Source organism: Sipha flava, unplaced genomic scaffold (assembly GCF_003268045.1).
Source record: "Sipha flava isolate LNK unplaced genomic scaffold, YSA_version1 79_pilon_pilon, whole genome shotgun sequence".
NCBI lineage: Eukaryota > Metazoa > Arthropoda > Insecta > Hemiptera > Aphididae > Sipha > Sipha flava.
Window position 1 is genome coordinate 782,343 of NW_020273620.1, and position 72,089 is coordinate 854,431.

Genomic DNA, 72,089 nt, shown 5'->3' on the forward strand with positions numbered 1-72,089 from the left:
ATGGCATACCGATTTTTAATAAAATCGAATTTTTTTTTTCATTGTAACAGTAAATATGAAATATGTAGAGCCACGATTTTGTCACTGAATGCTTATATAATTATTTGCTATAAATGGTATAGTTTTTTAAAGATTTTTTTTTTGTTTTAGCTATTTATAAAAAATTGAAATTTTAATGTTTTCTTAACTGTTTTTTGAATATGTCGATAAAATATTTTTGGTTTGACAAAAAGTCTAGACAGTTAATGTGAAGTTCGTTAGAACTTAGTAGAAAATTATCAGGACTTTCTAATACACCCAGTAGATATAGAATCGGCAATATTTACTCGAATATTTTCTAGCTATGCGTGGCTATTATATTGTATATATAATATGTAAGTGTTTATCAGCTATGTAAAATACAAACAAAGATTATAATTACTTTTTTGTCTCGACGAAAAAATCTCCATAAAGTTATGACGCAGACACGGTCGCTGGAGGGTTTCTTCGAATATATATAAATACTTTTATTATAATAATCACCCGACTATCACATCTTTCATGATGGCAAAGGCGGCAAACAAACACCAAGACACACGCGCATAAACAAAGTATTATTACTTTCGATTATAAATCCCTTGGCCCTACCCTTCCCTTCAACCCACAAGAGAATAATAACAATTCGCGGTTCCTTCGAATTGATAAGTTTTCTACTTCTCTACCACCGTCACACTATCCCAATACCCGGAAGGAATTTCACAAAAAATAATAATTATTAATCTTTTCGCAACCCCGCGCGCGCCCCAATAATCAACCGATGTCGCTGCCACCACCTATTATAACAATGGTAACGTCATCACCACCGCTGTCACAGAATAACCGTCGAACCGTTCAAAAATAATATTCGCCTTCATCTACCACCCCCTCCGTTCCTATGATAAACCAAAACCAATGCCGCAAAGAAGTTTTAATTTTACTAAAATCGTCATCTACCCGTGAGCTCTCTTCCCGTCACATTTATTTATTACTTTTGGTTTTGAATGAGACGACAACTGAGCAACAAGTTAACAAATTCTAACACGCATCGAATTTATTACTTTTATTTTATAAACATTTTTTTTAACTCCAATAACAATTTTTAATAACACAATCTATAACATTTTTTTTAACATATATGGGTCCAATTCTCAATATTGTATTCATTAAATCTTATCAGTTTAGCATTATACTGTATTTTAGATAACGACAAGTATAATAATAATATATTTGTAACTAATTGTTTTTGTTGCATTACAGTTATAATCATGCGTGTATTAGTATATATATATATATATATTAGTTTTCTTTTGATTTTAAACATTAAAATAAAAGGTTAATCATTCGAAATATATTTATTTTATTTTTATCTTTATTAATTTACAATTCATTGTAAATTTTTTATTTTCAGTATTTTAACAGTTAAAATATAAATATTTTTACAATTTATTACGTATACTGGCAAACTGATATAAAAGTGCAATTAAGATAAGTTTAATAGCATTTATATTTTACAATTACCAATATAAAATAAAAGTTTAGATCAAATTATAGTTATTTTTAAAATTCATTGAAATCTGTCCGAAGTAACAGCAGGCACGTAACCAGACATATTCCTATAATGGGGACAACATTTTCTGGCCCCTTTCTGTATTTGTATTAATCAAATATGTGTTCAATATCCGTATTTTGAATTCTTAGTTTTCAATCTATTTATACACGTACTATTGTCTTATCTCAATTTGTCAAGTGATGAATATTTACTAAATAGAATCTCAGAATTTAATTTTTGTTATACGATAGTTAATTATATGGAATGGGCGCATTTAAACTCCGCCACAAGTACCTTTTTTTACTGTTAGCTCTGCCAGAAAATAAAACAAGTAAATTGGGTTAATGTAAACTCCGCCAGTGAAGAAAATCGAGCAGTAGTATAAATTTTTTTTTTTTTTTATTGTTTCAACAAATTTTTTGTTTTTACAAGGTTTTTAACAAATAACAAATAAAGTTAAAGTTTACAATTGTGAATTGTGTACATAATTGAAGATTTTTTTATGTATCATATTCTATTTATATGTTATGAAATATAGGAAATAAATTAAATATAAATATAAGCTGTATTTTTTTTTTTTTTGTAGTAATGAGTATTGAGTGTGTGTTTACTTTTGTTCGGATTCAGATTCAGATGATCCTGTTGGTGGTTCTTGAGATAGAAAGATGTTTTATTGACTTTAATTCACTAATGAATATTTTGCCTTTTTAAAATATTAATGAGCAATAATGAATAATTAAAAATCAAATAATATTTAAAAAAATGTGAATATGTTTAATATTTAACAAAAAAAAATATATACACTAATTAAATACAAAAGTAAAATATAATAAAAATAATATATTTAAATAAGTACCTATTATTTTAATCAATTTATCAATTCCAAATATTATCAAATCCGAAATGAAGCAAATAGCTTAAGAAATGTGAATAATACATAATAAATAAATAAAAAATAAATATTTAAGGATATAACTTCTGAAAGTACTGAATCTGAAATGGTTATTAGAAATAATTTACTACACAATTGAATAAAAATTACTTTGCCGGATTTTGAATGTCGATTTCAAACGGTCAAAAGTATTTGTAACATTGTTGAGTCATTATTAAACTTTTTATCACTGATTAATGAAGAATAAGAATCGAAAATGTAATCACTTGTACAAAAATATAAATCAGATTTATCTGAAAATATGGGTCATAAGATATTAAATCTGAAAACTTTATATTCTTCAACATTTCAAGAAAACATTGTAATGCCACCACTCGAACTGTTAAAATAAATTTACTCGAAAATGAGCAAATAATTTTTATAAATATGTATTGAACTTCGAATATTTATTTTTAAATTTTTAATTATAATTTATTGTTAAATAATTAAATGGATAAATAAATAAATACCTATATATTATTGAATCTCCATTGTCTGTACCTACAGTAAATAGATATACTTATTTATTAATTTCAAAAGTTAAATAAACTCAAATACTAAATCATAAAATGATAAATTCTTAAAAAAATAAAAGTAGGTACAAAACAGATTAAAAATAATTAGTTTTTATTTATAAGTAAAACAATGAACAATGTATAGTGCTCACGGAGCGGGTAGTTTAATATATAGCCTATTTCAAACTCATTGCAACTCATTGTAATTACAGCAATAAAAAAAGTTTTAATACCAAATTCTATTACCTCCAAAGCCCGACGAAGGAAATGGAATAATTATAGTCTGATTAATTTATTTTTGTATAATATACGTCAAACCCAGAAGAAACCGATAAAAAAAAAAAACTTAATTTTTATTAAATATTATTTTTTAATTGTTATATAGTTGTATACCGTATTTAAAACCGTTCTTTCATAGTCGTATACATCATAGTTATTATCCGCGTGTATATTAAATTATTTTTTAATCAAAAAAAAACTAATAGCTCTTAAATAACTTTTTCAAACGCAACTAATTTGTTGAGAAACAACAAGCAAATTTAATGCATTTTTATGTAGACAATTTTTATAAAAAAAAAAGTTGAGATACAGGAACGGTTGAAATGTTTTTATAAATTCAAAATCAATGTATCATTGGTTTCAAAAAACGATTCTGAATACAGGACACATGAATCATCGTCTATACAAGTATGTCCAAAGTTAATTTTAATTAATATATTAGTATAAGCTATAAGTACTTTTACGGAAAAAAATTATATATACGTATTATTGGACTTGATTTAATTAATTTAATATTACCAGTTAAAATTATTTTGCACCAGCCTTAAAATGTGTCGTAAAGGCTTGATGTATATAACAGATACATTTCGGTTATTGAGTCTCAGACCGTCAAAGTGAAGTTTGAGAGTGAAATTTCTTTAACCTAGATCAAATCGTACTCTTTCTCAATTGATCACGATAGCGAGTATTGGATGAAAAAGTATGTACAAAAACGTCTTGCTATTTTACAAAAATGTCTTTTCACCACAAATGCTTCAGTACACACACTAGAAATTGTATACTCCTAAAATATTAGAAAATAGAAATGAAAAAACAAGTAGTTTGTTTAAAAAAAAAATGGATTAGATTAAATTCAATCTTACATTAAAACAAATAAAATTAAACTCTTAATCGAAACTTGTCGTTAGCCGCGACACATTTGAAATGTAGATGACTGGACATTCGTTTATTTATGCGTCGTATGGAATAATAGTTTATAGTTATAATATTTTATAAACATTAATATGTAGGGAATTACAACAAAAGGTAGTATATTTTTAACCTTAACGTTCAGTACCAGATTAAATTTTGGGAGGTCAGGGTGCAACTATTGATGAAAGGCTCCTTAAAAAAAAAATTACAAGAATCTTTTCTATTTATTCGATACATGTTAAAATTAAGTAGTACTATGAATAAATTAAATAAAAAAAATTAATATTTAATGAATAATTTTATATTTTTGTTTAACATTTGTATATAATTTATTGAATTATTATTCAATATTTCATAATCGTATATTACATAAATATAATGTATGATCTTATGCCATTTATAAAATGTTCAATAAAAGACTTACTTTTGGGATCCAGTCTTGAGGCCCTGTTACATCATACACCCACTACATTTTAAACTATCACGATTGGATCTAAGGATGGGGGTCTAGAAGAACTATGACCCGGGCCATAAATTGAAAAGGTCATCTTTGTCACTATGTGATTATATAATCTTTAGCTAAAAAATATAAAGTTCTGATTTATCAATTAATTGTGACTATACTACAATATACAATTATAAAATACTTAATTTAATTATTATTTGTTACAAATTATTAAATCTGAATAAAAACATGAAATTGCTTTGGCTAAAAGGTTAGCCAAAGCCTCACTAAAAATAATAACCCTCTTTATAATATGACCATAATCCGTCCATGGGCATTGTTAATGGTGTGTATGCTATATATGCATTTCATGTTCTAAAAATATTATTACAATGACAAATAAAATAATTTTTTTCATTTTATTTAAGTCACTATAAAATTAATTACTTTAGTTATAAATAAACTATTTAGAATTATACAAAAAAATAATTATTATACCATGATAGTTAATAATATATATTTATAAATAACATTTTATTAAAAAATAGTAGATTTCTGCAAAAGAAAAACTCGATTAAACTTATAATATTAAACCTAAACCTATAATATTGAAGAATATATTAAATTAATTAGAAAAAAGGCAATATGTTATAATTTTTAGACGAAGGTTTAGAAAAAATAATCTTAATTTTGTAAATTTGTAGAGAAAACATAACTACCTAATATTAATTTATGTTTATGATACTCAACTTGAATATATTTATTTTTCTGAACAATGTTATGAAATAATAAATGAAGATTGACGAATACCATTTAAAAGTAAAAATGCTCCTGTTGATGAGTCTTTACAGTTCCACGATTAAATTTCTTTTGCCGCCGCCACTACAGGTAATAAAAGTTGATTGAATACTATTATTAAATCGTGTCATTCGACCCATCTGGTTGAACATAGTTGAACAAGTTTAGTTTTATTAATATCAGGAACTAAAAGTTTAATTTGATTTTTTTAAATAATTTGACGTTTTGGTTGGTATATTATAAAACGTGTATACTTTTTCTACAACACCAAAACTATTTCTAATAGGTACTACATTAATATTATTAGATAAATCCAAATTTAAACTGTGTAAAACACAATTTACATAAAGTACAGTTGGATATATTTTTGTTATACACGCTTGTACACCTTTAAATTTGCCACTCATCGCTGCAGCCCTATCGTAGCTTTGCTCTCGTAAATAATTTAATTAATACCACATGCATTCAATGTTTTTAAAAGTACTTCAGCTAAATTTTGACCCGAAGTTGATTCTACTGGTACAAATTTTAAAAATTGTTCAACTATTTTAAAATTGTTTATATCGATTGACTCAATATACTCGTATCTTACACACAATGAGAATTATTCAATAGAGGAAATATCAAACGTTTCATCTGCGAGTACGGTAAAACATTTAGCATTGTTAATTTTAGTTAAAATTATTTCATCACAAGCATCTATTATTTGGTTTTGAATATTCATTGAATTTTTCCCATAAGTCACTAAATATTGTTTTAAATTTGTGTCCCCTGAATCAGTTCGTGCCCTAAGCAACACTCTAAAATTACCTTCGTTGCTTTCAAGTTCTTGTTCTATGTTAAAAGTTCCATAATCTCGATGTGCTCTAAGTGGTAGACATTGTCACCCACACAAAATAATTATTTTTATTATAGGTTTAAGTTTTTATTAGTTTTCTAATGCATATTGGTGATGAACTTTGTCAATTTATTTATTAATCAATACTATTTTTCTTGACATGACATCCATAAAATGGTTTGCTTTTAAATTAGCTTCCTTATGATAGTTTACATTTCCGTGTTTTTCGAATTTTTTTTTAGCCCTTTTTCCAATTATCGTACCCCTTTTTAACGAATGTGTGAAGTGATTGGTTGGAACTATAACCAACCTCAGCAGGTGAAAATAATACTCAAAAAGCACTATCTTCAATTTTTGAATATGTTAGCCATTTGTATTTAGTTAACCAAAATATATAAGATTTCCTATTTTGATTGCCAATTTGTTGATTAGAAAAATTAAAATTATTATTGGAAATCCACACATTTTGTAAAACTTGAATTTTTTTCGTTATCGTTGAGTTTTTATGGTCAAATAATGATATGTCAAAAGAAGAAATATTTTCATAATTAACAACAATATCAGATGTTGACAGCGAAGCAAATAGTTCTTGAGAGTGTTACATTGATTTTTGGAATTTTTGGTTTAATACTAATATAGTTAAATACCACTAGTACCAGTTCGAATAATCGAATGATGAGTAGTCGAAAACAAAATAATCAAATAATTAGTAAACGAAATCAAAATAATTGAATAATCTAATGATTAGTATACAAAATCAAATTAATCGAATAATCAAATGATTCATGATTTAGCTGCTTGAACTGGTTGTATAAATAACTCATTAGTGTGGCGATTATCAATATCGGGGAATTATACCAATGATTAAAAATAAAATAAATAATAATACAATAGGTACTGATGGACAGTTGACTTCTTAATTTAGTACTCAATGGACAGTAAGTAAAACACGCAATTTTTTCGAATAATTCAATTAATTTGCCTTTGATAAATATGTCTGGTATGAGTGGCGTGATTGGGGGGTCGCAAGGGGTCGCATTTGCGACCTCAAATATGATGTATGGGTTGTATAAGTATTATTTTGCAACCACTGAAAATTCCATATTTTTGGTTTATCGCTATATAGTAAAAAAATTAAAATAAGTAATTATTTAGTTAAATAATAATTATTATGAAATAAAAAAAAGTTGAAGAATGAGAAAATTGAGACGATAATAACATCGATAACAATACGACAACGAAGAAGTTTTAATCTAAAAATAAGTTATATTAGATATTAAATAAAATTAAATATAATATTGGTTGTAATTATATTATAATTATAAAAGATTATGCCATTTAAAATTTAAATAAAAGTAATGTTTGTGGCTATATATTAATTATAAAAAATTTAAATTTATAGTTTTTAATAACATGTATTTATATATAATAATTATATAGATTTATAATTTACTTTATATTAATAGAATATAATAATACGGTTATATTAAAACATTGTTTTATAATGTTGGGTGTGTGGGGGCGAAGCCCACACGGGTTTGTGCATCCTGAGTAAGTTTTGCAAACTCTGATATTTTTTCTGAATTACGCCACTGTCTGGTCCATTATTTGGATTATTAAAATTATTCGATTATTTTAATAATTGAAAAATAATAACCGAATCATTCGATTATTCTCATCACTAGTAATCATCACAGAATAGCAGTGGCGGCGTGACGGCAGATTTTTGAGTCCCTGGACTCAAGTCAGTGGGTAGGTAGGTGGTGGGTGGGTATTGACAATTGAGTATCGAGTGGGTATGTAGCATGTAGAACGAATAGTGGGGGAGCTCTTTTAACAAGCTACCCTTAAATTTCTTTTTAGATGGGTGGGTGAGCAAAATACTAACAGGGCTCATGAAGTAAAATATTTAGCGCCGCCACTGCAGAATAGATTAAATCAAAATGGACACTATCTTAATCCATGCATTGCTTTATAATGGATACCATGCCTAACATGGTATAATAACATAGCGACGACTTTCCTTAGCTTTCTTCGATTACAAATTTCATTAGTTTTAATTTTTACGTGAGGGGGCCCAGGGAGGCCGGGTCCTCTTCGAAATTAAAAACACCATTGTTAAAAAATACTATTTTTAAAATGGATATATCTTGATTCTGGGAGTTTCCAAAAATTTGTCACGACACTGAGAATGTTGCTTATGCGATAATTTAAAATTTTATATTTATAAAATATGTTTATTCTATTAAGAAAATATGTGGTGAATTTTGAGTGACTCTAACAAAAAAATTGTTTATTACAATGTAGTTTTTATACTTTTAAAAAATAATAAATCATTAAAAAAATTTAGTTTATTTCTCTGATGGTGTAAAGACAGTCTTATAGTGTTAAAGTAATTTTTTTTTGTAATAGTGTGCTTCCTCCTTCCCTTCCATCCAAAAATCAAATACATAATCGGCCCTCTCCGAAATGAAAACCTATATATGCCAGTGCTATTCATAAACAACTCAAAAATAAATAATTTTTCGTTCAAAATATCTATAAAAATTTTAGTAACCTTATTGGAATAATAAATAAATATTAATTTAAAAATGATAAAAAATTTAAAATAATTAAATGGTTAATACTCGTAAATTAATATATAAATAAACGAATAGTTTATGTACCTATAGAAATAAATAAAATCTTCGTCTGGCGTATTATTGTATACGTAAATACGACCGGTATTGAATTAAAAATTCATCATTAGGTATATACTACTAAGTAAATAAAATTGCGATTGAATGTGAAAAAATAAAATCGCAACTGAACATGAAACTAAAGGAAGATATACATTGATAAAAATTATGATACATTTTTATTTTAAAATCGGTCGTACTTAATAAATGTAATAATACTCTAAGCTAAGGTTCTAGCTTAAGGCTTTTATTAATTTATTTCTATAAATAAACTATTTATTTATTTATATATTAGTAATAAATTGTTGTTATTTTTCCTATCAAATACATGCAAATAAAAATATATTAACAAACTAGCTGACCCGACAAACGTTGTTTTGTCATATAAATTATTTCTAGAGAATATTTTGCTAGAAAAAAATAACTAATTAAATATAGGCATGTAAGAATGTGGGTAAGGATAAGGATGTAAGGAAGATATATGGCGTGCTATGAATGGTAATTGTTTATCTTGAGATTCAATTCGTTGACGTCCACATTTTTTACTACTAAAATTGCCCTTTCTGCCAGCCACTCATGATTTATGTATTGTCTGTGTACATTGGAAAATATCTAGTCAATGAGAGCATCTTGCGAATAAATGATTGTGCAGAAATCGGTCGGTAATTTTATACATTCCGTTTTATCTGTAGTAACTTTCCCATCTCCAATATCTAACAATTGTTTTGAGAATCTTCTGCACGCAGCTTTTTTTGATTAAATCGCAAGTATCAAAATCGTTCGCTCTCTGTCTTTACATACATTTCGACCATGAATTGTTGACGAAGCTCATGATATCGTAGAATAATTTTGTCTTGATCTCGTTTAATCATCAACCGATATGCATAATAATTTTTCGAACTAACATTCTTATTTGTTTTGACACCTGTTGCGGGATCTTTTGTTGTTTAATATTTATGCAATAACCGTCATTTACTACCAAAAATAAAATTAATAGTTTTTAAATAGTTTTTTTTATAGTTTTTTAATAGTTTTTTAATAGTTTTATTTAATAATTCATTTTCAATTGTGTAGTTATCGACCGGGTCAAAAAGGGCTATTTTTAGGGTTTTTCCAGCAATAATTCTAATTTTTCTCGCCGTAAAAACCATCCTTGAACTTCAACGAACATTTGAAAAAAAAAATTTGGCCAAATTGGTCCAGGCGTTGTTGAGTTATGCGCTTACCAACACATTTTGCGATTCATTTTTATATTATAGATTACTTGACAAAAGATTCAATCAAAGATATTTTTACCCAATTATCATAATTTATAACTAATGATGAAACAAATGTAAGTATATTATTATTTGTTAATGATTGATAATCGCTTCATGTTCGTTAAGCAACAATATAAGACTGCACAAAATTTCTCGTTATGATATTTAAGTTTAAATTAATATTAAATATTTTATAATTCTTAATTAATCAATGTACTATTCATATTAGTTTTATTTTTATAACTAAAAACTTAAAATTCTGCAACCAGAATAATAAAATAAAAGTTCTACACTTAGTGTAATGCTAAAATAATCTAATATTATTATTAAATTCATGTTACATGTTTAAGCTAATTGTTAAAGCCGTTAGGTGTCTATTAATAAAATAAAGTAAATAAAACATTGTAGTATGGAAATGTGAATGAAAGTTAAATTGTATTACATTGAATATTAATTTAAGTAATTCAACTCAATCAAAAGATCAAATAATTTTTATCTATTAAACTGCAGTTTTTGTGACCTTGGTAATTCAACTATTGGAGTAATAAATAATGAAATATGTTGCTGTAAAATTATGTAAGCTAATGAATGACTCAACTAAGACTCATTAAGACCATAGTCAGCCTATATAATTTTAGATATTTCTTGACTTTTAATAACCTGACTACAACGCTAACATGCTCTATAACCATAATCCTTTTTTTTTTTTGTTTCGATCCAATACTTGAGAAGTAATTTTATGTCTCATATTATAATTTCAACCAAAATAATTTCTTTTACTATTTTTACTCCAAGAATAAATTATCAGCAAAATTCAAAAACAAATTAAATCAAATATAACACTAATTAAAAAAATTAAATGTCTTTAAAATATGTGTATTTCATATGTATATATTTGTGTAATGAAATAAATAATTGTAGAACACAACTGCTATATAATAACAAAACATTCAATAATAAATTATCTTTTAAAAAGTTCCCTCCCAATAATAATAGATGATTAATTGCACTAGTGTTAATACATTTTGCACTGGGTAATAAAATCTAACCTAATATAAGATTTGATCTTTGCCATAAAGTGTATAAATCTAACAAAAATATGTGTACAAAGAAAAATAATAATAATAATAATAATAATAACACAAGTCAATACATCACAACAAACTTGAGCTTAGAAGCTATCATTGAACAACATTGTACACACATAATAATTAATATATTTAGCTGTATAATTGTCATTAATTTGATACGACTTAAAGTTTAATACTACATTAAACAATAATAGGCACATAAAACACAATTTATAACATAAATATAATTTATATAAATAAAAATCATAGTTTTGACATTTAAATTTGTTGAACTAAGGTTAGCTAATACAATTTTATATTCATAACATGTGATAATTAAAATAAAATCAATTTTGTTTTTCAGTAGAAGTTCTTTGGTCAATAATATTTGATCGTTATTTTATTGTCCTTTGTTTGTTCATATTAGACAACATAAGTGATATGTAAGAAGTCAGCAAGTCATCCATTTTGTATCCCAATGATGTTTCACATAACAACTTCGACCCTCTGACTAAATTCCCAATTGTCATATGAAAATAAGTATTGCCTGATGACCAGTTTGATATTCTTGTGAATGGGTGAGTTACTAATATTTCCTAATATTAAAATAACACAATTTACATTATTGAATATTGCTTATAAATATACTATAGGTTTTGTTTATGTTAATAAATAACAACAAATGCATACCTTTGTTTGTGGATGTATTAGACTAATCCCATGCTTGTTGATAGCTATCAATAATAGTTCTGGGTAATTTGGCTCAGTGGTTTGCTTCACTTCAAAGAAAGCAGACCCAAATGTAGGCCACCGATAAATTATTTTCAGGAATGTAATTTTAGCGTCTTCAGCACTCATACCTAAAAATGATTATGGTTAATAATATAAATAGTCTTGAAAGAATGATTATAACTAGTATTTAACCTGTATCTTGGTTGTATACCGCTATAATCAATCGTTTCCACTCAGCTGAGTTTTGAACTTTTAACAGATCTCCAGGGATTAGTTCACGTAACATTTGACTAAAGCAACAAATATACAAAATGTATTATAAATATAAAATTATGTATTATATACATTATACACTCATACTAGCCCATAGAATAATTAAAAACGATATTTTATGACATTAACTATAAACAAATGTTTGACCTTAGATTATTAACATAGGCGTGCGCTGGGGGGATTCCGGGTATGCCATGGCATCACTTGTGGTCTGCAGAGCCAGCTTATTGTTTTGTTTTTCTGCTTTTAATTACATTTCTACTTTAATAAAGATTTATGTAAGCCTGTTAAGAAATTTATTGATATTCAACGTTTGACTGCAGTAGATATTAATATGAATTTAATAGTTAAACAAATAAAATTGTGCAGTTAATTGGAAATCGATCATAGCTGTATGTTCTGACGGAGCTTCATCTACGAGTGGAAAATTGAATAGTGTACAGTCTAAAGTCAATGAAATCATATGTAATCTATGTCCACTGTTATGGCCATTGGTTGATAGTTTAGGTCCTCAGCCTAAGCCTTAAGGAATAAAAACCTGGTTGTTTTCTTTTTTTTTTTTTTTTTTTTTTTTTTAATGTGTCTAGCTAATCTACAGTTTTATTGGTGTGAATCCAGTGAAATATGCTGTTTTTTTCAAAAATTTACATTATATATATTAAAACCTATATTAATATAAATCCAAATTGTCAGTGCTCAATAATTAATAATTACGAGCACCCAATTTGAATTTATTAGATGGAGTATATATTGTAAATTATTTGAAAAAATCTATTAGTGAGTTAAGAAGAAATGATGAAAATAATCATTATAGCTTTATGAGAAGGTTCTTACAGTTAGTAATGAATTTGATATTTAAATACGTGTAAAAATTAAGAAGGTTTCTATAAAAACTGATTATATGAAATCACAACATACCATAACCGATAAAAGTGAGATGAAATATCATGTTTTCTTGAAAACCAATTTATCCAGGAAACATTAAATGTTATTAGTGTAATTGGTCGTTTAATAAAACTAAAAGCTGAAAAATTTGACATAGAATTACTTTCACGGAAATTTGTACTTAATAGTGACGAATTGGAAGGTGAATTATGATTTTTACGTTCTTTGTCTGATTTTGTAGCAGGCCCATCAAACAAAACAACAATTTATTAGTGGTTAGAAAAATTATCAACAAGTAAAATTTTTTATAACATACATAAAGCAATGAAACTTTTCATTACGATTCCTGTCGCAAGCTGCTCTTATGAAAGTACTTTTTGCAAACTAAGTTTGGTAAAAACAAAATTAAAAAGCCGCGTGAAACAAGGATGTTTGGATGCAATAATGTTGATATTTGTTGAACAAGAACTAGCATCACAGATAAATTATGAAAATGTTATTGATAAGTTAAAGAATTTACATCTTTTTGACCAAAGATTAGAACTATAATAAAGTATACATATTATATAAATTAAATTCATATTAATTAGTAATAAAATGCAAAGTTAAAATTATATTTTTACTTGTATATATTGACTATTATTTTGAGAACTTTGTAGTTATATAAAAAATGTATAAGTTTTTTTATGTCTTTTTGAAGGGAGTTAAAAATTGAGTTATTTTAAAATATATTGGAATCCCCTACAGCAAAAGTCTGCGCACGTTTATGATTGTTAATGTAAGTATTTAACCATCACTCTTTAAACTTGTAGTCAGTATGGGTGTGTACATGTAATAATATTGTAAATATATTACGGTATGGCCTGTAGTTCTTGCTTGCTTTCCCCAAATCGAACTCTATAAATCAAAGCAGCCAATCTAGTAGCTTCTTCTTTAGAACACTTGTGATACCCTAAAACATAATGTTAATCTTATATATTAAAAATATTTATGGAAACTAAAGTCTGTCTGGCCGTTCTAATCGGCCGATTTCCTTCATTTTTTTTTTTTTTTTTTTTTAATGAAAGGTATTTAGACACAGATATGTCATTAATCATTGAAATTTACTCAACTCCCCCCAACGCGATTCTTCCCTGTATATTTCTTATAGGGACACATTCACTCAAGCAATTCGAATTCTCATAGTTCCTCTTCTAATGAATGGATCTTGATCGTTTTACACTCAGAACACTCAGTGGATCAAGCTTTCTTTTGAACTTTTAACTGATTAAAGTCGTTGAGTTTGAGGAAAGTTATGCGTGCATAATTAACCTTACATTCAATTTTTTCCAAATATTGCATTCTTATTGGCTCTTACCCAGTGATATAACAACAAACAACTCACAAACAATACTAATATTATTACTTTTATTAGCTAATATTGTCTGGAAGAAAGCACTGTAAAATGATTTTATGTAATAATTACATCCTTTCATACATAGTCTAGTTCTGTGGAACATATATTTTAATAAACACTCTCTGTTATTTCGATATGTCTTTCAATTTTCGATATAATACTCATTTATTGATTTGTTAAAATGTGTTTATGTATTGATTCAATTGCACCTATAATTTTTATTATATAAATAAATTATCTAATGCGAATTTTCGCAATGGGTATACTAGTAATTATTATCATAAAAACTAAATTAGTATGTATAAAATATTATTTCAACAATCTTGATTAATTTAAATTTCAAAAAATTAAACAGAATTTAATCTTGCTGGGTTACATAGATTTTTATATTTAAACCCGGCAACGACGGGTAATTCAGCTAGTATTTTATTAAATAAGAATGAATGTTTCTTATTATCTAATGAAGTATATTTTTTTAATATATATTTCTCTATAAACTTACCACGTAAAAGTTTAGGAAGTTCTTGGTGGAAATGAAATATTAAATCTGCATTTCTGTCTTTCCCAGGTACTGTATTTGTCCATAATTTCTTCATGAAAAATACTTGATAAGTAAATTGCGGCGCTGCACCTGTAAGAAAAATAACAATAATTAGCTTAATATAAGTTAGATATGAATAATATTTTGCAAATAGTTAATATGCATTTTTATACTAACCATCTCTTGTGGGTCTAGCTTTTTTTATCCAATCAGTAAGATGACGAACAAAGTCGAAAAAAAAATCTCCTTCGGGAACAGAAATTACTTTATCAGCAATTTTCACAAACAAACTAAAACCCTCACTGGATCGTAATGTCAATCTTTGCGAAATATTTGTACAAAAATCTTTTGCTCTTGTTGATGAGTCAACTTCAAAAGCTTCATCAGTGTCATCAGGGAAAAATACTTTATGAAATATTTGTGTAGTCTTATGTTGTATGGCTTCAACTTCTACTTGATGAGGTGGATATTTTCTTTGACCATTTCTAATAGTCTTTTGAAGCCTCTGTAAGGAGTCTTGAGATATGGGATGACGTCTTGTCCGTAAAAATAAATTCAATTCCTATAAATTTTGATTAATAAATAATTGTACGATAAATATAAAATATAAGATATAAAAATATCTTACTTTCAATAAATTTTGGCTGCAAGCAAATAAACCAGTTGCTAGCCACATTAATTCCCATGCTCTTTCTTCGCTTAATCTATTCCTATTATCGGTCAACTGTCTCATTAATTGACAGTAAATTTCATCTCTTAATATTTCCTGAAATTGTAATTTTTATATATATTATTTGATAACTCAAACATTTTTTTTTCTTTTCCTTTTATCATATTCAGTCGTAATTTTATCGACTTTGTCAATAATACTTGATGACGAGTTTTTAATTTTAAATTGGTGGTACACTACAAATATAATAATAAAACTCCAGGCTAAGCATTTATTTATTTATAAAAACTGTTTATTTACTCTTATATATTAATTTTAAAGTATTAACTATTTACTAATTTTTAATTTATTTTTTATTATTATATCATCAAAAATTTTTTTACGTGTTTCAAGGGCCCGTCAAATATTTGATCAGTATATTCATTAGGCAATCGTCTTTTAGCTGGTAAATCGCCAGTATACTTCAACATTGCTGCAAATGCAAAACATGCTTCCTCAGCTAGTTCTTCTTTCCCAGCAAGTTTTCTTAACAATGGTTGTTTCATTGGTTCTCTTGTATGTCTCCACATATCATCATTATTCGCACGTCTAGCCGAACTTAATGTTAATGCTTTAGAAACTGTACGTTTAGCTGGAGCTCTGTAATTAGCAGGAAACATTATTATAAAAAATAATATAAGTATTGAAAATACTAACCGAAAATGATCAATAGCATATTCCATTAAATTATGAGGTTTTTCTCTTGGTTCTGTACCATTTAATGGTTGTGAATACAGTTTACGGCTATGATCTGCAGCTTCTAAGCTAAACAACGCCTGAAAATACAAAATGTATGATCCATAAACATTTAAAAAATATATTATCATACATTTTTACATGTTTCTATATTTTAAATTTAAGTAGCATATTTAGAATACTAGTTTAACATTTACGTTTTCAGAAAATATTTTTTTTATGAAGATTGTATAGACGAAATAAATATTATTAAGTAAGGTCCAAAATCAAATTGATATACATTTATAATAGTGATGAACAACGATATTTTTTCCGTTATCGACATTGGTTCATTAATATATATCATATCGCGATATCGAAAAACAATCGATATAATAACTATATTGTATTGATAAATATTGATATAATAATTCGATATAATTTATTAATTTACAATAATTTATAGACTAAAAAAAGAATTAATTGACAGTTTTTTTTTTTGACTTAATATTTCTTACATTAAAAAAATATAAATAAGAAGAAAAAAAAAATTTTCATATAATATAATAAAAAACAAAAATTAAAAAATTTAAATTGAATTCAAATTACAAGTAAATTTTTTATTTTTCATCTACTATAGGTACCTCTGAGTGTTGTACAATTACTTCCTGAAAATATGCATATATTTAAAATTATTAAGTATTTAGCAATTAATTATTTTAATAGTATATGCCACTATGATCTCCAGGTAATGGTACTATCTTAATAGAACTCATAATTGTTATTTAATTGTAAATATCAGACGATATACTAACTCAACGTAGACGACGGAAAAAACGAGACCAATCATAAAAATCCAACAGTCACAGCTATGTACGTCTATTGTAAGGGTTTTATGGTATTGATTATCGTTAGTATTTAATCGTTCTTTTGACATTGATTCATCGTCAAAACTTATATAATATTAATAAAAAATAGAAATCTCAAATTGCATTGCAACGAATCGATATCAATTTTTTATATCGATAAAGTATTGGATATTTACCTACGATATCGAATATTATTTTTGTCATATCGATATCGGTAAAATTGGTCTGATATCGATATCGATATCGAAATACGACATCATTATACATCAATAATAATTAATACCTGACAAAATAACTAATAATCAATTAAATTGATAAAAAAATAACAAATGTTAAAACTTAAGTGATTTTCCTTAACTAATATTCATTCTGAGAATACATTTTTATTTCTTAATGCACTTTTTATTATTAAAAATATTACATATTTAAATTTCAAGAAAATAATGAATTAAATTGATTATTCTATCACAATCAAATTAAAATTTAATTCTCACCAAAATATCCACAGGTGGTTTTGATAAAGTTGGTAGTACATAAACTGTTTCAGCAGGGAAATCTCCTCTTTCACCAGTTCTCTCACAATATCCAACACACCAGCCAGATGTCATAACTGTTTCTCCAGTACTTTCGTCTTCCAAAATAATTAAATCACCTTTTTGAAAATTTAAAAACGATGTTCCTTCTCCTAAAAAATTAACAACAGAATAAATTACAATTTAATTTTAACGAATAATGCATATAAAATTTACCAGGCGCTTTATAATCCTGAACTCCAATTACAAAAGTAGATCGTTTTTTCAACCCTTCTAAAAAATAAACTACCAAGTCTCTGATATCCTCAGCATTTGGACTCTGAAATGTAAATTCTTCCCCACGCACAGTTGAAAGTGTAAAAGTTTGAGTAAACACTTTTGTAGTTCTGAAATAAAAATTGACAGTTAATTAAACCCTTTAATATTCATAAATATTTCAACATACTTTTGACTAGAGACTGTAGTTATTTCAGGAAATGATAACTCTAATAAAACTTGTTCCTGGTCATCAACAACATAAACGCCAGTCCAATTAACGGCAATTATTACATCATTTTTTGGCAAATTCGGACCTATCAATAATATTAATATACAGTATCATTAAGTGAATAAAATACTAAATTACATATTCTAAAAATCATAGTATTAGAAACATATACAAAAAAAAGAAAGTAATTGTGAAAATTAAGTATATAACCATAAATAATCAACGCTATAATACAATTAAATATACGAGTATATATTACAATACCTGAATTTCTGTATGCTTCGTAAAATCTGGAGAATAATAATGGCCATTTAAATTTAGCATAACTCACAACATCTTCTTTAACTCTCAAATGAGCAACGTTTTCTTTCAAATAATAACTCTAAGATTGATTAACATGCAAAAAATATAAATAAATTATAATCAAGTAAAATAAATATAAAAATATGAAAACTGAATGCCAAAATACTGTGATATTAAAAAATCAATGTACGAACAAAAAATGGCACGCCGAACAAATTATAATTCCTTTTATTTTGTTACATACTATTATGAAACCTTCTTTTTATTTGTTGCAAATATGCATATCAAGATAAATCTATTGCTCTTTACATATGAAACATTTAGATAAGAAATATATAGCAAAATAACTTACAATTTAAGAATATTTTATCGTTAATTTAAATATGTTTGAATATGCTTCTAATATTTTAAAATTTTAAAAACACTCGAGTATTGGTAGGATAAGCGTTCAATCATTCTAAACAGTTATAGTTATAATATCTAATTACTTCGACCGTCGATTAAGAAAACGTGATTCACCAGGAATCAAAGCGTAAAAATACGTCTTACGTGGGACAAAACCGTGCAATAAAAATTCCAAGTAGACTGAATGGTTTTATATCGTGCATAATTTTTTTTACCTAAAATCGTAAATAAATTATTTTATTTATGGATCCACGGATACAGTAACAATCACACGTAATGCCCTGAATTTATACGAGCGTACTGTATTGTGGTCAAACATGGGGCATTAAGTCTAGGACACACACAGCGGTGGATTGGCCCACCGGGATACCGGGAAAGTTCCCGGTGGGCCGCTAATCGTATTGTAACACTGGGCCGATGTACTTGGATTAAAAGTTATTTTATAAAAATAATGTATTTAAGTATATTGTATTAAATTGTAAAATTGTGATAAAAACCTAGTGTAAACGTGATATTAATCAGTTCTACGAGTATTTAATCTATGAATAAATAAGACTTTTATGAAAAATTATTATTATTGGTCGGTCATACCGTAATTTCCCGGGCCGAAATGTTAAGCCAATCCGCCGCTGGACACACATTTAAGTATCATGTCCTCTCAACAAATTAAAAATAATAAATTTATTTTTAAACTACTTTCAAAATAATGAAATCTATTGAAAATTTGCAATAACTTTAATACACAGATATAAATGTTTAATTAAGTATGATATTCAATTTTCTTTACTTAAAATATTACATACTTAAAACATAGAACAAGATATTTTTATTACTAAACATGTTGAAAATGAGAGTTATGTCAAACAATTTTATTTTTAATATTTTTAATATTTTAACCAATTTAGATAATTTTTTAAAAACATTTATAATACCGTGCTACTTCTATATTAATAATGTGTCTGTAAAACTAAATATGATTGAATTCAACTTCAAATCCACTTAAGTTATTAATTATGATTAATGTCTTATAAGTAGGGTTCGGAAGTTATAAGTTATATACACTCTCGATTTATAGCAGACCAAGCTAGAAATCCGAACTATACAATGTTGAATTTAAAAATTGAAAATTAAAAATGCATATTTTGCATATTTCGTCGATTTTCGCATATTTGTATGCATATTTAATACGAGTATTTTCTAAAAAAATTATTTTTTTAATTTTCAACCAATTTATTTTAAATAATGTTACATAAAGAAACACTAATAAAACGGAAAACGTACATCATAAAAACTCAATATTATTTTTTGTGATTATTTATTGTTATTTTTATTACCTACTATGAATTTAACGAAAATATTGGTGGTTCAAAGCAAACAACTTAACAGGTATTATACAACATATATTTATTTCATATTTCACAAATAATGAAAATATATTTGTTTCACTATTTTTTCAATAAAATCTCAATGCCAACTGGTTATGCGCCATATTTTAGTTGTCAACTATACAGTTTTTTAAATATAGATTTTTTATTATTTTCTAATTATTTTTAATACATAAATATTTTTTTTTTTGCATATTTCACATTTTTTCATGCATATTCAATCATTTGTTCGTGTATACTTTGATTTTATTGGCTCCTATAACTTCCGAACCCTACATATAACCATATTAATAACTTTTATTAAAACAAAATATATACGGTTTATATAATCATCAAAAATTAATAATAATTAATTAAAAGAATAATTTTTTTGTTAATTTAGAATAATAAAATACTTTAGGACTTTTGAATGTAATTTTGAAAATTACCCTTAAAAATTTGATTTAATTAATTTATGAAATATATATTTTAAATTTTTATTCTTAATGAAATATATAATGATGACATTTTTAAATCAAATAAATAATGCAATTAAGAAAAATTCTATTACATTTTAAGGAATTAGAACTGTAATTAGTGAATATTAATTTTAACATGCAGTAAATAATTCATGCAGCAAAATAGATACAATTGAAGAATGTTTAGCTATATACAATCAGCCCACCTTACCTCAGTTGTTAACTGCCCCTGAAGCAAACACTTCCATTGACCTTTTAAACTTATAAAATTAATATATTTCTAAGTTTTTGGTAAAAATCATCCAGCCCATAACCACTGATTGCTAAATTAAACTGAAAAACCATAACCTTAACTAAAGTTATTTTACCACAACCAGTTTAAAAATAAAATTATAACTCAATTGATTTTGGTGATTTAATTATTAAAAATAAAGTATATAATTCTTACCTTTTTGTAGGCTTGAATTATCAAAACGTTCCACCTTTCAATTGATTTTTCTGCATTTGTTAAACAGTAATCAGGAATATAATTTGGCAAAAGATTTAATAATCTCTCATTATTAAGATCAGTGTTGTGTTCAATATAATATTGTTGGGCAGCAATCATAGCTAAATCCTCTTCCTTTTTATTAGTTTTCAGATATTAATTGAAAGTTAATAACAGTTAAAAACTAAAAGTTGGATAAATACACAAACCTTATCACAACGATATTCACCAAACTTTACACCTCGAACTACTTGCTGGTATATTAAGTTAGTTGCTACTTGATCTTCTGTTGGCTCATGCCAAGGAGCAAAAATTTCTTTTCGGAAAAATAATCTCCAAGGGGCATTGCGTTCTTGAGCTCCCTGCTCTTTAGCATACTGTTCACATTGTGATATTGCATCCATAACATGATCACCACCACTTCCCAAAGATGACACCTTTAAAGAAATAAAATTAATATTTTAGGATCCATAATAGAAAATCAGAACTTAATCAAAATATATATGTACACACTTTATCAAATAATGCAATATAAAGAGAAAATCCAAATTGATCTTTCAGCCCAATCTTATCAGAGAGCTGATTACAAAGTTCTCTTGCTGTTGTTGCAGAATCAGCTAACAAAGTTTTTGTATTTCCATCCATAAAAGTTATAGGAAGCATTATAGGCTTTTTAGATTTTGTAGCCTAAATAATAAATACATACAATTATAATTGATATTCATTATTTACACATTTGGATTTTAAATATTTCATGTACTAACCTGTAATTCTAACCAACTGGGAGGTTGATTTCTTGTTCCATTATTAAATGTACGCTTAAGACGATCTTCACAATAAGGAGCATAACCTGGAGGACCCTCTCTTATAAACGCTCTCAGGTAATTCACAAATCTTTCAGAAGGAGCAAAACAGCCAACACAAAGAGACAATAAAATCCATCCTCTGGCATGAGATGATTTTGATGGATTTGCAGAAAGTTGTTTACAAATTTGACAATATATTTCATCTCTAAATAAAGATTTAAAATTATGTTTATGCCACATTTCTATAGTATTTGAAAAGTAACTTATATATACTAATTTTATTAGAGCATAGAATAGGAATAATAATATATAATAATAATAATAATAATAATAATAATAATAATATAATATATAAGAATAAGTAAAAACTCAAATTTACCTAAGTTCTGCTCGTAAAATACCATGTCCAATAATAAAATGGAGTTTTTCAAGATTAGATGTAGGACGAGCATCTAACCAAGATTGATAACTATCAGCAGCATATTCATCATCTTGTAATCTTTTTCGTACATCTTCTCCCAATTTATTTTTTCTTTTCAAAGTAAGAGATACTAACTTATGACGGATAGATCTAGGTTTAGTTTTTAAAAAAACTTTCCTGCTTTTAATTACAAATAAAAATTAACTTTTAGAAAATATTAATATAAATACTAAATCCATGATTAAAATGCACTTTCTGGATCCATTCCAATCATTTGAGCTTCATAAAATTCTTTACTACGGATAAAGTTACGACCCAATGTTGCTGTTACTTTTGACATAACTGAAGTATTGTCTCTTTCCATCGAATGATATCGTGGCTCATTTAAATCACCACAAAATCGAAGTATGGTAATCCAAAGTGCTTGGGCAGCCTAACAAAAACAATTTATAATGAAAATCTTACCCAGTTACAAATAAAAATAGCTACAAACCAACTGATCTCCTTGAGTATGTAATGGTAGCAAAGGATGCTTGAGAGGTTTTTTTGAACATTGATGAGTTATATTTCCTTGGAAATACGTAGCTGCAAATTTTTGGAACTTAAATTCACTTAAATCTTCTTCATCATCAACTGGTTGTAGTTGTAAATCAGTAATAATGTCTTGTTGATCATCAGTTTTTGAAGTAGGAAGATCCTAAATAAAAAAATATGACAATAGTATCAGTTATAATAATTAATAATTATTAATAATAATAATAATGTTATTAAAAAATTTAACTAAATAATGTATTTTAAAATTAGAAACTAATTCCCAAATAAAAGAACAAACAGTTGCTTTAATGATCTTCATTTATAGTATTATCTTAAATTTAAATATTTAAAAAAAAAAATGTTTTCATATATATATATATTAAAAAATATAATTTAAATTAATCATATTGAAAGAATCAATAAAAATCATACCATAAAAACAGAAGTTCCTCTAGTTTGCATAGGTGCTTCATTATTAGAATCTGGAAGAAAATCAAACATAGCTTCAACAAGTTTGCTATCATCAACAGGTTCATCTAGCTTTCTTGCTGCATTAGTAATAAGATTTTTCTTAATTTCCATTTGCCTTTTTTCTTCTTCCTCAATTTCATGTTCTTTTCTTTCTAATTCTTCCATGCGTTCCTAATTTTGTACAAAACAATATTTAAATAATTTGAAAAAAATTAATACCAGAAAAACTAACCCTGTAATTTTGTTCAGCAATTTCCTTAGCTCTCTTATTTCCAGCTTCTTTCAGTTCCTTTTCCTCCTTTTTCTTTAATTTTAAAGCCTCAACTTGTATTCTGAATTCAAACTGAAATAAAAAATTGTTCATATTTAATAATCAGAAGAAAAAATTAAGCAATATTATAAATAGGGTTCAGATGTTATAGGAGTTGCATATGGTTCTATATACTCTCAATTTATATCAGACCAAGATAGAAATCCGAGTTATACAATGTTAAGTTTAAAAATTAAAAATTAAAAATACATATATCGTTTATTTTAGAGAAAAAATGCATATTTCGTCAATTTTCAATGATTTTGGCATATTTGTATTCATACTTAATATTTTCTAAAAAAATTAATTTTTTTTTATTCTTAACCATTTTAAATAATTTTAAATAACACAACGCTAATAACGCGGGAAATGTGCATCATATAAAACTTAATATTATTTTTCGTGGTAATTTATTATTTTTTTTATTATTATTATTTTTTAATCGTTTATTAGGAATTTAATGAAAATATTGATAGTTCAATGCAATAACTTAACAGGTATTATACAACATAAATTTATTTCATAATTCAATAATAATGAAAATATATTTGTTTAACTATTTTTTCAAAAAAATCTCAATGCCAACTGGTTATACGCCATATTTTAACTGTCGACTATACAATTTTTTAAATATAGATTTTTAATATTTTCTAATCATTTTTAATAAATAAATAATTTTTTTTTTTTGCATATTTCACATTTTTTCATGCATATTCTATCATTTGTTCGTGTATATTTTTACTTTTTCGGCTCCTATAACTTCCGAACCCTAATGATAAATTATCTATCTACTTTTATTTTATTAAAACGTCTTTGAGCAATTATTCGTCTGACATGGGCTTGTATTTTAACAATAGCCCACATTTTATGAGCGCACATTCTTCTGACTAGATAACCTCTAGATTGTGCTTGTAATCCTACAATATGACCACGTAAATGTTTAAATCTATGAGATAACACACGTGATCTGATTACTGCTTGCAATCTAAGATAACCAACAAGCATTTGTTTATATTTTTTCTTTTGAGAATAGCCTCGGAAATGTTTTTGGATCAATACTGCAGCTGATCGCATACGCAAATATCTAAAATTAAATAACAATTTTATTAAATCTATTATTTTTACTTTTTTAATTACAAATATCTTACCTTCTTCTGTATACCCAACCCTTAATTGACTTTTGAATAATAATGATCTTTTTGGTTAAAACTCTATCACGTTCTTGTTCTAAGAATAAATCGTGAGCATCTTTTAAGAATATTTTTGAATTTCCTAATTGATAATCAGACCGTCCTAAAACAGCTTGGCAAATATGAGCTGTCATTTTTTTACAATCAGTCTACAAAAATATAATAAATTTAGTAAACTTAGATAACCTTTATAGTAAGATTATTTTAACCTTGTGTGCAGGAGGTATCCCAGGTATTAAAAATCGGTAACGTTCAATAAATTCATTAAAACCATGTCTTATTGGGTATCCAGCACGTCGAATTCGAATTGTTTCCATCATACCAGAATATCGAAGCTGCCGGCAACAGAGACCTCTATCAAACATCTAAATAAAACAAATATATTATATTAAAATATAGAAGTATGATAAATTAAAAATAAAAATACCATTGGTTTTTTTAATTCATTTGGTTTGATACACCGAATGAAAAATGGTTGACAGGTACACAAGGTTTTCATAAGTAAATCTAAAGACTTTTTGAACTGAGTCGATAATGTTGGAGCCCTTTTTCTGGTCTCTGAACCCATTCCAATGTCTTCAGCAAATAGAACTTTTAAAAATTTATTTGTTGAAATATGAATTAATTGTAAAAGATCAGCACTAAATGTATCACGGTTTTTCTCCAGAAATCCTATTTCATTAAAATTAATGAATAATAATTATAAATATAAAAATATACTATATCATATTACCTCTAGTATCATAGAAAACTACACCAGCAAAATGATTTAATCCAAAAGATGCATTCATATCTGATTTAGGCTTTAAATAGTTTCTATGATTCCCATGTGTTTTATGCATTTTGGCCAACATTGTTTGATCTGTACCCTATATATAAAAAGTATATAACTCAAATTATAACATTTTACACTGTTTCTATAAATTTATTAAAATAAAATATTTTATAATCATTAAAATTAACTCTATATAATATATAATATTGTTATTTAATCATAGCTTAACACTATATAAACAGAATAAGACTATTACAAGACTGATGGTACTACAGACCATAATAATTTGAGATATAGGTTTAAGGTACTACAAAAATGTATAGTCAGGGTTCTAGAAAATAATTATTGTAGTTAACATTTCATTTTGTACTATTTTATTTTGCCATGTTAAGTTTACATTTAAAAAATTTACATAACGTTTAAGTTGATGTCAAGTTAAGCATATTCAATGAAGCACATTCAAATTTGGTCCATCTATACTCTTAACTTAATATTATCTTTTTTTCTATGTTCTTAAAAAGTTGAAAATAAAAATCTCTTACTTTGGGAAATTTTGATTCTTCATCAATAAGAGCCATGATATTTAGTTGTTTGGTAGCAATGAGGTCTAGAGCATCTTGATTATCAACAAACTCTATATGTTGCCAACTAATATGTTCATGATTATATTCTTGTTGTTCCAATTTAAAAATATGTTGAACAAAAAATTGTTGTAAATTTTCGTTTGCAAAATTGATACAAAATTGTTCAAAACTATCGAAAAAAAAAACATATTAGTAATAATAAAAATTAATTATTACTAACTTACCTATTGGACTGGAAATTTTCGAATCCAAATATATCTAAAACACCTATTGCACTTCTTTTGGTACTCTTTGGTTTATAAATTGCATTATTAATTTTACTAACAATATGAACAAACAAACGCCCATAAATCCCTTTAACAAATGCATCTCTCACATCTACAGACTGTTCTCTTGATAATGTAGAAATCTTAAAATATTGATTAATATTTAATAATCATTAACTTTAAAATTAGCTCAATATGCCATTTATACACAAATACATACCACTGTTTCACCATGAGCAAAAATAGTTTTTCTAGTTAATGCATCAATTAATGATTGAACAGGAACTCCAACTAAATTTGCTACTCGTGTAACATTAGTACGTTCAGGAATTTCAGTGGCATCCAAATTATCTAAAGATGATTAATATTAATAATTTAATTTTATAAATACACATAATATAACACATTTACCAATTATTGCAGCTTTATATTTTATATTTCCTATGTGCAGTAAAGCAGCTAATAATTTAAGTACTTCCCAAATTTCTTGATCAGAAAATAACAATACTTTCATAGCTGATCTGATATCAGAAAATTCAGCAGAATCATCTCGTCCTTCACAAGTTATACTTCCACCCTACATTGAAAATAAATGCATTATAAATAAAATCAATACATATAGTACAAAGTTTGAAAAAATACACTTCAACTTACACCAGTGAGATATTTATATTGTGATGCATCAGAAAGTTCTAACTTTTCTTTGTCTTCAGTCGAAAGACCAGCTAATACACAATAAAATATGTGATAATTTCTTTCATCAAGAGATTGAGATACGATACGAGACTTTTCGAGAAGATATTGTTCAATTTTAGCTCCTTCAATTACGCCATTTTGATTAAAATGTATATCAATGTATTTACCAAATCTTGAAGAATTATCATTTCTAATGGTTTTAGCATTACCAAAGGCTGAAAAATAATAAATATTAATAGGTATTGAAAAATGATTTTTATAATATCAACAATTATTATTAACCTTCAAGTATAGGATTTGCTTCTAATATTTGTTGTTCAATCCAAGAATGTTTACCACTAATAGCTGCTAAATATTGTAAAATTAATTTTGTACTTTCTGTTTTCCCTGCTCCACTTTCACCACTAAAATTTAAAATATAATATATTTAAATTAAATTAATTAACTTTTTTGGCCTGAACCCATCCATAGAATCAGTGAATAATAGTAATTTCCTAACAATAAATAACACCAAACTAATAATAAAAAGTTGTTGTTGATAACATGTATAGCCTTATTAATAATAGATTAATAGGTCTATGACAACTAACTTTCAATAAATACATACCTAATAACTATACATTGATCTTGTCCAAATCTTTTCATATGAGTATAACTATTATCACCAATAGCAAATATATGAGGAGGTAATTCACCAATTTTTCTATCTTTATACAACTTTACTTGTTCGGCTGTGTATATAGGTAAAATTTGATATGGATTTACTGCAACTAAAATTGATCCAGTATATGTCTGAAAATTAAAAAAAAATGTAACAACATTCATAATAAAATACAAAATATATTAATAAAATAAACACTTACATATATTAAGTTTTCATTGTATCGTATAAGTAAATTTCTCAGTATTCCTGCTTCATGTAGATCACCTAAAGATATCATATCCTCTACTCCATGAATTGAAGTAGGATGCATTGCTTTAATTCGCCTCTCTGGCGTAAGCCATAGTTCCTAATTAGATAATTCATACACATTAAATTAAAGTTCAAAAAAATGTAATTAAGTTAATTTTAATTTTTTATAAAGAAAATATGAATTAATTTCAAAATTATATAATCTAAGGGTTATGTAATATCATTGATTCATTGATTCTGAAATGATCAGCCAATTATATTAAAACTAAAAGTGTAATTAATTAATTGATTAATTAAATAACATTTATGTTATTTTAATATTTGATAAACTTAAATAGATTTCTCAAACTTCTAGATTTAATACGAAAGAGTAAAAGTATAACAAAGTTAAATAAAATTATTTAAAATAAATTAGAAACTGTTATATAAAACAGATTAACATATTTATTTTGAATGTAATATTTGTTAAAGATCACACATTTTTAAAAATTTTATTCCACATATAGTGAACATAGACTAATAAAATAATTTATTTTTAGTTAGTATAAAAACTGACTGAATTTAATAACTTGTGTATACTTGTATATTCTGTAATACTAAGCTAACTAGTACTTTAATTATTTAAACATAATTCTAAATGGTAATTTACACTCTGAAAACATTATTTATTTTTATTGTAATAGTAAAAAATTAAAATGTATATAAAAATTTGATCGAAATCCAGAATATATTGGTTTTACAATTATAGTTTTTCTATTTTAAACTTTTATAATTTATAAATACATACTTGAATTAATTTAATATTGTTATTTCAGCTGTATTATTACATAGTATCAACATTTTTTATGAAATATGAGTATTTCTACTTTTACAAGATAAATAATAATAAGATTCTAGGTAATTTGGTATAGTGTATTATTTTTGAAGTAATAGAAATCAAATACTCAGTCATTTTTGTAGTAAAATATTTTAAAATTGTATTGGTATCAAATAATTAACTACTTAAATTATTAATGAAATTAATTTTGAATCTACCATAATTTTTATGTATTTATTTTATTAAATGTGTATCAAAATAAATATGTAGTAAATAATTTCAATTTCATTATATAATTTTTCTTTGATCAAGTTATGTAACAATTAAACAGAAATACAATTCATGTTGAAACTGACATAAATTAATTAATTTAAAACATTAATTAAACAAAAAAAATAAAAATAATTTAATAATTGTACGCCCTAAAATTACAATTTACTACAGTACAATTTAAACTAAAACAAAATTAATGTTTTGAAAAGTATGTATTAATTGGATTGTAGTTATAATTTGAAAATATATTATATTAAATATAAATATTTTACAGAATAAATAAATTAAACTAAACAACAGGATGTAACAATTAGATAGGTATGTTTAATAAATTGTTTATAAATTATTATATTTTATTTTTCTATAATACATCTTCTGTAAATAAGTATCATCTATAACTATAAGACTTAAAATTGTTAACTTAAAATTAAATACCAACAATAAATTATTTTATATGTACTTAATTAAATATTGTAAAATATAAACTATGGTTAAACAAGTGACGTAATAATTTTTTTGTAAAATATGTGACCTTCCTAAAAATAAACTGGTTTATAATGTTTAAATAGATCCAATCTAATATTAAATACAAAACTAAATTTAATATTTTTATCATTTTCAAGTGAACTAATCTTATCTTTTATTACTAGTAGTATCTATTGGTTGTAAAAAAAAGGCAAATAAGTACTTACATGATTGATATATTTAGCTAATGTAAATTAAAAATTAATCATATATGTTATACATTATTTAATTTTAGTATGAAAATATTATTTAAGACATTCTAAATAAAATGTAAATAAAAAAGTTATATTACTCTAGTTTTCAAGTGATTACGGTTATAAAATATATATTTGAAAACATTGAATTGAATTAAATTAAATTAAAAAAAAAAAAAAACATTGAATCTAAATATCTACATCAAGATCAAAATACTTTAATAAAACCAAGTATTATATACAGTTAACTTTGATTTAAATCTCAGTGAACAAGTAGAGGGACATTGGAAGTAATTTTTATAATATTAATACTAAAAAAAGACTTCAGTCCTTCTGAATAAATTAGACTACTGGCACCTAATATATATATATATATATTTAAAATCGAGTGATATTTATTGCTAGTCGAAGAAATGTGTACAAAGTATACAGGATACATATATGAAATTACTAGTTATGCTCTACACTGAGGTAATACCTCTTATTGTAGAGCAAGAATACTTATTTAGATATAATTTTAAATATAAAGAAGAGAGAGAGCATATATGTACTATATATCACTAGCCATAATTTCAAAGCATTTATTATGCTAAGATCACATACCTAACCAGTCAAAACATTGCTTAAAATTAAATTAAGAAAAACTTACCCTTCCATCATCATCTTTAACTTGGATGCGCTTTCCTTCAGCTGAAATAACTCTAGCGCCAATAGCAACATCAAATTCCCTTCCAGATATTGGTTCTATCCAAATATAATCTCCCTAAAATTATTTATAAGTTCAATAAAATTAAATATAGCTATAGAAAATAATTTCAACATACTCTAGTTACTATAACCATAGCGGTATGTACGATGGAAACTTCCTATGTAGTGTCATACCATTGAAACATGCATCTAATATTATTAAAAACAAAATATTAACTATTACACAATGGTCAATGTTGAATATACAAATAATCTAGACATTGGACTACAACGTAACACTCGATAAACCACTGGGGTAGGGCATTATAATAACGTTCCATAAATAATTAGTTTGAAAATAATATTGGTGAACCCTAAGTTGTTCCGATCGTTCATGAATCGTGAAACAATTCAAAAATTATCTAACAACAAAAATTGAATTAGCTCAACAGGTGTTAGGATCAAAACGTGTCGTGAGATGTATGCAAAAAAGCAGCGGTGGATGAGAGTGCATTAGGGACGAATAACACACAAAAATCGGTAATGTATGCATCTAGGAATTAAAAAAAAAAAAAAAAAACCCGAAAACAATACGAAATCCAACGGACCAGAACTGCAATGTAGGAACGGTTTATACACGTTATGCAGACCGCGCCGACACAGTATATTGTTCGAGGTCGACAATGGGAAATTCTCGAATTGTGTGTACGCACCGGCGATTTAAAATGTTGAAAACAACAGCAACTCGCCCGGGGAACCGATCGACGCTGGGGACGAAAATCCGATCGCGATTACGATGTCAATGTTCCGAGCGAGAATCGACGAACGCGCGCGCACTTTATCGCAAAATGTAATACAGTATCGTGCCGAGCGTATGCCCGCCGAGAGAAGATATCGGGCTGATGGAAATCGCATTCGTCACGGTGCGCCGCGCAACTGCTGGTCGGGCGGACACGTCGGTGGCGGAGGCGGACGAACGGTAGACGAACGGAGGGGCGAACGTTACAACTCACTTCGGCGTCACCGCCGGAAGACCGTCTCGTCCGGTTCACCGTCCCTGGATGCTATGGGTTTTCGGTGACGTTGATGACCACCGGGCGCGAGTGGATCAATGGACAACGAGAATAAACACGAACACCCGCGCGGCCAACAGTCGTGATAGCAATAATAGCGATAGTGATAATGTGTACCGTAATACTCTACAGTAGCGATTCCGTTTAAAAATTAAATACAATATTAATAACAACGACAACAACAATCGTAATAGTAATAATAATAATAATAATAATAATAATAACAATAATAACATTAATTATAATAGTAATAATTCTCTGGGTCCACAATCTCTGGATCCTTACTATTTGTTTAGTATTATTACAATAACGTAGCGGTTAATACGTCCACGCGTCTCGGTCTCGGTCGGCGGCGGTCGATGCCCGGCGGCAGTGGTGCTCGCGCAGTGGTGGATATGATGTCGCGCGCGCACACGCACACGCACCCGCCGTACGCTTAAAAATGTGAAAACGCGCACCACCGGGAACAGACTCCGCCGATCCGGTCCGGTCGTCGCGCGTTATCTCTGCGCGTATTGGCCGGCCGTCCGTCTCGTGTGCTCGTTTCGGCGACTGCGGTACGGGCTCGTGCGCGTGTGCGCGCGCGCACCGCCGTCTCGGTATGTTCGGGCCGCCGAACCAGTGTTGGCCGATCGCGTTCCGAGAAATTACCCCCGCACGACGCCCCGGATCCACTGGTCGCGGGGCGGCGGCGAAGCGGGTATCCGTCGGTATCGTACGCCGCCAGTTTACTGTTCTACCTTCATGCCAGTAGAACCGCCACCCCTCTCTCCCGCCGACGGCACCGCTGAATCGTGTTCGTGGTACCCGCAATCGTCACACGATAACGGGATTCGCCGATGATAACCAATCGGACACCTCCTCTCCGGATCGGCCGCCGTGCGAGTTCGTGCAAGTGGTACATGTGTTTCGTCGCGTTTTTCCACTGTTAACCCATTGCCGTATCGCTCTCTCTTCATCCGAAACCGTTGTCCACATCGCTGCTGTCGTCGCCGTCTCCGCATCGCGCTGTGCTCGTGAATTTTTACGCGCCCGACCGAATCACACGTTCATCGCTCCCGATCCCCGTCGGCCCCGTCTACTCCAAACGGTAATAATCTATTTTTTACCGTCATCGTATTTTCGTATCGGGATATTTTTTTATTTTTTTTAATCATCCGGTATTTATTTACTCTTTCCCCCACCCACTACTACCTACTGCTCATCCACCCTTGCGTGGGCATTACTTTCGGTTTCTCGAGAGTGTATCGCCAATCGAAAATGGTATTTTATTTATACTGTTTCGTCCACGTAGTTTGTATTATTAGTTAAACGACTCCCTCTTGATCCCCTCGGCGACGATTCGATAAGAAATCGGCCTTTCTCTCATCCTTATCATATTTATGCACACACCGATTAACGCACTAACTACTTTTCTTTTTCTATTTTGCGTCTAGTCAGAGCTCCACGCACACTAATCATGGCTGATTTGGATAATTTTTTCGCGAAGAAAGACCGCAAGAAATCCAATAAAGGCAAGAAATTCTCTACCTCTTCGGACAATGTGACCACCTCTCAGGAAGAATTGCAGAAGAAACAAGATAAACAAAAGAAGGAAAGAGCTCTAATCCAAAGTAATTACTCAAATGAAAACAACGAAAACAAATCTTCCACGAAGGTAAATAATTTTTATCTAATTAATTCAAACCCGCATTATGTACATATTAATTTATTTCGTTGATCTTAATGTCTTATTCTTAATAAAAATTGGATTTGTGTACAGACAAATAAAACAATTAGATCAAGGATATCTAACTGATGCCAATAAATATTTTTTAGTTATAATTTCTTAATTTCCATTTACTATAGACTTAACAGTGCTCAAATTAGGAGTGTGCGCAGGGGGACGGAGCTCTACTATTTTTTTTGCGTACCCCAACTATATTTTTTATTGTAACTGGAGGTCGTTTACCCTAACTCATATCCAAAATAAATTTTTTTAAATATGGATTTCAATATATGAGGTGTGGCAAAGCAAAGTGATCTAAGTGCCAAAATTTTAGTTTTGGGCAAATCAATAAAAACTGTCCCATTTTTACATGTGTGAACATACAAATAGCTCCATCTATAATTACTTTTAACTACAATTTATAGATAGTTTAGAGATAGATCTCTTTACACAGTATTGGGGTGAGCACATAGATCATTTTGGTGTAATAAAAAAGTATTTTTCAATTTTTGGCACTTAGATCACTTTACCTCGCCACACCTCATATGTCAATTTTATAATGAATATTACGATTTATAATATCAAAACTATTTTTGATATTCGTTTATTAACACGTTGAACTCTGTTAGTATTATCACTGCCTCAATGCCCAGCTTATATTAGCCCAAATTACATTCAACCTACTAGTGAGTATGTGCCGCAGTTATAGATAAAATTTGTCGACCTGGCAACCCGCACTTAGTAACATGCAAAATATATAATTAGTTGAAAATTAATTCGAATGTGTGGTAAATATAATTCTATTTAGTATTAGTATATTAGTACCTATATATGTACATGAAAAAAAATATTTTCATAGTAAAAGATTATATGGTGGTTATGATAAGCGACAGTGTCGTCATTTCAGAAAAAATATTAATAATAATGTCTAGTATATACAGTTATAATTTGGTATATACCTTATTCATTGTATGGTTTGTTATTAATATATTTGATATAAATATTTGGAATTTAAATATTTATGTAGCTGAAAAGTGGTATTTAAAATATATATAAGGTTAATGGAGGGGAGCAAAACCCCCACGTGTCTTTGTTAAACAATTTTGCATATGGAACGCAGTTTTTAAATGATTGGACTGAGCTCCTCTACTTAATTTGTCCCAATTCAACTACTGAGATTTAATATGTCATGGGTGTTATTAAAATAACCAAAGAAATAATTGATAACAATTTAAATCACTTATAAGCCAAGGATGAGGTTTATTCAAATACAAATAGGCTGCTTATACTAGATTTATATTAATATAGTTTTTTTCAGCCTATAATTTAAATAAACTCAAGAAATTATACCTTCTAATTTGCCCATTAATATCCTAGTTTTGTTTTTTTAATAAATATATAAACAATAGGTATTATATTAATTATAAATTACTAAAATAATTTTAATAATTATACAATTACAAAAATGATTTAAGCATTGATAAAGCTGCTTCTGCCTGATTAATTAAATTGAAGATACTAGTTTTGTTGCAACCAATACTTAGTAATACTAATTATTTGTATAATAACACCTCAAATAATCATCATTTGTGATATTCAAGTCATGAATGATAATATTTGTACAGGTATTAAATATGGTAACAGCAATATTTTATGCATTTACTAATATAAATTTAACTGTAAATAGTTCAACATGCAGTTTACCCATTTCAATCATTTTTAAATATTTATCTTGTTCTAAGTACTTTTATAATTTTTAAAATCCTAAAAATAATTATTTTTTTGTTTGAGAATATTTTATATAGTTAATATTAACTTTTCTGAATATTAATGAATTGCTCTATAGATTTGTATTTTGAAAATAAAAATAAATTTAATTACAACTAAATTCTAAAAAAATATAATAAATATATCAGATACATTACCTATTATAATGATGGTTGTTGAAACATTAGAATATTCTTGTTGATTTTTTTTAAATTTTCCAACAGCTGGAAGAAGAATGGAATGAATATCAAGAAGAAATAAAAGACTATACAACACTTAAAATTCAAAATTTAACTACTGATTCTCCTTATTATTCTGATAATAATGATAAAGAAGATGATGTTGAATTTGAAGAAAATGAAGCAGGAGAAATGGTGCCAAAACGAAAAAATCCAGGACCGTGGAAAGTACATGAACCTGAACCCACTCCACCTACAAATGGTAAAACATTATTTTCAATAAATTTTTATCAATTTATGTGCCTTAAATTAAAATTCTACTAAAAATTGTATTTTTTAATTAACTTTGGAATAAATCTAAATTTTTAAAAAATGTTCTTAATTATAAACTTAATTTTTTCAATATTTCAACACTATTAATTATTTTACATTTTTATATACAAAAACTTTTTTAAAAGATTTATTGAACTTTATTAATGAGTTAGAAAATCCTAATATTTATACGTGTGCGAATATATTTTAGATTATAAACTATAATTTTATGTATTATTTAAAAATAATTTGGTATACGTATATTTTTCAATATTAGATAGTATGAATCATTATTGAATACTCGTATTTTGATATTATTTTTTATATTGGTAGCTAGTTCAAATTTAAAAAGTATCAAATTAATATCATCATGTCAACAATTGTAACTGTTAAGTGGTAATTAATGGGCAGGAATATAAGGTATTCTAAACTTATGCTACATCAACCTAAAAACATAAAAGTTTTACTATTATAAGAATATTTTGTATGAATTTTAATAATTATTAATAACCATTCAAAATATCTCTAAAAAATATATATATATATTTTTAGTTTTAAAAATTCATCACTTTTTTTGTGGTTGAATTATAAAAAATTGTGAAGAAAATTAAATAAAAATACTATTTGATACAAAAATATCTTGAAAACAATTGATTGCCATATTTCTACAGTTTTAATAAACACAATGTGTTAGCTACTCATTTTTTTCACTTTTTTTTTTTTTTTTTTTCACTTTTATTTACATTTTCATAATCATGGTAATTTTTCTAGTTTGTTTTGAGATTTATAAGTCTAGTAGACATTTTTATGTATTCTGCTGCTATTGAACTATAGTGATCTGTGTTAACTATAACATTTTTAACATGAATTTCGCTATGAATAATGTTTATTCTCATCACTTAATAAGATAAATTTTGTAGGGATTAACGCCATAGGCATAATATATTTTACATATATACAAGCCTGACGAGAAGGGGTGGTAGGGATGATTCCCCCGGGACCAAAAATTAGGGACTTCAAATTAATACAAATTAAACACTATTAATGAAAAATTTGGAATAAGTTTATTTTATAATTATTATTAACTATAGGTTAATTTAATACGTCAAGTCCGTGGTCGACCGCTACTGATTGTTCATAAAAACATTAATGTTATCTTCGTAAGAATCTATTTCTGTATGACTACATAGTTTTTTTTGTTGGGAAGTTTTTCATAATATGAATAATAATAATATTTAAATTCCGAGTATTTCGATAGTATATTTTCCAATTACAAACCCATTAATCTAATCTAATCGAAAATCTGTAGATAGTTAAAATTTTAACTATAAATAAAAATAACACCATTCGTATGAAATATTATATAGGAGATTATGGAAAGATACCATTTGCTTTGAAATAATATTATTTAATAGTGTTGAACATTCCTTCAGCGTGCTTTCAAGAAAAAAAACTTTCATCGGTCCTGTTCTACATAGACAAGAGTTTCTGCATTAGCAACTTTTAGCTTAAAATTAGTGTTAGCAAGGCAGATTAATTTAAAAAATAGTCATTGACTCATTTGCATCAGAAAATAATACATGTATAATAAAAATTAAATCATTTCTGTAAATAATTGATTTATAATATTTTTGAGTAGTTTTCTTTAAATTCCACGCCATTTATACCCATACTATTTTACTAATAACAGTTACCTAACAATTGTAATGATTAGTGGTGGGAATAATCGAATCATTCAATTGTTATTTTTCGATTATCAAAATAATTGAATGATTTTAATAATCCAAATAATGGTACCAGACATATTTATAAAAAGAAAATTAATTGAATCATTCGAATAAATTTGTGCGTTTTACTCATTGCCCATTAAGTACTAAATTAAGAAAGTCGACTGTCCATCAGTAATGTATTATTATTTATTTTATTTTTAATCATTGGTATAATTCCCGGTATCGATAACATTAATTAGTGATGGGCGTAATCGAGATGTCTCGATTATCAAAGTAATAATTCGATTATACCGTATACCCGAGTGATTACTTCGAGTGATATCTCATTTATTTTAAAAACAATGAATTCTTGATCTCGAAATGTGTTTCGAATGAAAAATTACATCGAATGATTTTTATGGAACAAAGGAGTGAGGGAGAAATAATATTTTTAATCTTCATAATCGAATACAAGTAAGTAAATATTAGTTGTTCACTTTGTGTCTTTGTATTTTCGATTCGTGCTACTCGTGGGACTGGTTGTTAGAGGAATATTGATGGGTATACGGTTATTCTTAGTTATTTATATTACCTATTGCTATAATTTTTGAATTAGTCAACCACAAAACAACAAAAATTTCTCAGAACGTTTATAAATAAAATTATATTACATTTATATTTATGTATTATATTTCAATTGAACATTTCGAATGATTATTTCGAGAGATGTCTCGGTTATAAAAATGTCTCGAATACAAATAATTCGTTTATTGAAATCATTCGATTTCGCCCATCGCTAATATAAATATAATATTCCCATTATTATTAACTTATGATAATAGCGCGCTATTTGAAATGAGCCAATTAGAAACGACCGGTCGTGTAGCGATGTATGGTATGTTAATATGCCCCCGGGCCCGAGTTTCTCTTTCCGCGACTCTGTATATTATATTATATATTTATATATGTAAACACTCGTCGAAAAATAATATATTTTTGAGATCTGAAAGGTAAAAAATAGAAAAAGCACAACCAACTCTATTTTCACTTTAACCTTACCTAGGGTGGTATCCGTGCCGTAAAAGTCGTAGGTGCAGGCGGTGCACAGCACTGGAGCCCACAGGGTCAAAGGGCATATAACATATAGCCGTCAATTTATTTATTTTTTAATTTGATTTAATTTGATTCATAATTATTGTATTATTATCTTCTATTTAATTTTATATTACAAAATGTAAAAGTCTGGTCCGTTTTATTTTGAATTGTTTATCTAAATATTGGGAAAACTACTAAGCCTTGAGTGACAGATTACTTTTATATTGTATCTATCTTTGGTCTACTTACACATAACCGTTCCCTATCCGTACCGTCCGTTCCGTGTCCGGCGCTTAAAGTTTGTTTACTTGTTATATAATGGGCATGTTTACACAGGTCCGTTCCGTATCCGCACTATCCGTGTCCGTGCTTTAAAATTTGTCGGAGACAATGTTTTTAGGGATTTCACTGATACGGATATGGAAAATACGGAACTATGTAAACAGTCGTCAGTGACAACTGACAGCTTGATCGGTTTTCATACCTACTCGCGAGACGTATTTGTAAAATTTAAAAAAAAATTTTAAAGTTTAAAGTATTTAAAAAGTTGTTTTTTCAAAAACTTGAGTATTTACATTTAAATTATGTGTACCAATATCGACGAAAAAATTATAGAAATGGTTCGTTCTCATATAGAATTAGCAGCAAGGCAAGTACAGCTAGATCTTCTAGCGATTCTGCACTTCCAGTCATATTATAATTTTTTTCAAGCACCCAAAGCAACAATGAAACACGGTATGTAAAACGCGCGTTAGGTCAAAAGATAGGTTCGAACAGTACTGAACGGGCACGGACAACGGATGCTGATCGGACACGGAACGGTATTGTGTAAATCCAAAGCACTGAAACTAAACGGACGGTACGGATACGGAACGGACACGGAACGGTTAGGTGTAAATAGACCTTTATTCTACAAGTATTTTTATAAATAAAATATACCCAATACACAATTGTGATCTTGTGTATACCTACTAAGTTGAAGCTTAACATAAAATTATTCCAGCGAGAAAATTATCTATCGGTTCTTTAAAATTCAGTACATCCACAAATACTATCCGATCTAAGGAGTAAAAAATTCCCATATGAAGTTAGTCCGACTTTTTTATGTATCTCAAGAAAGAGGGGCCCATGTATATTTGTCTGCACCTGGGTCTTTGACGCTCTAGTTACGGCACTGGATGGTATTGCATTGTAAATCGAGTGATATTTTGTTTTTAATTGTCTGAGTGAGTGACCCTGCCATACATTTTGACGCGACTAAACAAAGAAAAGTGATAATGAATAATGGCTATTGTTTACAACGTACAAATTAAATCATTTTTATTATTATTAATATTATTTCGTTATAATATAAATTATTATTTGTTATTTATTATGTATTGTTCATATTAATATTTTAGGGCAATTTTCTTTATAGTTCTTAATACTAATAGTGAAATTCAGTATATATTTTATGATGGGTAAATGTTCTGTTCGCAATGATAGGGTTTTAAAATGTGACGAGTATTTTTTTTTGTCTAATTTTGATTTTATTTATTATTAATTTTTATTTACATGTGGAAGCTAATTTTTTTTAAAGGTAAATTATGATAATAAAGCATCTTATTTTAAGTCACTTTTGTTTACTCTTCCTATGATTTTTGTCACTTAAATACTACTTTTTTCCGACTTTTTATTGCTATCAGCACTGTAAAAAATATTTTGTTAGTTTTTGTAATAGTTACTTCTTTTATTGAATTGATAAATTCATAAGTATTATATAAAACTAAAACAATTGATTACTAAATGGCATATTTTATAATGTATTTAATTAGAGTAGTGAAATATTTTCAATATTTTTTTAGCTCCAGAACCAGTAGTTGAAGAAAAAAAAGAAGTTAAGAAAAATGCTTATGTTCCACCAGCTCATAGAAATAATTTCCAAGGTAACCTATTCAAAATAAACATATAAAATTAATTTGAAAATATTTGCTTTAACAAAAATTAAATATAAACATTTTTAATTTAGGAGGACCTAGAAGTGCACCAAGAAGTAAAACTAGTTTAGATGTTAAAGATGAAGATATGTTTCCAACTTTACAAGGCAATAATACAGTAAAAAGATCAGTTGCTCCTGCAGCTAAGAAGGTTGAAACTCCAGTGTGGTCAAAGTATCAATGATCGTAACTTCAATCGTCTTGCACATAAATATTATCATGCTTAAACAAATTTAAATAAAATAAAATATTTAAATTATTATTTAGAAAAAGTTTATAAAGTATTTTTCAATTTTTCCATACTGATAATCTCAATTTGTTATGAAAATATGTTTTTCGTTCATTAGTCATAAATATTAATTAAAATTGAAACTGTGATCAAATTTCTATAAATATCATATTTTAAGTGAAATACTATTTTATTAATTTCATTGATTATGACTGTGAGTTGTAGATTATATACCATTTTAATCTATTCCTTGAATCTCATAACATTTCCTTAGATCCTTTTTATCATATTTTTAAGTTCAAATTTAGAAGAAAAAAATTTAACAATTCAGATACTGAGTAAGAATCTAAAAACATTTAATATGAATGTCTTAATTAAAATATCTATAATTATTTACAGTGTTGTATAAAATGCATCTTAATTATCTAACTCAAGTGCCTGAAATGTTATGAACTATGTATCCTTAAAGACAAAAATATATCATATAAATTTGAAATTAATTAATATAATGCATAAATGCTGAGTATATTTTTGAAAGAAAATGTGATTCAAAATATGTAACAAAAAAATAATGTTTCCTTTTATGTAAATGAGAACTTTTATGATTCATTGTGGTTAAGAGTTACACTAGAAATATAATGACAAAGTTCTTTATTAGTCTCTTATTAGTCCCTCCAGTTCCTGGTACTCGAACCAGTTGTCATTTTAGTATTAAGCAATCTGTTATGCCATATATCTAATTGAACATTAATAAAACATATCATATATATATATGTTCAATTTAGATTAATCACAAATTCATCAAATGAATATAACATAATATTGTAATTTATTCAGAGGTGTATTTTTAAATATATTTATGGGTTTATGCACTATTAAAATATGGATATTAATTCTAAAAAATGTTCTCGCTTTGGTCAACAATTTTTTCTTCTTACTATGCTCAAATACATTAAAATAATCCCTTATATGTTTATAGCTTCTAATAAGACTATAAAATACAACACCATAAAAATATTTACCGCACATTATAAATAGCATGATCTACATTTAAGAACCATGGGCTGAATGTGCATACTCCTTATAATATTTAATAACATCTATTTTTTAAAATTTTTATTACTAAATTGAACCTAAAATACATTTAACACAGCATACACTATAATCTTCAACAGATAAATATTTTATTAAAACTTCATAGTCTATAACAATTTTTTCCTATGAACTATTCAAATATATTTTTTTGATTTTCGAGTTATTTTTGAAGGATATAACCGTAAAATAATATTTTGCTAACTGAAGAGTATACGGCGTATATTCTCGTGTACGTACCAATATACCACTAAATTTATTATTTTACAAATAATCATTTTTGATAATTTTCCAGTACTATAGTTTTATATATATATATATATATATATATACATAGACCGAAGGCGTTTGATAGCAAGACATCATAAGAAACTAAAAATGTTCCGGGTACCCGGCTTAATACTGAATATTTTACTCTATCTATTAATCAACTTTTACTCGACCCCTACTCAGTAACTGGCTGATAATCAGTGCATAAAACTATGCACACTTATTAATATAATAGAAAAATTTTAAGTTATACATTATACCTGTAATTTATTTTGGTGAATTTAGTAAATTAACAAACAAGTTTATATAGTTGATTATAATAGTTATAACTTTTTTATTCACAATTATTGGGAATATAATAAATTATTGTCCTCTGCGTTGTATTAAAATTTTTCTCGGCTAATACTTAGTTCCCGGTTTTAATCGATTTTCTACCCGGAACATGTCTATTAGAAACATATAAAAATTCTTGATAATCTGTTACAAAACCAAAACACGCAAATTTAGATCAATACAAACAGTTTAGGATCCGTCAGACATAACTACATAATCTAGGATAAGGGGTATGAATTCAATACTTAGTAGATGAATGGGAAAAAATTATTATCATGAACACTTCGTTTTGATAATTATTTGTGATCGATGAAATTGATTTCATGACCTTAAATAAAACTGGTCAAATATCTACTTAAAAAATAAAACTGCAATGGACTTAGGTACGTTAAATCGTTTTACTATACCTAAATCATACGCATTTATACATAAAGTACCAACAGGAAATGTAAGTTATATTTTCAATAAAATGCAATTTTAATACTTATTTTCGATCACTACAAAATGCATCATAAAATTGTCTTAAATATTAGTCAAAACATTTAATCATTTCATAATTTCGTTATTAATCATTATTATATTTCATTATATTATTATTTTTAATCGCCTTATCTATATTCACATCAGACATTTGAGATAATAATAATAAATAACAGTATTGAAATTCTTATCGGCGCTTTTTATTTTATTTGAGTTGTAAAATATCAATGTACATTTTAACAGTGCACTCAGTTATGTAATACAGCTACAATAAGAACATTTAAAAGTAATTTATAATTATAAAAATTAAAGTATATGTATGAGTATTAGGTAAATTAATTAACCATACTATAGTTACGTCTTGGGAAATATGAATTATTATTAAAAACGTCAAATATATATTATTAGCTTTATAACTAAATAACGTAAATAGGGATACGCAAGAAAAAACCAATAACAATTTTACTTGAATATTAACTAAATTTTTTAAAACCCAATTTTTTTTTTTTTTTTTATATTACAAGTGTATTATTCATTTTTAAATACAAATGCAACAAATATAATTAATTTTATATAATAATATAATTTTTAGTAATTTAAAATTTTATAAAAACAAAACGAAGTGAAAGTCATATTATTTACTTAGCATACTAATACAGTGTCATTTTCGTTGATGCATTTTTTGTATGTTTTACATAAATTACATTTTTAAGGATTAAAAAAACTTCTAAATCTTTTTGATAAAGCTATGTTTTTTAACAAATCTACGTTTACTAAATTTTTATACGCCTATCGCAGTTATGTATTAATTATTATACCTATAAACTATTATTGCAGTGTTATAAATTATAATATAAAATATATTAATTTTAAATTCTAAAGTAAATCTGATACTATTATGATATTATATGTGTAATTCAATTATAACATAAGTGAAAAAAAATCAGAGATAAATTGGTAATTAAAAGAATATAATCACCTACATTATATGAAAGATATAGGTGACTGATAAAGATATGAATATTTAAAAAGAAATAAAAAATATAGTAATTAATTCATTATCTACAGAACATTAAATCTGGTGAGAATAATTACGGTTATCTATTGGTATTTCATGTACACGTAATAGATATTAATGTAGATAACCGTTTATAATAGCTTTCTAGGAGGTCTTGTTCCAATCAAAATCTAAAATACATGAATTCCAAGAGTGGAGTGCCGAACACGAACTCACTTTATAGTACTTAAACGAATATAACCAATAAAAACTGTACAATACATATTAAATACCTATTTTCTGAATTCGATTGGAAGGTTGCCGAGTTAACTATAGTAACAAACATACAGACAAAAAATATTGAGGTAATCTAGTAAAAAATTCAAACGAAAAAAAATTATTGCACGGAGATAATATTGATTAGTATATTATCAGTTAAAAATGTTTATAATTAGGCAGGGGTCTTGTAGCTCTAAAAATTCCCAATTATGCACTTAAATATACAAAATATTCATTTTAAAATGAATTTTTTTGAACAAAAAATAAGAATTTTTCTATAAGTATTTATTTTAATGAATACATTTTATTTATAACTTTATTTAACAACTTACAAGTTATAATTAACAAATTGGGTTTATTTTATGGGATTTCTTATCTGGATACTTACTTTAGGCATTTTTTATAATAAATAGTAAATAGAACGTGTTTGGACTGTCAACCGTTGAGAAAAACAGCAATTACGTAAATATACGTTATTTTGTATGTATAAATAAATAAATAAAAACGTCGACGAAAAAATATTGATAAAATGATAAATTATTTAAATTTTCATCTAAAAGTATAAAATGGAAGAAATATGACCTAAAAACCAAAAAAAAACACAAAATATGCATTTATATGCACAATAAAATTTCAAAACTAGCTTTGTGGAAGCATGAAATATATTTGTTTCGCACTCTGCTATTTTTGTGACTGCGCAAAAAAATATAAAAATGCTACAAGTTCTCTACTCTATTTATAATGCATTATAAATGATCTCAAAATCTATACTTGATATTGAATGTAAAAATGATCTTTAACTGTTCTAAATTTATATAGTTATACAATAGTTCATTTATAGCTTTTTCTACATACCTCTTTATTAAATTTATCATTTAGATATATACTTATAATTACTCGTATAAAAATAGAAAACAGTAGTAATTAAAATAAGGTATAAGCATTTAAAACTCATGGTATCAAAATTCTAAGATTAATTAATTTTATTTTTAAATTTTAATAGTTTTAATAGGTTTTATCTTTTTCTGATTCTTAAAAATATTACAATATAATTATGTAATTATTTTGTAATTAGCATTGACGCAACTAAGAGGTTCACAAGGAATTTGTGCACTCGTGTATGCACCCCAATGTTAGGTTTAAATATTTTAAATTGACATATTTAGTAATAAATACAACTATTTTGTATTATCATTATTTTAGAATATATTAGCGGTGGACAGAATCAAGATACCGTTCGAAATAATCACACGAAATTTTTTAGTGATGTAATGACGGAATAATATGAGTTATTAGTTGTTACTCAAAATAAATATAATCGTCCTTAAATCATAATGAAATTTTTTTATATTTTTATTCTAACTTTCACCTGACAAACTATTATACCTGCATAATAAGAATTACAATTACAATTATTCTATACATATATAATTATATTACATGATAATTCATTGGGACTATTATATCTCAATATTAAATTAAAAAATTAAGTTATGTTTATTCAATTATTTTAACATTACAATTTATTAAATATACCTATACGTTTTGTTAAGATTGGGCTAACAAGTATTATAGGCATTCCCAGAAATATAGATCTGCGAACGATTATGCACCATGCTATTATTAAAATTAGTTGTACCTACGTGGACGGAGCCTCTAGATATCGTTGTAATAATATATCCATTATTCCAAATATGTACCAAATCCGAAGAGCCGGGTAATTCAGCCAGTATCTTATAAGTTAATCACTTCTCAAAAAATAGTCAACTCTATTAAAAATATTATCATTTAGTTTATTAAAAATTTGATTATTTTGTTCATTGTTTTCCAATTGGTTAATGCATTAATTTGTAATGCCATCGTTTGATATATTATTAATAATAGTAAATATATAATATATATATATATATATATTTTTTTTCTATTGCCCATAAATATAATTTAAAACTATTTTATTATCTTTAAACTATACACTTACAAATAGATTTTTATCCCACTAACTAATAGCTAATTATTATTAAGTTTCGTGAAATTAAATTTACTCAAATAATGCCATTTTTATATTAATTCAATGAATTAAGTATAATAAAAATAAGACATTCTATTGTATTTCGATGAAAATGTTCGTTGAGTGGGGAATGTTACTAATAGATGCTCCTCAATTATATATACCTAGTGTACATTTATAACTATATATCCTCTGTAGGTATTCAATTAATTTACAAGTAATTATAATATTATAATCATTATCAACGTTTTTCGGCGTCGGCTATATTTCAAACAAAAATTTAAAATTGGTCATTACATAACACAATACTTATAAATATTTTTTACATGCAATCTTACCATATAAATATTATAAATCAAATGATTAATTACAATGAATAATACGAGCGTATATTTTTCCAGTTAAAAACCAAACTAAAAGTGAACATAAGTGTGTGCAGGCCTGCATTTTAGGGGGTGCCTGCAATACTTTCGGACCCTATCTTAACAAAACGTGCAGGAAAATTAAATAATGATTAAAAAACGTAACTTTATTTTTCTATTTGATATTGTGTGATATATTAATTCTAATCAATATATTTTCCTAAAATCTTGTAAATTTTTCTCAGATAGTTTCAATCATTTATGATTTGTACTTTTGTAATCAACTGTAAAACATCAAAAGAAGGTTTCACACGAAAATGTAAAACATTTAGTTTTAGTTTTTCCATTACGAAACATCATTTATTTTATACCAGATATTTTAGTGTAGATTATATTTAATTTGAGTAATATCAGTTAAAATATGGGCCCACTATTCTTAGACTAAAATCATAAGGACCTATTTATAACATTTCGGGGGAGGGTGGGTACCCGGGCACACCCGGCACTCACTGTGCGTACGCCTATGGAAGTGAACATTACAATTGTTATGAATTTACCGTTTATTATGCTATATTGATACCTAACTACCAACCCAATATTTTAGATAAATACAAGCTGGCCGATAAAATATAACAATACTGCTCTCGTAAGCTAAAACGCTGTTAGTTACCACAGAATAATTTAAAAAAAAAAACAATTTTTATATATTACACTTTTTTAAATTCAATACACCTTGTACATTCAAATTATTTAAATATAATTTATGTTTTCTTGTGTAATTTTACCTGACCAAAGCAATAAAACTATATTAAATATGATTAAATTAATTTTAACAACATACTGGTATGTTATTTTTCACGTTGTACCTCAGTATTGGGATAAACTTTTGATACTCCGTTCATAAAACAGCACTAGATAAAACGAATCAGATATCGAATTATTATTCTTACATTATCAGCTTATTTTAAAGTGTTCCGAAAGTCGACTTGCTCTGCGATAAGTAAAAACAGTCAGCTTACCAAGCACAACGAACTAAGATAAAATGCCGTATCTTCAACAATACTAACGGCGTTAATATTTTATGATGGTATTATATAGTACCCACGAATTGCTCTACTAGTTATGATGTTTTAGTTATTTAATTATATGTTAGGGAAAGTTTGGGAAACCGTTCCTCCTTTGTCGTCGGTTCAAGAAGAGAGGTTAGACTATGTTATATTTTTAAGGCAATATTTTAAATATAATGCATTCACACAAGCTGAATTTCACAATTATTTTTTATTTTTGCCTCATTTTTTTTCATTTTTTTTTTTTTTTTACTTCTGGCGTTTTTGTTTGTGATTGCAGAATACCTAACTACTAAATACAAGTGTCTGGGTATAGAGTTTAGCGTCCCTGCTGGACTGAGTTTTATTATACGTACACGTTTTGTTCGTAAAATATAGTACAAACATGTATTAAGTGATGTTTTCGTCGAATTAATCAGAAGTTCACTCAAAATGTATCTTAACTTAACTTAACGCAACTTAACTCAATAAACACTATATATTTGTTTTATGATTGTGAGCTATAATAAGTACCGACAATAACAAATTTAGTTTTAAATCAAATTAAAATTAACCGTATATATTTGAAATATACATATACAAAGTAAAAAATCAAAATCAATGGATCCAATACCCAAACTGATAAAGAATATTATTTTTGTTATTATTGTGGATAAATCAAATTCGTCATGCAATCGATTTTGGTTTTCTATAGCCGGTATTTTCGACCAACCCGATCCAACCGGAGGAACAATATTAGTGGCATACAGTGGCAGTAATTAGGTCATGGTGCACGCGCAGTTACGGATTGGTACTAACAGAGCCATGCCTAGGGTGTGCGAGAGGTGCGTAAACACCGGGCGCCAAAAGCTTTTCCAAAATCTAAGTAATATTACATAAAGTTAATCATATTGTTCAATTCATAACATTTAACACGTTCAATGCCCATGGTCTCGACGCGTAGTTGACATAATTTGCATTGTCCTGATCGACGGTGTTGCTAGTTTATTTTTACTATTGGTATTTATTTTTTCACCGAAATAGCGACGTCATCGATAACAAATTGACTATATATGGACTAAAAATACCATTTATACTAAATTTTTATTGTTAATTGGTTTAATCAATTAAATAACTTTAATAATATAAACGAATACCGACTTGAACGAGTTGTACGATTTGATTTTGACCTTATATATCACGATAGTGTTCATATCATATAGTTCATTATCACAAAAGTTTCATAGGTACCTAATTATTTTTCATTGAAAATTATTTAAAGGTAATTTATTTTTTGTGCAATCGAATACATTTGATTTGTAAATAAATTATATCGGTTTAGTATGATAGGTTATTTACATGATTTGTTCTACCTATATAGTTTGAGTTCTATTACTTATATTATTATTTAATTTATGATTATTTATTTTATTAATTTAATAAATACAAAATAAGTAGTTATATAAAAACGATCTATTATTATGTAGTCTCCTTATAGCCTATAGGTATACAAATATTTGGTAGAGGGGCGGAGGCGCTAAAAATGATTCTTGGCACCGGGCGCTAATAAATGTTAGGCACGGCATTGGGTACTAATGAAAACCCGAACGAAAATAGAGAGTAAAAACCGTGAAAAAAAAACAGAAATATTACCCGCACAAAATAAGGGTCTGCTATAGTCGACTAAGCAACGTGCCCTACGGATTTCTTGTCCGGCTTCGCTGGGCGAAGCCTAACCCGCTGGGCGTGATTCGATTTCACTACGAGTGTTACGTATACAACTGTACCATTGGTTCGAAAAAAGTTTTATCGTTACATATCGTTAAATAGACGATTTTACGAGCATAGGTGTGCACACGGGGCGAGTCGAGCGAGATCCGGTTCGACCGAAATTTTTTTGGGGGTATAGTAAAATTTAAACTAATCATAGTAAAATGTCTACATATTTTTTAATATGTTGGTGGAAATCAATTAATTGTATTTATATCATTTGATTTTAAAAAATGTAAAGTTTTACTTTAAACTTCAAAAATGTATGTCTAGAAATTATATAATAAATTATAATTCTTGATTCTATGTATAGACATAAATACTACATTGTTTTTAATTTACAACAGAATCTACTATGTTAAGTGTTAGAAAAAAATTAGGGGCTATATCTAAATATTGAGGCACTAATTGTATCCAGGCCCGACTGGAAGTTGAAGTCTGCGCACGCCTATGTTTACGAGCAGGGGAGGACGCAGAAAAAAATTTCAGGGGGGGAGGGGTTGAAAAAATAAGAATAATTACCGTTAGGGCTGTATTTAAAAATTTGATATCTTATGATATATTATATTTGATTATAAAAATATAATAATATAACACATATTATTTCATCCATAATCGAGATTCTTTAATATTAAAATATAACTTATAAATGAAAATCGTTTAATACTTTTTTTAATTAACAAATTAAACTATTTTTTTTTTTTATTGTTTTATTTTCTTTTTTCATTAGGTAGGTACATCATTTTTAAAATTCATTTTGCTAAAATATTTTGCCACCCCTCAGACTTGACGCCTCCGGACATGTGCCTATCCGTGCCTCCTCTGGGCATACACCGTTTGAGTAAATCGACTCAAAATATAGTCTGTTTGGGTGAATAAATATATATTGTTTGGGCGAATAGATATATACTGTTTGGGCGAAGATTATTTAAATAAAAATACCGTTTGGACGATATAAAAATGTTTATAATATACACTCAACAATTAATTAAACAAAATGATATAAAATATAAATAATTAACAATAAGTCATAATTAAAAAAAATATATTGATATGAATGTTGATAATATTATTATACAGTATTATTATATAGTTATAGTATATATATATACTATAACTATATTAGTTGTTAGTAATCTACAGTCAAAAAATTATAAATACAATTACATATAATATAATTAGTATATTTTAAAATAATCTATTGTATTAAAATGCTCATAATATACATTCAACAATTAATTGAAAAAAATTATCTAAAATATAAATAATTAATAATGAGTTCTGTTTAAAAAATATATTTATATGAATATTAATAATATTATTATTTATAAGTAGGAAATAATCTACAGTCAAAAAATTAAAATAATAAAATAAAATTACAGATAATATAATTATTAATAATTTTTAAAGCAATCTATTAGCCTGATATTTTAAACCTAAACATTTTATGTATTCTAATTGGTTAATATCCCTTCTTTTATATTTATTCCATATTTCTTGTATAAACTCTTTATTTTTTATTAGCAATAATATATCCGTATCTGTCATCAAATTTTTACCTCGCACAGGTAAAAAATAATTTCACTTGCCCACTTGCGTACGCTGCAAGAAGCGGAGCGGTTTATCTCGTGTGAATAAACGTATTTAAGCATAGGTGTTAAATTTTAGGCGGTTTTTCGCAGCGGCTAAAAACCGCGACCGCGCGCGGTTAAACCACTACGTGTGAAACCAGCTTAACATGCACTTTACAGTGCAGTGTCATCAGCCCGCTCAGAGGACCGCGATCACTCGCGAGTTCTAATTCAATTTAGAAATAATTTTTATTCTCATGGACCCCGAGGTGCTGTTTGTACGGGTAAATGTTTGAAAAGTAGGACCCCCTGTACATTTCGAACTGTTAAGCTTCTTCACTTTTATCGATATTGCAGCCCAGTAGAAGATAAGTAATTTAATATTTAGAAAAAATACGAAGCACAAGTACTTAGGTACGCATTTAATAAATACATGCTCTTAGTCAAATTTATTTTTCGGCTCCCCTCTTCAAAAAAAAATAAAATAAATTCTAAGTTAGGCAATAACAATTAAAAATAACCTAAATATAAAGTAATATATATAGTATAAATCTATATAACCCGAAAACCCAACATTTTTTCTTTTTTTTTTTCCAAATTAATATTCCCTCATTATTATTTTTCTTATTGCGTAACGCAATAAGACAAGTATACAGAATATAGTATATATCTTAAAACGCGAGGTCCTGGACAAGTGCCCCGATTGCCTCCCCCCCACCCCCGGGGACGACACTGACCGCAAGTGTTTAGGTACGCACGAACCAATTTATAGGAAATCGATTGCGCGGACTGAGACGACCAGGCGAAATCGACGAAACGCGTGCGGTGTCCGTCAACGGTGAGTGAATCCTACTTACGACGGGTTGACGAAGCCGCCGTCGTGTCATGGCCGCAAACTCGAGGCAACTCTTTAAAAGACATTTCCGCGCGTTATCGAACACGTAAAACAGCCCCAAGCGAAGGGTCGTTACGAATCGGTATCTTACAGCGGTTTCGGACGTCGGACGTGGACGGGAAGATCGCCCGCGGGGACGGATACAACCGCGTGCGCCGAAAACCGATCCGATTCGCCGTGGAGACGGTAAACCGACGGCAAGACCGCGCGAAATTCTCGTCGTGCGCACGGGCATGTCGTCGTCGGTCTCTGCTCGCCGCCACCGCGCCAACGTACAACGCGCTACGGGCGACGTGACCGTGACGTAGATGTACCCCTACCGCCTCATCACCGACGCGACGTAATCGTATGTTGCGCGCAGGCCGGTCACCGCCGTCACTTCTCACCGACGTACGTAGCTCGTCGCACGTGGTTCGCACACCACATCACGCGCGCACACACACACACACACACACGTCGACGTTACCGGTTTATTTTTTCCGTTATCGACCGCGACGTCTACCTAAACTCTCGAACACCCGTATTTAATGTCTGGCGCGACGAACATGTCCGAGGAAAACATGGACGGTCTGTCGGCTCAACAACTGTTCGGCACCGGCGAAGGGCTCACTTACAAGTACGTATACACGCACCTGTACGGCATATACATATAGATATTTGTGCGTACACATCTCGCGCGCGTGCGCGCGCACCTCGCACTGTGTGCACTGTTGTTGTACCGGCGTAACTACAGCAGAAGCGGATCCCCGCAGTTACAGAACTATGGGCAGGGGCGGGCTGGCCAGCGAGGCAAAGAGGCGATCGCCTCCTGGGCCCTCGATAGTGTCGTTTTAATTACCCGTGTACGAAATGTAACGTTGAAATATAATGGTAGGACACCATTCATTTACTATTAGGATATCCGAATTTGGATGAATTGAGCACAATTAAGTATAAATATTTATTAATTAAAATGTAACGCAGCTCCAGTTCACCCCCCCCCACTCCCCACTGGGTCCCTCGATATACAGTCCACCCCTAACTGTAGATCATGCTATTTCAAGAGACCGCCTATTAGGACCTAAAACTAGATTTTAAATGTGTAACAAAAGAACAGGGAATTATCGTATAATGTGTCTTTAAGTTTATTCATAATTATCATCAAAAATATAAACATTTGTTTTATGGAATATTTCGTCTTTCATGAGGTCCAGCTTAGAGAAGGTTTATTGTACTATAGTCGTACAATCAAACCAGTGGCGTAATTTTGGAGAAGGGGTGGCAACTGAGATATTTACCCCAGTCTAGTAATAATTTCATCCTATAGTTGGAAAACTTAAAAATATATAAAAAGTTTTCAAGAGGCCATTATTGATAACAAATATTAACTGCAGCGTTTGCATTTTGCTCAACTGTCAAACTCTGGATCAGTATTGTTTTTATTTCTTATACTTTTATTATTATAATCAAATCTAAATCTGATCTATTGCGGTCGTAAATGTGATTCACGTTGGTCTCTTGTTCGGGAGTAAGAAAAACTTATACTATACTCTTAAACGGATCATCATCAACAAATTCCACTCTTAGGGTTGAAAACTTTTTTTTTCTGTGTACTTGATGAGTTTTAGAGAATACGTAGGGCAGCTATATTCATATATGACCACTGTATCGCTTATGAATCCTTGGTGTCAGAAAAACAATTATGTTCGGTCATCCTGCTTGCTCAGATGGCTATATGATATATATATATGATATAGATAGTAAGTAACTGACCTTTTCCATGTAACTCTTACTAAACAATTCGCGACTTATCCGTGTAACTTATCTTTTTTTTATTTCCTTAAAAAAAAATGACTATTTTCCTGAATACCTTGAACTGGCTTTAACTACATTTTCTATAATTAAATCCTTTTCCAAAAGTTTCTAGATAAAACCATGTAATAATCAGAATAATATACTTACAATTTTTATGTTTCTTAACATAATTTTATTTCATTGGTTTTTAAAATGGTTCAAAATTTTTTTTCTTTGAAGTTGCACAAAAAAACAGTTTCATTACTTATAGTTTTCATACATTCATAACGAATTAAGTTTTACTTGAAACAATTTTATTTTTTTAATATAAATACAGATTTTAACTAAAGCTGCCCTTTCTTATCTTGTTAATTGACGTTCTTATTTCTTTGATAACTATATCAAATTAGTTGATTATATGTTATATATAAATATACTGATACTCTTAAAATATTTTTTAAAACTTGTACACTTATCTACTAATATTAATTTTTTGTACATGTTTTGTTCTTGTTATTTTTCTGTATAATATTAATAAAATATTATTAATAAGTTCGTGTTTTAAATATATAAACAAGACTACTTTCTATATTATATTTTTTACAATTAATAAGAAAAGCCTTGTCTTGCGTTAAATAAATAAGTAAAATTTAATTGGATAGAATTAGTCATACTCATTAAGCCATTAAAGTTCATACTTTTTTTTTTTATATTAACATTCAAAAATATATTTATTCTATAGATATATTCATAATACTTCTTAAAAATTAAAAATAGTTTATTTTAATTTATTCTGATTATATAGTTATAACTTAATTGTTTTTGTATTAGTTAAAGAGATTAATATTAATGGTATTTAATTTAATTCAAATGATAGCACTTTAATTATTCTTTCCTTATATAACTAAGTTGAAACATAATACATCTAAGAATATGTATGTCATCTCACAAGTTCACTTGAGCATAAAGCTTAATTGTATTTATTTACATGTAGATACATTGATATGTCTTCATAAATCTATTATCTATAAAATAGTAATTTATATAATATAGAACTAAAGAAATTTACGAATTTATATTCAGTAATGAATTATACTTATTTACCTAATAATTTGTTAATTTATTTTAAAATTTTAACATTTATATATATATACATTTAATTTTAAATTCTGGCACTATAAACTAAATATTTGACCAAATTAGTATTAGTTTAAATTTTATTTATATCAATTGACTTGTGTCTTTTCAAGGCAAGATTATTCATAATCAAATTTTAAGTGTATATTATTAATAAAATTAAATATTTAATATGCTACATAATTTCTGTTCAATCAATTATAAGTTATTATAAATCAAATAGGATAGGAATAAAAATATGATTCTTTGACAATTAAATTTCCAGAATTGCCTTATTATTTAAACACATTTCTTATCTTTTACTCTTGAGAATTAATAAGAACTAATCTGTCAAGAAAAATAACATGATATACGAATTCAAAAAAAAAATATCATATTAATTTAACCTTTAACCTTGTTAAAATACTACTATTAAAATAATTATGTATTAAAATATATTAATATATATTCTAGTTCCTAAAATATTCTAAGGAATTTCATAATATGTATAAAAAAAATTATAATTATTAATTATTAAGGTTATAACTAATTAATCATTTTCACTAATTAATAAAACAATTGTAATCCATAAAAATACATTTTAATTATTATAGTATTGTATTATATAAGTTGTAGAAACAATCATTAAACAATTTGTACATTGGTAAACTAATAATTCATTTATGCCAGGTATAGTGATTCGTGATTGGTCAATTAATTTTTATAAACTTTTGAGTAAAATAATTGTTCTTACAAACCAATAAAAGTACTTTTATGTTAATATTACTTTAGGGTTTCTTAAGGGTTTTAGAACACCTTGGTCCCCATTGTGTTTTGTTTCTTAGTTACCTGTATATAACAACAACTGTTGAATAAATAAATAATTGTATAATGGTTTCATTAAAAGTAATTTTATACAAACCAGAATTAAAAATATCAAAATTTTCATATAGATTCATACTAGCCAATATATAAAAAAAAAAATTGGTATCAAAATAAATATATATTATATATTAATATAATATTAAATATTTAAATATGCAAACATTTAATTTATTTAAGTTTCTATACAAACATATACAAGTAACCTAATAATGTTTAAATTATATATGGATTTAAATTGCATTGCTTGTTTCAAGCATGTATCCAGAATTTTATTTTGAGAGGGGCTGATCAAAATGTATAAACGTAGTCATACAGTAAAACAAAAAAATAAAATGTAATTATTTAAATGTATTAAAATCTATACAATGTATTATCTATTAAGTATTAAATAATAAGATTTAAATGTTTGACTTGTCCACTATTAGTTTACTTGTCTAAAACCATATTATCAATTATAAAAATATTTCTATGAATATTTAAAATGCTAAACCAACAAGATGATTCTCTGAAGTTGAGTTTCTCATACATGTTTTTAACCTCTGCGCCATTGAAAAACTGCGTTCAGCAGATCCAGTTGACACAAGAAATATGGCAAATATTTTTAGCAGTTGGTAGAGATTAGAGTACAATATTTTATCACAAGAAATTAAATAATAATACTAGTTTGTACAAATCAAAAGGTTGAACCTTATTTATCATACTTTTAAAAGTTATACTATTTTGTTAAGAATATAATTTTGTATAAAATAAGATATTTTCTTTGTCCATTGAATCATTAATTTCTTAGGTTTTATTGAATGAGTGTAATATATATTTTATTTGGTAGTTCAAAAACCATATTTTACTTAAATTTCATTATTTTATGTTTCAGTGACTTTATATTATTGCCTGGATTTATTGATTTTGTGGCAGGAGATGTTGTAAGTTTTCATTTAATGTCAATTCCTATAAAATAAATTAACCATCATATTATATTGTATACTATTGAAAAGAAGCTAAATGATTTTTTTTTCTATATTTGTAAGAGATTAACCATTAGTGTGTTCAACTTTTCGAGCCTGATAATGTTTTACAAGCCTAAATTATTGTTTTTATTATACATATTTTTATAACATAATTTCTTTATACAACCTGTTTAATCCTATATAATATTATTATTGAAGGATTTTTACTTATATTTTTTTTTAACTTAAAATATTTATAGTCGTTTATTTTAGAACTAATTTTTAATATTCCAGTTTTTTTTATCTCATTGACATAAAAAAAGAATATCATAAATATAAATATATTGGTAAACATTTTTGATTTTATTTCAGGACTTGTCATCACCATTAACCAAAAATATAACTCTTCAAGCTCCATTAGTATCTTCACCAATGGACACTGTCACAGAGTCAGAAATGGCTATAGCAATGGCTGTATGTTTTGTTGCATTAATTCATTTTTATTATAAAAAATAAAATATTTAGCTCCAGACTTTTATTCGTAAAAAAAATTATATAGATTTTTATAGTTACTTTTAATATGAGAAATTGTGCATACATTTAAAATTGTATTTTTATTTTATTATTTTGACAGCTTTGTGGTGGTATTGGTATCATTCATCATAATTGTTTACCTGCCTATCAAGCAAGTGAAGTGCTTAAAGTGAAAAAGTACAAACATGGATTTATTCGTGATCCGGTTGTGATATCTCCAGATTTATTGGTAAACATTTATTTTGTTAAAATTTAAAGTTCATAAATTGCATAATCAATAAATCATTCTTCATAGGTATCTGATGTTATTCGATTAAAAGAAGAACATGGATTTTGTGGGTTCCCTGTTACTATAAATGGTAAATTAGGTGGTAAATTAGTTGGTATTGTTACATCCAGAGACATTGATTTCCTTGAAGGATCTGAACAATTACAACAATCAGTTAATTTGGTAATTATTATTCAATTTATATTATTATATTTTACTACATTAAAATATTTCATTTGATCAGGTCATGACTAGAATAGAAAACATTATATCAGCCAAGTCTGGAGTAACTTTAGAACAAGCCAATAGCTTATTAGAGCATTCAAAAAAGGGAAAATTACCTATTTTGAATGAAAATGGTGAATTGGTTGCATTGATAGCAAGAACAGATTTGAAAAAATCACGTGACTATCCAAATGCCTCAAAAGATGAAAATAAACAGCTTTTAGTGGGTGCTGCAATTGGAACACGAGAAGATGACAAAGTTAGATTACATTTACTTCATCAGGCTGGCGCTGATGTTATAGTTTTGGTAAGATAATTTTATCTCCAGATTTTTTAAGAAAATATTTTCTTAATTTTAATTATTTATATATATACATTCATTTTTTTTTAATAGGATTCATCTCAAGGAAATTCAATATATCAAATTGATATGATAAAATATATTAAAAAAAATCTTCCTTCATTGCAAGTCATTGCAGGAAATGGTAATGTATTTTACTAACAAATATTATCTATTGATTAAATGATTTTTCAATTTTTTTTTCTAGTTGTTACCATGTCCCAAGCCAAATCACTCATAGATGCTGGGGCTGATGGTTTAAGAGTTGGTATGGGATGTGGTTCTATTTGTACAACACAAGAAGTTATGGCAGTTGGTCGTGCTCAAGGAACTGCAGTTTACCGAGTCGCCCGATATGCTGCACAATTTGGTGTACCAGTTATTGGCGACGGTGGAATTCAATCTATTGGGCACATTATCAAATCTCTCTCACTTGGAGCATCCACTGGTAATATTTAGTTCTTACTCTTAGAGAAGCATAACTTATTATATTGGTAATTTTAATATTTAATGAACTTTTTATTCTAGTTATGATGGGATCCATGTTAGCTGGTACATCTGAATCACCTGGAGAATATTTCTTTTCAGACGGTGTGAGGCTTAAGAAGTACCGTGGTATGGGAAGTTTGGAAGCAATGAATCGAAAAGATGCTAAAGGATCAGCATTAAACAGATATTTCCATAGGTAGTGTTAAAAAAAATGTTAATCTATTAATTTTACTAATTATGTGTTAATGTACATGTTTGATATTTTGTCATCCACAGTGAGAAGGATTCTTTAAAAGTTGCTCAAGGTGTCAGTGGAACAATCGTTGATAAAGGTTCAGCTCTTAGATTTCTACCATACATTCAATGTGGTTTAAGGCATAGCTGTCAAGATATTGGAACCAAATCGCTTAAAAATCTCAGGGCTATGATGTTATCAGGTGAACTAAGATTCGAAAGACGTACACATTCAGCACAACTTGAAGGAAATGTACACAGTTTATTTTCATATGAAAAACGATTGTTTTAATGTATAATTGTTAATTATCAATTTAATTTTATATTTAATTAAAAACATGTATCTTTTTATCAGATTTTAAACTTAAATTGTATATTGTTCTTCGTGGAATAAATATAATTAAATTAAGAATTATTTTTCAGAATAATTAATTTAATTATATTATATTATATTATTAATTATATTCAGAATAATTTTCTTGTAAATAATCAACAACATCCATATATCTCGAGAACAATGAACTTAAAGCAATTAACTCTTCATCTTGTTTTTTGTAAGAATAATGATATTGACTCTTCCAGTTTAATGTTATACGAGTCAGTTTATCCATTTCACTGCTAAAAATTTAAAAGCAAGAATTGTATGATAATTAAATTACAATAATAAATCAATATGAATAATATTTGGTTCCGTAACCAGAAAAATAATGTTTACATGCAATTACTAAAATATATAAACTATAATGGTTAAATCAAAGAAATTCACTCTTAAATTTTATAAATTAAAAAAAAAAAAACTTGCCAGTTCTCATAAGCTTCGGAGTAGGATTTATATCCTTCAAATTTCACTACCTTGGTGGATTTTTTAACTGTTGACTCCAGTGGATTTTCATCTTTATTATAATTTATAGTCCATTTCTAAATACAGGAGAATAAACTCAATATGTTTTATTCTGTTTCAAATCTATGACAGTTGATGAATAACAGAATATAATATACTCACTTCAGAAAGCTTGATATCATCAAATATAATTTGGAGAACACGTATAGAATGTAATATAAGTTCACATTTTAAGTTTACCATAGAACGATCGGTTCTCAATAAACACCATAACACATCACACATCATGATATAATGCTCCATTGAATCCTGTACAAATGTGATGCGATTCTCTATTGTTTCCAAGTCTAATATCTTTCTTTTTGCATCTGTGATCACTAAACTGTTGGTACGTTTCTGCATATCGTTAATTTCAGCGGTAGTCATATGTAGATCAGCATCAATTGTTACTTCTCGTTGTCTTATGAACTTGGAAATATAACTATGAAGTAAATTAAAATAGTTGGTTATGTTATATTGCAATAAAAAATTAAAATTACAATAGTACACTAATTATTTAATTAAGTTTACATAACTGTAACATCGAATCAATTTTTCTAATTAATTAAAATTGTATTCCAAATTTCAACTTAAAATATTTGGGAAAATACTATGGTGTTTATTACATGTTAATGTTATACTTTTTTGTTTTGTTCTAGTAACTTTTTTTATCAATTTCCATAAAAAGTACATTGGCTTACAAAAAAAAAGACAAAATTTAGTTAACTAAAATAAAAGATACTATGAATTACATGGGAAGTGAATATTTTAGTTATATTATAAATAATAGTATATTATATAGATTTTGTTTTGGTTAGTGATTTTTTTTTTTTAAATAAAACTTACGTTTTCAAAGCTATTTCATTTGAGTATATAAACATCTTGCTCTTTTGGAAATCATTTTTGATAATATTTAGGTCATTTAATGCCATATTTATTTTCATAATCTCGCATCTTACATGCATTTCACGCAATCTTAATTCTGTAATACTACAATGATTTCAATAAATTTTGCCACATGTATAATATGAAGAATATTAAAATATGAACCTTTGAGAAACTAAACTTAGTTGATGAATTTGTCTAGAAAATAAATCGTCTTCATCACAAAATATTTTTTCCTGTACATTACAAAATGAAATTTTAACTATTAACCCATAAAAGTATGAGTTATATAAATAATTATACTATACCGATCCAAACCACAAATCGATCATAGTCAAAATTTCTGTGCGCCATAATTTAGTTAATTTTATTATTTTTGTTGATGCCAATTTTGTTAAACAGACATCATCCTAAAAATTGAAATTTAGGTTTTAAAATAAAAATAATTATGTATACCAATAATGAATTTAATAATTATCTCTAATTAAAAATAATAATTAATCAATCTAAATTATCAAAATATTTCAACAGGTATCTAACATATAAGATGCCAATCTATAAATATTTATGAATATAAATGCATAATTTCATTATAAGAAAAAAAATTTAATTATTTGGCAATAATTCTTCCTATTCTTTTCATAATTTGATAAATGTATGATATACACTATAAAATCCATGCCAACTTCTAAATTGAAAAATTATTCAACAAAAATAAAATGTATACTATGTTAGATTGTAAATGATTCTGTAATACGTTGACAGATTTTTCTAAATTAAAAAATCAATTATAATTATAACAGTAACTCTTACATTTTTAATACTGCTGATCACATTGTCATGAAGTTTCCTTAAATTAATTCCAAATTGATCCAATTCTTGCTCAAACAACTTCATAACACAATTAAAATTTTCATTAATTTGGAAATAAGAATAATTAACACATTCTCGTTCTTTTAATTTCAATAAAATTAAATTATCGACTTCAGATTTTTTTGTTCTGAAAAATAATTAATTTTCTTAAAAATACTAGGAATTAAATTTTGTATGAAAATAGATTAATAAAGCATTATTAAAAAAAAAAAACACAAGTTATTAATATAATTAAAGAATACATAAAATAATATGGTTACAATTGGTCAAAGTTATGTAGGTGGGAAAATCCGATTTTGTTCTTATAATTTTAATTTATATAATCATACATTATTTGACATATAAAGGGAATAAAATGAAGTTAATGGATAATATGTAAAAAAAAATTAAGGATTGTTATAAACAAGATACCAATAATAAGATTAATAATTTAATAACGCCAACAATTCATAATAATTACTATTTTATTTAAATTATTAAATATTGGGAAATAAAAAAAGATCAAGATGGAAAATTGGACAACAAGATCTTTCACTACCACGATTATACCACTATATGGTAATTAGAATTAATAATATTATTATTTATGGTAGAGTCATAATAAAAAAGTTGAATTGATATTACAAATAATAAAATTTTAATGTTTCATAGTACATTTATCAGCACTAAAAATATACCTAGACAAAGTTATAAAAATCTGGCAGTTTAATTTTATTACCGAGTTAATCTTTTAACTTCTACTTGGACATTTTTATCATTCTAAATAAATATAAGGTTCATATTTATAATTTTTCTACCGATACCTATAAATTTATAATTTATTTTATACATACAATATAATTATTTCTATATATAAGCACATACTCATTTAAAATAGATCATTATAATAAAATAATAAAAAATAAAAATGAGTAAATATTTAATACTCGTAAATTAATATATAAATCAATAAAAACTTAGCACAGAATATTAATATATTTGTAAAGTATGACCAGTTTCAAAAGTATATAAAGTTAATAAAATTGTGACTGAATATAAAAAATAATACAGCAACTAAACATTAAAAAATATTTTTTCATATTCAGTTACAATTTTATTAACTTTGTATACATAACTTAGTAACTTAGTGTACTTCGTATGATAAATTTTTAATTCGAAACTGGCCGTACTTAACAAATATAATAATACTTCAGACTAAGCTTTTATTTATTTATTTCTATATATAAACTATTTGTTTATTTATTTATATATTCATTATAAATATTGTAAAATTATAATAATAACTTTTTACTTATGTTAAACATTATTATCATATGATACAAAATCTACGTACTCGTATAAATCTTTACATGTTTTCAATTTTTCCAAATCTTGCTCAGAATTTAAAATTTTTTTTTCCAAAGCTTCTAGATCTGAAGAACATATTACTGAATCTTTAGTAGTCGCATTGTAAAATCTATTAATAGAATTCAACACTTGATCCAAAGATGAAAATTGATCATATCTTGACAATAGAGCATTGTACCTACAAAAAAAAATAAATTACTAAAAATATGTTACATATACATATCATATTATACATTATATTCAAGTTGATATAAAAAAAAAAAAAATGTTATAAATCAAAATATTACAAATAAATTAACATCGAAGATAAAATAACTTCGTAAAATGATAACCACCAGCATCCGATTTGATCTTTATTCATCACACTAGGCCGTGTTGACGAACGCCGCAACATACGAATAGTTTTATTCAATGCGGACCGTACAACGAAAAAACCACAATCTGATGATCAATGATGAGCACAAGTAGACACCAATGCAATCGAGTAGAGATGGGTTTAAACGTTCACCTAGATGAACTTGTTCATCATTCATATGTATTACTTATTGTTCACAGTTCTCCATATCGACTATCAACGATACAGGGAACTAGTCATTCACATAAATGAACGATTCAGTGATTCAGTCATTTCACCGTTCATATTATGTAATATATTGTATTACATAGTGTTCATAGTGTGTTCTCTGTACATACGGGTATATGAACATCAGAAGACTTTGAAGATATATGTTCATATTTCAGATGTCATTATTGTTACTTTTTATTTTTGTTTTTATATATTTTGACATAAAAATAAGTGTATATGTCTTTAACTAATGCATTATGTATCGGTTAGATAGTTGAGTAAGTTGAGTAAAAGTAAGCAAATCAATTTAAGTATTATGACATGGATATTTTTCAATTAAAAATGAAAAAAATGAAACACAAAAAATAGTGAACTATTCAATCTGTACTTTAAATCGTTCATCATTCAAAGTGAACAGTGGTAAATACTATTTAGTGCTGGGATGGCAAACCTTTTGAACACGCAGTGTTCAAAATTACATTTTTTTTTTTTTTTTTTTTTTTTATAGAGCGTGCCATGAAAAAAATATTAAAAATATTATATTTTGTTATATTATAATTTGATTGTATAATTAGTATAAAAAGGTTAGTTTAGGTACATAATAATAATAATAAATAATAATAATAATAGTTATAATAATATTGCTTTGTTAATTATTTATATTATATAATATATAATAGTAAAAATTTTCGCGTGCCATGGATTTGCCATCCCTGATATAGTGTATAGTAGTACAGGATGTGAACTTTATGAACGAAATGAACAATAAATGACTTGTTCATCTTAATGTTAACTAGTTTATATCGTTCACTTAAGTGAATAGTTCGATTGACCTAGGCCATTCACGAATGACACATTTTTACTATCGAGAACTTTCAATGAACATTTTTGAAAGGTCGGCGCAATAATATACTCACAGCTCTAATTCCCTGGGTGTCACGCAATTGGTTTTCGGCGACAATTTGTTTACAAGCAACGCGAAAACTGGTTGCAATTCCGGGAGCCGTTCCTCATTAACCCACAAATCTTTGGGCAAGTGTCCAACGTGGTAGCCGATGCCTGTGAGCAATTCCAAAAAATGTTTAGAGACTTCCATTGTTCCTCTCCACGTCTAGCAATCACTGAATTAACGATTATTATTGTCCAGACACCGTTTTCGACCCGTTGAAAAATCTAAAACACAATACTATAAGTAAAAACGCGGTCCACAATCCACGCTGATCAGTGTTCAAAAAGCCGACGAATGGGCGCGAACGCGTAAACGATAATATTACTATGCGAATACACGCGCACGAAGGTTAGCCATACGGGCATGGGCACGATGTAGCCGGAACATTCGAAAACCACTGGCATTCGAATTCCTTATCAACGCCGGAAAAAGATAACGATACGGAAACGCAATGTGATCGGTCAACAGACATTTTTATTTATTCTCCTCGGTGTAGGTACATTATAATAGTTATTGTATTATTTTTTTTTTTGTCTCGTAAGTCGTCGAATATTATTATTAGTTTCACGTACGATTCGTCCCCGGACGTAAAATTGTAGTTTGTAATTTTTTTAATACATATGTAATCTATTATCGACTACTAGAGTTTGATATTTTTAACCGTCTTAGGCCGCGCGCACATTGTGTACGAATTTGTTTCGTATGAAAACGTACGAATACTGGTCGTACGAATTGATTGCGCACATTGAATACGTTTTTTTCCGTAAATTTTATTTAATTTATTCATTTATCCATTGCCGGCGTACGAACGTTAATGAAATCCGGACAAGTTCGGATTGTTTTCGTACGTCAAAGTTACACGTACGTATACGTACGAACAAATCGCACCAAGTCTGCACGCTCACATAGTATTTGGTAGATCGGGATCGTTCGTGCGTGTACGTACAAGTTCGCACGAATCAAATTCGTACGAAAACGCATTCAATGTGCGCGCGACCTTACTCTTATGCGTTCAAGACTCATGACTGAACGCAAATCATTAGAACAAAATTATAGGAAAGGGTATTCGATTCTTGGTCCACGATAGGACGGGATCTTAAAATTTTCCCTGAGCGTAAAAATGCCTAGTTCCGCTTCTGCACTTCGATACATTGTAAAATGTACTTACTCTCCGTGTCGACTGCACCCGATTTTCCCGGTAGAAATTTCTGACCCAGTCCGGCCCTGTCTAAAGAGACACAGTACACCGGAACGTGTATCTGCACAGCGATCGATGACCGATGCTAAAGGCGATGATGATGATCAGACAACCAGCGCAAAGGCATCAGCGACAAAGATAATTATTATTATGATCATTGAAATGGCGGGCGCCGTTGTTCGCGGCACACCAGTGTAACATTTGACCGTCAGGTTGGCACCACCAGCCGTAAAAATAATATGTTCCGCTATCGTTTTTATCAGACCAGAGTTTTTTCTCATTGCTCTGTACCGCACGTACATCGACGATTAACCCTTACGCCCTCGACAGTACTTTCCTCGGTCGACGATACCCGTTTACAGTTGACTACCGTCTTCGATCCGTACATTATTCACGATGGTGAGAGAATTCAAAGCCCCCGTCAATGTTTCGCCGCTCATCAGGGTAAGTGGCCCCAGCGAATTGTTCCTGAACGGGTTACGTCACCGCCGCCTGCAGTTTCCCCGGTGCCCGCGACCGTCATGTCGTGGGGCCGTACGTTTAATAAAACCATGCTTTCCGTGTCCGCCCGGCACGTCCAACCATCCGGGTCGGCATCGCGGCCGGTTCCTCGAAATTCTCGTCCTTTTTAGAACGCGTTACATAAAATGATAACGACGCTGTCGTTCGCGTGTAAATATCTACTTTTCATAACTTTGTTCGACGGGTTTTTTCCGCGTCAAAAACAACAGATCGGTCGAAAAAATTATACGATGTTGCTAAATTAAAAATACGGAAATCGGTTTACATTCTACGTATATATCTTTGGAAATTGAACAGTCGTCGCTGTTAAAGAGCTTCCATCGGTTTATAATGAATCATAAATTAAAGTTTCACACTATTTTATTGTGTTTAATATTATTTTAATGTTTGAACTAGAAATAAATATAAATATTATATACATTTTAATATTCTGTTATATATATTCTATATAGGTCATTTAAAAATGTTTTTTTTCTTTTTTTTTTTATCAAATTATTGAGTAAGTTCAACTAATTGTTTAAAGTATTAATGAATATTATTGATAATACTATGATATAAATGTAATATTTATATGTGTACATTATAATCTTCAGAGAATTTGAGAATATTTATAACATTTTGATATATATATATATATATATATATATATTTGGTTTTTAATGTCAAGTGAAGGTCGATGATCTTACAAACTTTCATTTTATCTTAATATGATATTTAAGTTATAACAACTATTTTTGCAGTGTTTAACCATTTTATGTTTATTATCTAACTAAATATTTCATTAACTACCATTAAAATACAATAGTTATATGAGTTGTAAGATTATTTTTTATTCAAGTAATTTAATTAAAAATTTCAATATTTTGAATTATTTAGATAGTTTAATTAAAGAACCTATTAGGTTAGATATTATAAAAAATATTATTTGAATGAAAAATAAAGTTATTTTTATTAGTACACATTTTTATGAATATGTATAATGCACATTTTATTTGCCCTAAGCAATATATTTTTTTTTCTTATTATTATTTAGTTTTCCCGATGGAGTTTTCTGTTGTTGGGTGCAACTTATGGAGTTACAAGACATAGTTATCTCCAAAAGAAAGAAGATAAAACCAGAGATCATCGTCTACAAATAAAAGCTGAAAGGGAAGCTTTGATTGCAGCAGAAAAGAAGAAACTTCGCGATGGTAATATATTTTTATTTTTTTTTACTCTATGAATATAAGAACTTACAGTTAAAATAATTTATTTCTAATAAAATAAGCTAGCTAATAAATTAATATTTGATATTTATATGTATATTGTAAAACATTTATCTGTATTAAACAAAAAGTCTTAATAAAAAATGTATAAATATTTATATTTTATTGGGTTATTTACTAAGTTTATTTTATTTAAAATTTAAATATTTAGTGAATCATTCAATGTATAATTCAATATCAACTTAAAATAAATGTATAAAATAGTTTCATGATAAACTGCAGTATAGGTTAGTTTCTTTTTTAATAAAGCAATAAATGTATGTTATTGTATTGTATTTATACTGTCTACTTTTAGTTCATACTTATTATCATAGTTTGGGACTTCTAACAATATTAAGCACTAAAATATCTACTAATTTATTTATTATTTATAATTATTAATTAGTATCACTTACATTAAATATTACTCAATTTCTTGAAATAGGTGCTTTCCCAGTTTTTTAATTTTATTAAAAATTATTAAATAACTTTACTATTATTGACCAGCCAGCTGTCCGAAGTATGTTCATTGGGAATTCTTTAGTTTTATATGAACGTTTTATAATTAGATTGTGCTTTACAACTAATAGGAGTCATCATATTTTCTAAGAATACAATAATTTTTCCTCCAAAAAAATTATAAAAACTGTGGGTTATATTGTAAATAGATACGTATAATTACATTAATATTTTATTTTTTCGATTGGTTAAAATTTGTACAATTTTAATTTTTTAAATTTGAATCATTTGTTAAAATATGCTGAATAAGCAGTAGCACTTTCCTGTAAAATCTATGAAATATATAAAATTTGCAGATTTAAATTTCAGATTTGAACTCATGGCATTGACAAATTAATTTATTTCATACACTACTATATTTTATAATAAATTAAAAAGTATGCAGAATAAGTAGAAGAAAATAAAAAGTATGCTTAAGTCTCAAACCCTGCTCATTATAATATAATCATAAGTCAAACACTGGAAATAAAATAAAATATTTTAATATAATTTAATTTCAATTAATAATACAAAAAAAAAATGTTTGATTAATTAATTTTATGTTATAAATATAGTTTTTTAGAATAATTATTTTTAAGTTTATACATCAGTAATGAGTTACTGATTTTTTTTGATTTTAAAATACTTATTTTAATTTTTTTTTTTTCAGAGGAAGAAAAAAATTTGGACCTTATGTTTAATCCACCTAAGACTACATAAAAACATCAGTTAATTAAACTAACATAATAATTATTTTGATATTTTGTGTTTCATTCATCCACAACAACAAATATGAATTTCTCAATATAGTACATGTGTCCAATTTAATTGTAGGTAGTGTAAAACATAATAATTTAAATTGCTGATAAAGGTCTTATTGTGTAGGTAAAATTAATTCATGCATTACTTTTTCTGTATAAAATAAACTTTTAAACTAGATGAACTTGTTTTTTGTTTTTTTTTTATATAATTATTTATTATTTTCCTAAATTATTTTATGATTGAACATTGCTTTTACCAGAATGTGTCTCACATCCCAAATCTGTAATGAACTTTGATGAAAGTTCTTTTTTATATTTATTTGTATTAAATTGAGGTAATTATAATGTAACTATAAACTTTTAAAACACTGCTAACGTAAGTTTTATAAACATTAATTTGTAGTTTATAAACAAATACCAATTTATAAGAATTTTCCTAAGAAATAATCAATACATTTTAGGCATTCACAACATTTTTAATTAATAAATTGCAAACAAAGTAGTTTAACACATTAAGGATACATATTTGGGATACAATAATTAGATTAATTTTCTTTATACATTAACACAATTTTATAGATTATAGATAATAGTTAGTGAAAAGCATAGGTACAAATACAAAAAAAAGTTAATTTTATGAGAGTTTTAAAACAATAAATATAATAACATTTTCATAGTAAATAGTCATATTGTACATGAATAATAGTGATTTAACATTTTATATTTTTCAAACGTATAAAAGTCAAAAAAAAAAAAAAGAAGCAAATTAAGTAAAAATAATTAATTTAATATAATTCAAAAAATAACTGCAACTATTTCGTTTACCAAATATTTTTATTGTTGACTATATTCTGGCAATGGTTTTACAATACCCTGGGTAAACGCATAATGTATACAACTGCATACAAATTTATATTGATTCTAAAAAAAAAAAAAAAATGATTTAAGTAATGAAAATGTTTAACATATTAACATATGTAGCAAAACATTAAATGAAGGAAAAAAATATTATAAAGTGAGTTTACATAGAAATATGTTAACTTAATTGTCAGTTACTATGTATTTGTTTATATTGATAACATGTTATTATTTCTGTAAATCATACTTCAGTATGGGTTTTAGACTCATGTTATTAACAATTATATTAATAGTCAATAGGTACTAATAAAATAAAACATTACCAAAGTTACATTACACTACATAGAAATATGACTTTTATATAATTTCATTATATAAAATGATAACTTACAGAAGTTTGCACCATCATAGCTCGTTGATCACGCATTTGTCGGACAATTTCTAAAGGATAAACAGGTTGGCCTGCTTCTAGTAAGCATAATGCAGTCTCTAATAAAATTATGACACCAGTACGTCCAATACCTGCTGAACAATGTATAACGACAGGTTCAACCACTCCAATACGTTCTTTACGAACAGCTTCTACCAAATTTAATAAACGATCAGAATCGTCTGGTACACCGTGGTCAGGCCACAGACTATATTGAAGTTGTGTTACTGATCTAGTTTCTTCTTTCTATAAAATATAATTAAACTTTACTTAACTGTATAAAATAATATATTATCTAAATATTGTTTACATATACTGCAACATAATAAATTATATATATATATATATATACATTAGACACGTAACTAATGTCAAATTTCATATTCTGGAGGAAAATATAATACTCAAAGCATATATTAGGTATTTAAAAAAGCAATTAAAATTTTTATTTTTTATAGCCTAATTTTTTTTTCTAGTTCAAATAATGATTATGTTTAAGTACCACCAACCAATCCAAACCAATCACTAACTAATAAAAATATTCTTAGATATTTACCTGTTTAATATACCTACCCGAGATCAACCCCAAAGATCTACTATTAATTATATCTTTTATGTACAAACGTACAATAAACGACATTAATTTTAACACATTTATTAACTATATCTACGTAAAAACTAGAATAAAAATTACTGATAGAAGGTTAGTGTAAGTCACTGAATGACAGACTTAGTACACAACTAACTGGCTCTATAGTGCAGTAGCTAATCGCCATCAATCATAGGTAGATTAGAATAAGAACACTTATAATTGTTGAACTTAGATTTTTTATTTTTGATAATGCACATTAAAAAAATCATGAATATGATATTGGATGGTCGAATAGCACTTTATTTTTTAGTAAATTTCTAAGGAAATACATTAAATTATACACCATTGCGGTATAAAAGACTGGAATACTTACAGCTATATCAGTTAATTCTATTTGTCGGTATACAATAATATTGGAAGTATCAGTCTCCTCAGATACTGTTTTGATAGATATATTGCTATTAATTTCTAATGACTCATTAACTGGAGGCCAATATTTAGCACATTTCTGTCGACCTTTTTCAACAAGTGCAGTGACCATAACAATTAAGGTGCTACGAGATTCTAATACCATTTGCCAAAAATCACCAATCGTGGTTTGAAGTGGTCCTATGTAGCATTTAACAAAAAATATAATGTATAGATATAAATAATTAATTTATCTAATCATTAATAATATAAACCTTGTGTTGCTATGTATCTGTTTATGATTCCTGAACCAGGTATTTCCATATTAACATGATTGGCATTTATATAGTCATTTTCTTGATCTTTGAGAATAAATCGAGTACTATCATCTGTAAATATTTAAATACACATAGTATTAAATTTATATACAATAAATTGTAAAATATTTTATGAATACAATTAATTTTTATCTAGTTTATCATGAGTTTTCATAATATTTTTTGTACGCAATACTGATTAAATGTATATGTACTCGTTTATGATATACTTACAAGGAGCTATATCACGGTATCTATTTTTATGTATATTTTGTGTTGTTCTTGCTGCATCCATGGGAGTTTCTGGTTTATGCCTATACAACTGTTCAAACTGTGTTAACAATGATCCACTTGCTAAACCATCCCCGAGTAATAATATTGATTGAATTAATGGATCAGATGACATAATACTTGGTGGGGATTCTGGTATATATTGAAATAAAGGTTCTTCTTCTTTTTCTTTTAAACAGTCATCATCTTCATTACCTATACACATAATTTAATAACATTAATATTTTACTACTGTATTAGACTACATGCAATAACACATTAATATTTCATAAAAATATGTTGAAATTTATAAAAATTAAAAGTCACAAAAGTAAAACAGAATTTCATTCAATATTTTTTTGATATAGTTGATTATTTAGATTTATATGTTTCATTTAGTTATAAATTGTTTAAATCTTCTCCGATTAATATTTACTATATTATTATGCTATTTGCTATGGTTACTAAATGCTGTTAGTAAAGAAATGCTTATACTTATAAAAGTAGATACAATATAGTGAACTAATGTTCAAAAGATAAAATAATATTTTGTATACAAATTAAATTTTTAGTAAATAACATAGTTGATTTACCTTATTTAATTAATAAAACATTAATAGTTAATAATATTTAATAAAAAG

At 27.1% G+C, this 72,089-nt stretch overlaps 7 protein-coding genes across 16 annotated transcripts in view; 3 read left to right on the top strand and 4 right to left on the bottom strand.

Annotated features, from left to right (window-relative positions):
* Positions 1-11,580: 11,580 nt before the first annotated feature.
* Positions 11,581-32,338, bottom strand: LOC112692954 (myosin-VIIa). 5 transcript variants are annotated; one of them, XM_025567788.1, is made up of 38 exons: positions 32,251-32,338; positions 31,030-31,102; positions 30,855-30,968; positions 28,347-28,493; positions 28,091-28,275; positions 27,766-27,887; positions 27,442-27,698; positions 27,199-27,364; positions 27,008-27,138; positions 26,746-26,930; positions 26,480-26,690; positions 25,896-26,031; positions 25,590-25,834; positions 25,372-25,527; positions 25,121-25,311; positions 24,765-25,056; positions 23,895-24,005; positions 23,624-23,833; positions 23,151-23,354; positions 22,910-23,090; positions 22,616-22,829; positions 22,195-22,441; positions 21,944-22,117; positions 21,640-21,867; positions 21,392-21,565; positions 18,657-18,774; positions 18,351-18,477; positions 18,122-18,291; positions 17,867-18,057; positions 16,486-16,604; positions 16,173-16,428; positions 15,748-15,885; positions 15,297-15,681; positions 15,081-15,209; positions 14,038-14,134; positions 12,217-12,314; positions 11,983-12,152; positions 11,581-11,888 (listed from the first exon to the last, which is right to left on the bottom strand). In XM_025567788.1, the coding sequence occupies exons 2-38, from the start codon at positions 31,045-31,047 to the stop codon at positions 11,688-11,690; spliced, it is 6,498 nt and encodes a 2,165-aa protein (XP_025423573.1). In that variant the 5' UTR covers positions 31,048-31,102; positions 32,251-32,338; the 3' UTR covers positions 11,581-11,687. The 5 variants fall into 5 exon arrangements, with proteins under 5 accessions (XP_025423573.1, XP_025423572.1, XP_025423570.1 ...); XM_025567787.1 differs by having other exon boundaries at positions 32,200-32,288; XM_025567785.1 differs by lacking the exon at positions 32,251-32,338 and adding an exon at positions 31,906-32,170.
* A 470-nt stretch (positions 32,339-32,808) lies between these two features.
* Positions 32,809-40,983, top strand: LOC112692955 (protein CDV3 homolog). 4 transcript variants are annotated; one of them, XM_025567791.1, is made up of 5 exons: positions 32,809-33,055; positions 33,406-33,622; positions 35,665-35,881; positions 40,580-40,660; positions 40,744-40,983. In XM_025567791.1, exons 2-5 carry the CDS (start codon positions 33,425-33,427, stop codon positions 40,893-40,895), a joined length of 648 nt encoding a protein of 215 aa, XP_025423576.1. In that variant the 5' UTR covers positions 32,809-33,055; positions 33,406-33,424; the 3' UTR covers positions 40,896-40,983. The 4 variants fall into 4 exon arrangements, with proteins under 4 accessions (XP_025423576.1, XP_025423575.1, XP_025423578.1 ...); XM_025567790.1 differs by having other exon boundaries at positions 32,812-33,055; positions 33,402-33,622; XM_025567793.1 differs by having other exon boundaries at positions 32,812-33,055; positions 33,402-33,622; positions 35,668-35,881.
* Positions 40,984-52,315: 11,332 nt separating this feature from the next.
* On the top strand, positions 52,316-59,174 carry LOC112692986 (inosine-5'-monophosphate dehydrogenase). Its single transcript, XM_025567833.1, has 10 exons — positions 52,316-52,659; positions 56,689-56,737; positions 57,134-57,235; positions 57,396-57,524; positions 57,591-57,746; positions 57,808-58,095; positions 58,183-58,273; positions 58,337-58,576; positions 58,657-58,813; positions 58,894-59,174. The coding sequence occupies exons 1-10, from the start codon at positions 52,571-52,573 to the stop codon at positions 59,141-59,143; spliced, it is 1,551 nt and encodes a 516-aa protein (XP_025423618.1). The 5' UTR covers positions 52,316-52,570; the 3' UTR covers positions 59,144-59,174.
* A 96-nt stretch (positions 59,175-59,270) lies between these two features.
* Positions 59,271-61,587, bottom strand: LOC112692979. The gene is made up of 7 exons (XM_025567824.1): positions 61,430-61,587; positions 60,925-61,026; positions 60,782-60,852; positions 60,578-60,721; positions 59,855-60,173; positions 59,654-59,769; positions 59,271-59,469 (listed from the first exon to the last, which is right to left on the bottom strand). Exons 1-7 carry the CDS (start codon positions 61,511-61,513, stop codon positions 59,307-59,309), a joined length of 999 nt encoding a protein of 332 aa, XP_025423609.1. The 5' UTR covers positions 61,514-61,587; the 3' UTR covers positions 59,271-59,306.
* Positions 61,588-62,785: 1,198 nt separating this feature from the next.
* On the bottom strand, positions 62,786-64,765 carry LOC112692925. The gene is made up of 2 exons (XM_025567748.1): positions 64,319-64,765; positions 62,786-63,014 (listed from the first exon to the last, which is right to left on the bottom strand). Exons 1-2 carry the CDS (start codon positions 64,495-64,497, stop codon positions 62,786-62,788), a joined length of 408 nt encoding a protein of 135 aa, XP_025423533.1. The 5' UTR covers positions 64,498-64,765.
* Positions 64,766-65,803: 1,038 nt separating this feature from the next.
* Positions 65,804-68,573, top strand: LOC112692980 (ATP synthase subunit e, mitochondrial). Its single transcript, XM_025567825.1, has 3 exons — positions 65,804-65,992; positions 67,104-67,260; positions 68,483-68,573. The coding sequence occupies exons 1-3, from the start codon at positions 65,945-65,947 to the stop codon at positions 68,530-68,532; spliced, it is 255 nt and encodes an 84-aa protein (XP_025423610.1). The 5' UTR covers positions 65,804-65,944; the 3' UTR covers positions 68,533-68,573.
* A 555-nt stretch (positions 68,574-69,128) lies between these two features.
* Positions 69,129-72,089, bottom strand: part of LOC112692949 (tyrosine-protein phosphatase non-receptor type 4-like) — a 16,629-nt gene continuing 13,668 nt past the window's right edge. For 2 of the 3 annotated variants that reach the window (XM_025567778.1, XM_025567779.1), the window contains exons 14-18: positions 71,413-71,664; positions 71,137-71,250; positions 70,827-71,062; positions 69,823-70,107; positions 69,129-69,494 (exon numbers count right to left, since the gene is read on the bottom strand). In XM_025567778.1, the coding sequence (XP_025423563.1) occupies positions 69,408-69,494; positions 69,823-70,107; positions 70,827-71,062; positions 71,137-71,250; positions 71,413-71,664 (974 nt within the window). In that variant the 3' untranslated portion in view covers positions 69,129-69,407. The remainder of the gene's footprint in view (positions 69,495-69,822; positions 70,108-70,826; positions 71,063-71,136; positions 71,251-71,412; positions 71,665-72,089) is intronic. The other variant, XM_025567777.1, reaches the window with a different exon arrangement.

Coding starts and splice junctions, on each gene's coding strand:
- LOC112692954 (XM_025567788.1), bottom strand. Junction 27,365..27,441: donor AATATAAATATCTCACTGGT/GTAAGTTGAAGT, acceptor TTTTCAATGTAG/GGTGGAAGTATAACTTGTGA. Junction 24,006..24,764: donor GACGTTTTAATAAAATAAAA/GTAGATAGATAA, acceptor TTTTTATTTCAG/TTTGAATTCAGAATACAAGT.
- LOC112692955 (XM_025567791.1), top strand. CDS start 33,425: ATGGCTGATTTGGATAATTTTTTCGCGAAGAAAGACCGCAAGAAATCC. Junction 33,623..35,664: donor AAAACAAATCTTCCACGAAG/GTAAATAATTTT, acceptor ATTTTCCAACAG/CTGGAAGAAGAATGGAATGA. Junction 35,882..40,579: donor ACCCACTCCACCTACAAATG/GTAAAACATTAT, acceptor ATATTTTTTTAG/CTCCAGAACCAGTAGTTGAA.
- LOC112692986 (XM_025567833.1), top strand. CDS start 52,571: ATGTCTGGCGCGACGAACATGTCCGAGGAAAACATGGACGGTCTGTCG. Junction 58,274..58,336: donor GCAAGTCATTGCAGGAAATG/GTAATGTATTTT, acceptor TTTTTTTTCTAG/TTGTTACCATGTCCCAAGCC. Junction 58,577..58,656: donor CTCACTTGGAGCATCCACTG/GTAATATTTAGT, acceptor TTTTTATTCTAG/TTATGATGGGATCCATGTTA.
- LOC112692979 (XM_025567824.1), bottom strand. CDS start 61,513: ATGAAGTTGTTTGAGCAAGAATTGGATCAATTTGGAATTAATTTAAGG. Junction 59,770..59,854: donor ATGATATCAAGCTTTCTGAA/GTGAGTATATTA, acceptor TCCTGTATTTAG/AAATGGACTATAAATTATAA. Junction 59,470..59,653: donor TCCGAAGCTTATGAGAACTG/GCAAGTTTTTTT, acceptor TTAAATTTTTAG/CAGTGAAATGGATAAACTGA.
- LOC112692925 (XM_025567748.1), bottom strand. CDS start 64,497: ATGGAAGTCTCTAAACATTTTTTGGAATTGCTCACAGGCATCGGCTAC. Junction 63,015..64,318: donor ACACCCAGGGAATTAGAGCT/GTGAGTATATTA, acceptor TTTTTTTTGTAG/GTACAATGCTCTATTGTCAA.
- LOC112692980 (XM_025567825.1), top strand. CDS start 65,945: ATGGTGAGAGAATTCAAAGCCCCCGTCAATGTTTCGCCGCTCATCAGG. Junction 65,993..67,103: donor ATGTTTCGCCGCTCATCAGG/GTAAGTGGCCCC, acceptor ATTATTATTTAG/TTTTCCCGATGGAGTTTTCT. Junction 67,261..68,482: donor AAAGAAGAAACTTCGCGATG/GTAATATATTTT, acceptor TTTTTTTTTCAG/AGGAAGAAAAAAATTTGGAC.